Raw genomic sequence first — 66,424 nt, forward strand, 5'->3', positions numbered from 1 at the left:
GGCCTGGGCGCCCTGGGCGCGCAGCAGCAGCCGCCGCCGCCGCCGCCGCCGGTTGCCGTGCCCGGGCGCGGCGGAGGCGGCGGCCGTCTCGGAGTTTAATAAATACTATGGCAGCGCTGCCCCAGCTAGCGGCGGCCCCGGCGGCTGCGCTGGGCCTTGCTTTGATCAACATGGCGGACAACAAAGCCCCGGGATGGGGCTGATGCACTCCGCCTCAGCTGCCGCCGGAGCCCCCAACAGCATAGACCCCCCTGCAGAACTCCCACGAAGGGTACCCCAACAGCCAGTACAACCATTATCCGGGCTACAGCCGGCCCAGCGCGGGAGGCGGCTGAGGCGGTGGAGGAGGGGGCGGAGCCGGAAGCGCAGGGGCGGAGCCGGAAGCGCGGGGGCGGAGCCGGACGCGCGACCGCGACAGCGGGCGGCCGCGGGCCTGGGCTTGGGCAAGGACGTGAGCGCCCAGTACGCCGCTGCCAGTCCGGCCTGGGCGGCCGCGCAACAAAGAAGCCACCCTCGACGAGCCCCGGCACCCCCGGCCCGACCATGGGCAGATCCCAGGTAAACCCCGCGCCGCCACGCCTGCTTTCGCCGCGAGCCCTGTAGTTGCTTCTCTTTCCGCGTTACTTCTCCTGCGTCTCCGGCCCTGCTGCGGGGGTGGTGGTGTGTGTGTGTGTGAGGCGGCGGTGGGTGACGAGGCGCGCAAAGCCGTTTTACCTCGCGGCCGCCTCGCTGCGAGGCCCGGCGGCGCGCGGGGTCGGAGTGAGCGGCCCGGGGCCCCGGGGGCGGAACGGGGTCCCTCGCCGAGGCCCGGGCCGGGCGCCGCCGCGACACCCCGCCCCGGGCGCCGCGCCGCCGGGAAGCCGTGTGGGCGCCGGGGGCCGTTCGGGCAGCTTTATCGTATTTATTTATTCATTTTGCCACAGAAATCGGCGCTCCGGCCGGTGGGGTCTGAGGAGGAATCACTGCCCCCGCGTCTCGGGGAGCGCCCACCACGAGCTCCACCTGAGGAAAGAATGAGGAACTCTGTGCTACCTCAGGCCGCACCGCGTTTTCCCCTTAGAGCTCACAAGGTGAAGGCAGGAGGGGGAAAAAAAAAAAAGGTCAGCTTTGTGGCAGCCGAGCGTGTGTTTCGTAGTTGTGCCCAGGCATTCGGCGATATTCGAGGCGGGCTTCGAGTTTTGAGCGGTTAGTCGCCAAAAAGAGTGCCCACGTTTTACAACGATGGGGAGGAAAACGACCCCCAAATAGATCGATTCATTCCCAGGAATAAGCCTGGGAAATGCACTGTTTGGCTTGCAGGCTGCTTGAAAGGAGTCACCTTCAACGGATAGGCTGCCTTCAAAGAAACACGTTCGGGTTAAACCGACCTTATTTGGATCGCGGGTTAGGTGTGCGTTTTTAGTCAGCGAACCCAGGGAGGGAGCAGACCAGTGAAAATGGATCTTTTTGGCTCAGATTTATTTGGATTTTTAATTTCCTGTCCCCCCTCAAGCCCTGCAGCGTTATTAGAAGAGTCCTGCACTCTTGCTGTTTCTCGCTCGGAGGCTGAGCCTAAAGACTGACTTGATCTCCTTTGCAAGGTTTGGAATTTGAATTGTGGAGGTAAACTGGCTGTAATAGTCTCCAGACAGCTGCCTCTGAGTTGACATCTAATCCGCCATCTGATTGGCTCCCCTCTCACCATTGGGCATTTAGCACTGCTGATGTAAGTAGAAGTGCTGAGCAGTGCAGTCACAAAGATTCTTGCCACAAATACTAACTGAGCTCTATTACTGCAGATATAAGTGGAATATTGTGTAAAGCTTAAATTATTATGAATCGCAGTGACTAATAAGAGGATTAAATACCTAAAAACATCACACTGGTGTCCAGTGTTGGGCACTTAGAAAATTCAGCTGTTTGACATTCTCAGCATGGCCATTGCACATCTCATTCACTCTGATTGTAGGGTGAGGATATGGCAGTTGAAGAAGAATTAAACCAAGAATTTTACCAATTTCTGGATTTGGAAAGCTTTTATAAAATTACCCTTCATGGATTAAACCATGAAAAAATTTGGAATTATGTCATCACGTGTAGTTTAATGTAAAATGAAAACTTGTAACATTAAAAATGTCACGATTCTGATAGCCAGCGGTATAGTTTAGTAATATTTTATGAGCTTTATAACACGATTAAAACTATGTTTCTGGTAAGTTGTGCCTTAACAATTCTGATCGTTTTTAGGTGTTAGTGGATGAGGAGTTTCAGTTAGAATGGACGTGATGTTTAAGAAAGCATGAAGTGGGGAAACGGCATAATAATTTTTGCAGACAACAATTAGTTAAAAGGGAAGAAATGGACCTTCTTGTGAAATTTTAAAAATTATTTTATATTTGCTTCTGGTTTGGAAGCGAATGCCCCAGGAATCTTTTTCCCCCCTTGGTTATTTTTCTAGATTAGGTTATGTGAGCCTTATTTGAACTGCTTACAACAATGTTTTAGGGAAACTATATTACATGCAAATTGTGCTGGGTTTCTTGCAAATAGCTTTTCTTTCGTGGACATTAGAATTTTTTAAACTTTTTTAACGTTAAAATATGTTAAAAAGGAATAATGGTGACTGTAATACCTGTTTTTACTTAGCTCATTTACTTTAGGAAGGTGTATTTTAATAATAACCGTATTTTAGATGAGAGACTTGTCAGAATGTGTGCAGTACTGAATGTAACAGATAATCGTGTGAATCCCAGGCTGAGGACGTTAGGAGTCCACTCCTTTCTAATCTTCAGTTGGTAGGGTTTTACTGTTAATGATGATGCATTTTCCTATTCTTCATAGAAAACTTGGGATTCTGATTTTTTTGATTTGGATAGGTAAAATCATAGGAAAACGCTGTGTAAATAAACCCATGTAATTAATTTTGAAAAGATTTTCTTTGTCAGCTTCCTTTTAAAGGGACAGGTTAGAATTCACATCTCTGTAAACCAGAAAGGAGGATGATAGAGGCAGATGTAGGTCGCTGTTACTTTACGGTATTTTTTCATAGTGGTACCAATCATTTTAAGTATTTTGTTTTCTTGGAATGAGAGTGAATCCTTTATGTCCTCAGTATGACCGTTAGGAATAGCTTTTTTGTTTTTAAGGGGGGAAGAAAAATGCCGGGCCTATGACCTAGATTCACTGATTTCTTTTAGGTACTATACCGTGTAACATGTGGAATGTGTCTTTTTTTGGTATTTTTCCTTTTTGGAAGGCTGCTATTCTTTAGCATTTGTTATGATAGTTATAGTAAGGACCAGTTGTTTGTCCAAAACATTAGCTTACTATATAACTCTAGGTCATGAAATAATATTAAATTTTCTCATGGCTTCTAATACGTTTAGTTTCAATCTTGATTTTCGGAATGGTTTACATTGGGTGGCAAATGTTTTTGTAATTGAGAATAAAACGTGTGTATATTGTAATGGGAGGGTCTTTTTAAAAAGTGAAGTAAGGCATTTTACAATATACTTAGTGGGTTTGTAAGATTTTATGGAAGGGTGGCTTAAAATGACTATTTAGCTTTAATTTCTCATTAACATAATGATTAATCCATTTCAGTGGTTGAAACTAACATTTTCACATTATTTAATTTCCATCCTTTAATTATGATGTTGAAGTTAACATGTTTGTTTAGCATTCCATCAAACAATACTGTTTATTTTTTTCCTATCATTACTGTGTTCAATGTCTATTGAAACATCACTTGAGAGAATAACCACACTGCAGGTTCTAAACTGAGTTCTCATGGGGGAGGTAAATTTAACAGTGCCATGAAAAATAAATGGGCTGCTGAACCTCTGATTCATTTATTTGAATATTTTCAATTCTGTTGCTTATAGTTCTTTGATATTAGTTATTCTGTATTTATAACAGCCTTGCACACATGCATGGTTGTTTCTTAATCAAATATCTACCATATACACTTGTTCTTTCAATACATTTATGTTTCATCTACCCTTACCTTAACCGTAACTTTATGCTCAATTTCACTTGTTGCCCATCTCAAGTTAATTTATCATGACACGGTTTTCTTTGATATTAATTTAGCATGATTCAAGCTGTGCAGTAAGTTTTCAGTTGCTCACAAAAGTTGCTGCAAATCTGTGTGATTTCAGATGCCTTTGATATGTTTTTGAAAGAGTTAGTGATTCAATTATTCTAAATTCTCGCAGTAATTGCTGGCCTAAATTTTACCAAATGACAGATTGCATCCTGTTGGGTTTTATATATGTTTTCCTGTTTTCTAGGACCTTTTGTGATGCTCTGTCCAGGCTCAATGGAACTGTTGTTCTATTTATTTACTTGTATTGCATCACATATTATTTTAAATGAACAAAAATGGAAATATATTCATGTATCCATACTCAAAATGAAGGCGAATTAAGCTCTACATCCTGGTGAGAGAATAATTAACTAATGTGTAGATGTGTTAAAAATCACCACAGAAATTAATATGTTTATTGGAAGAGATACTTTTAGGCTATTACACTGTTTCTCATTATTTATTTATTCACAAATTTTGTCATTCATCATTAGCCTCAGCTACAACAATTATTGTGGTATTCTTACAAAGATTTTCTAGTTCCTACAGTTCTTCTGCGTTTGTTATTTTAAACTGTTTTCCAAGAAAGATTTGTCCTTTATATCTCTATTTAATCAGATGGATTAATGGTTATTGTATTTCTTTTCTATTGATGCTTTAAAGATATTGCACAAGTTTAGCAGTGTTCTTGCCTGGAGAATCCCAGGGACAGGGGAGCCTGGTGGGCTTCCATCTATGGGGTCACACAGAGTCGGACACGACTGAAGTGACTTAGCAGCAGCTTACAACAGTGTCCATTTATTATTTCATAGTTTCCATGTGTCAATACTCTGGGCATTGTGTAGTTCATCTGGTTCCTCTGCTCTGAAACCCACAAGATAGAAAACAGGTGTATACAGGACTGAATTATTTTCTAGAGTCCCTTCCAAGTTCACTTAGGTTTTTGGTGGGATTCAGTTACCTGTGGTTGTAGGCCTGAAGTTTACTTGCTGGATGTCAGCCAGGCATCATTCTCTGCTTCCAGAGACCACCAGCGTTCTCTGACTCATAGTCCCTTACTAAGCCAGCAGTGATGGGTCGGCCTTCTCGTGATCTGAATGTCTCTATTGCCTCCCTCTTTTCTACTGCATCTCTCTGCACCCAGCTGGAGAGAAGTCTCTTTGCTGTCACAGGCTCAGTTAAATAGACTGGGCCCATCTGGAGAACTGGGAATAATCTCCTTGTTTTAAGTTTTGTAAACTTAATTAATCTGCAAAGTTCATATTGCCATGTAACATCACATATTCCAGGCAACAGATATTGAAAGAAAGTGAAAGTGTTAGTCCCTCAGCTGTGTCCGACTCTTTATGACCTCATGAACAGTAGCCCACCAGTCTTCTCTGCCCCTGGAATTTTCCAGGCAAGAATACTTGAGTGGGTTGCCATTCCTTCTCCAGGGGGATCTTCCTGACCCAGGGCTTGAACCCAGGTCTCCTGCATAGCAGTCAGATTCTTTACCAACTGTGCCACCAGGGAACATCACTTTTCCAGGCAACAAAGATTAAAGAGGTCTAAATCCTCCCTACCAGCTATTTATTTATTTTTCTGCTTTGGTTTATAAGCAAATAATTTTGTACTAGGTTTTTTTGCTCACATTCTTCTAGCTTTGCTCATTAGAAACTTTTTCAGGTTGGTTTCCTTTTCATGCCCCTCCTCCTCCTTTTAAGCAGGTGTAATACTTTGCGACACTACTGATTGCCCCAAGCTCATCTAGTATTAAATATTTTCCATGGTCCCTACAGTGAGCAATTTCTGTAAGGAGCCCTGCTTTCTTTTGTTCTGAATTTCTTACATCTTCAAATCACAAAAACAAAACAAAAAAACTCAGATCAAGGTCAGGGGAGGGATACATTTGAAATTAACAAACGCAGACTGTTATATAAAATAAACAACAAGCACCCATTGTATAGAATGGGAACTATATTCAATACCTTGTAATAACCTATAGTTGGAGATGGAGAATGAAATGGTAACCCACCCCAGTGTTCTTGCCTGGAGAATTCCATGGACTGGGGAGTCTGGTGGGCTGCAGTCCATGAGGTTGAAGAGAGTGGGAAACAGCTCAAGTGACTTAGCATGCACGCATAATGGAAAAGAATCTGAAAAAATGTATATATATATATATATGAATTATTTTTCTGTATACCGGAAGCATTGTACATCATGTGTGTGTGTGTGTGTGCGTGCGTGTGCGTGCGTGTGTGTGTGCTGTCATTCAGTCATGTCTGACTTTCTGCCACTTCGTGGACTGTATGTAGCCCGCCAGACTCCTCAGCCCATGGAATTTTCAGGCAAGAATAATGGAGTGGTTACCATTTCCTACTGCAGGGGATCTTCCCAAACTAGAGATCGAACCTGTGTTTCTTGCAACTCCTGCATTGGCACGGGTGTTCTTTACGACTAGTGCCACCTGGTATACTTCAATTTAAAATAAAAATTTCTTAATGATTAAGTAGGAGATAAAAAAAATCCAATGTTTATAGCTAACACGCAACTAAGAGACAGAGAACACTACAACCTTCTATTGGTGACTCAGGAGGGACTGCAGTTCAGGTTTAGATGCTGATATCCTATTGCTGAGGCTTCCCCAGTAGTTCAGCAGTGAAGAATCTGCCTGCAAGTCAGGAGCCACAGGAGATGCAAGTTAGATCCCTGGGTTGGGAAGATCCCCTGCAGTAGGAAATGGCAGCCCACCCCAGCGTTCTTGCCTGAAGAACCCCATGGACAGAGAAACCTGGCAGGCTACAGTCCATAGGGTTGCAAAGAGTCGGACACAACTGAAGCGACTTAGCGCACACACACACATCCCGTTGTTACCTCACCACTTCCTTAAAATTGAGGCAGTTTTTTTGACATCATGTCCTTTAATATTGCTTTTCTCCTTTTCTCTTGATTTTTTCCTTTTCAAACTTCTTGGAGCATCATATCTCTTAGCTTCTGTTTTGTATTTCCAGTTAAAAATGTTCTGCAATGTATTCCAAGTTGTTGGTTTATTATTACCTACAGATTCAACTATTATCTGATGCTTGATACATCTACTGAGACTTTTAAAACATTTCTATTTTATTGTGATTTATAAACATCAGTATAGGCAAAAATAGAAGCATCAGCTTATGACTGAAAAACTTAATAAGATTAATTTTGCACTTTATCACAATTATGTTATTACTATTAAGCAATGTATGCCTAAAATGAAAGTACGTTTTTTGTTTTTTTCCCCAATATTTATATTTAAAATACATCTCATAAGCTATACTGTGTGGAAATACTCCAAATTAAAATTTGACAGACTTTGAATTTTCATACAGACTAATTTGATTATTGGGCTTTCCTGATGGTTCAGTGGTAAAGAACCCACCAGCCAATAAAGGAGTTGTAGATTTGATCCCTGGGTCAGAAGATCCTCTGGAGAAAGAAATGGCATCCCAATCCAGTATTCTTGCTTGGAGAATCCCATGGCCTGAGGAGCTTGGCGAGCTACAGTCCATGGGGTTGCAAAGAGCTGGACACAACTGAGCAACTAAACAACAAAATTTTGACCTCTAACTTAGACCTTACCAAATCCTGACTCCTACTTAGTTAAGTATTTGATAATTCTCATTTCATAAACAATAATGCAGAGACATGCAGCATTATTCACTACTTTCTTTATTGTGAATAATACTGAGAGCTTCAGGTACATGTTGCTTCATGTAGAAAAGCCATCTTGGTTGAAAGAGGAACATGAGAAAATCAAGTGAACTACAACTGCCTTCGCAGAATTTGTAAGCTATTTAAATATTTCTGGCAAAGTCTTATTAACTTGTTGAAACAAATACTATTATAGAGGACCAAATGCAATGCAAGATCCATACTATGCCTTGTGAACAATATAGGAATAGAGTCTCCACGGCTGTTACCATCAAGAAGTTAATAGAGGGCAGATTTTCACCTAAAAATTAAACACATGAAACAACACGGAACGATATTTCAAAAAAGAGATATAGAATGTTCCTGTACCTTTTTCCAGTATGAATTTAATATGTTCTTAATCTTTTATTTTTCCCCTTGAAGTCTTCTCTGGCATTTGTGGATGTGTAAAACTCACTGAGTTTATAATCTCACAGCACATATCAACTCTTTGGATTTTTATAAAGTCATATTAATTATGGGAAGGCCTGAATAATATCCATTCTTCCAACTACACCATATGCTCCATGATAGCTTGAGCCACATTTACTATAATATTTAGTTTTTATATTTATATTTACTATAATATTTAATTTTATATCTTTTCTTATGACATATAGAAATCAATAGAATGATTATTCAAAACAAAAAACTATTTTCCCTAAAACACAATTTAGCAAATTTCACATGAGAAAAAAAACAAATACATTATATTTTAAAATCATGCTTTCCCTCACTTTAACATGTGAGATTTTTTGACAGTTTTCACTCTTTTTATATTCATTCCCTATAGAATAACAATCTGCTATTAACCCAGAATATCAACTTCAAAATAACGATTCTGTGATATAGAGTGGTCATCCTGTGTCTTCCTTTAACCAAAAATGTATTTATGAGTATTAAAGAATAAGTTCTACTTTTATGAAATTAAATAAAACTAAATAAAATATTGAAATGCATAAACCTGTTCTTATCAGTGATTCTTTTCTTATTAGGAATTTTTCTTGGCTTAGATTTCCAACATTGTAATTGCAAGAATTGAGAGGGTACATTGGCATATTGAAAAAGAATGATTTTCACATTATGTAAAATGCTTCTTGAAGGCATTCACATGTGATATGAATAAGGGAGCTAGATTTCATAATTATAGCATTTTGCCACAGGAAATATGGAAATACTTTATTATAGAAATTACATTTTAAAAGATATATTTTATTTATGTACTTTCTCATGTTTGAATGTAGTATTCAGTAAGAATTTTGATTGAATCCAGTATTTGCAAAACAGTTCATTCACAGGAGAACCATTCATGCTTAGACTGCAAGTAGATCAAATCAGTCAGTCCTAAAGGAAATCAAGCCTGGATATTCATTGGAAGGACTGATGCTGAAGCTGAAGCTCCAGTACTTTGGTCACCTGATGTGAACGAGCTGACTCATTGGGAAAGGCTATGATCCTGGCAAAGACTGAGGGCAAAAGGAAAAGGGGGCATTGGAGGAGGAGATGGTTGAATGGCATCACCTACTTAATGGACATGAGTTTGAGCACACTCCAGGAGATAGTGAAGGACAGGAGAGCCTGGCATGCTACCATACATGAGGTCACAAAGAGTTTGACACAGCTTATCGACTGAACAACATTCATGCTAAGTGTTCTGTGCAATCCTGAAATGAAAGGCCATTCAATTTCCTGATAGAGGTTTCTTGTGTTGTTTCTTCTCATACCACGTCAGATTTTAGATGGGAAGGAATTTGTTAAATGTGAGGGTCCAGTAGTTGTGTTAATTTTTTTTTCTCTAATTATTTCTATTCTCTGAGCTTTTGTCTCAGGTATCAGTATAAATAAGTGGCAGGAACAGAAACACTCCAGGTGTAAAAAGTGGAAATGGAATTAATGGAGGGAAGTAGAAGACTTATAAAATCAACATATGGCCTGAGGAGTGAGATTCAAGATTCATTCCTGAAATTAATGAGTTCAGACACAGTCACAAAACTACAGAAACAATAAAGAGATCAATGGTTGTCAGGCGTCAGAGGAGATGAACAGGCAGAGAAGAGGACGTGGTCAGTTGCTTCAGTCATATCCAACTCTTTTTTTCTTTTTCTTTTTCTTTTTTTTCATGTCCAACTCTTTACGACCGCGTGAACTGTAGTCTGCCAGGCCCCTCTGTCCATGGGATTCTCTCGGCAAGAATACTGCTGTGGGTTGCCATTTCCTGTTCCAGGGGATCTTCCCCACCCAGGGATTGAACCTGCAACTTCTGCATTGGCAGGCAGATTCTTTACAATCGCGCCACCTAGGAAGCTCACAGAGGACTTCAATGATCTTGAAAATACTATGTATGCTATTATAATGATAGGTACATGTCATTATGTTGTTGTTCGGTTGCCCAGTTGTGTCTGACTCTGCGACCCCATGGACTGCAGCATGCCCATAAACCCATGAAATGTACAACATTAAGAGTGGAAGTCCTAAGGCAACCTATGGCCTTTGGGTGATTATGTGTTGATTTAGGGTCAAGCTTGGTAAAAAAAATAAACGATCCTGGTGAGTGATATTGACAGTAAGGGAAGCTGTGCATGTGTAGGAGCAGGAGGTATAAGAGAAATCCCTGAACCTCCCGGCAAATATTGTTGTTTACATAAAACTGCTTCCCCCAAATAAAGTCTTTTTTCTTTTTACAATAAAAAGAACAAATGGTCATTGCTATGATCCAGGGATCCCAGCCTCAGCTGCTGTGTGCCGCTGACCTAGAAACTGGCCACCAAGATGCTGGCTTGCTTGCCAGAAGAAACAATCACCATCCATGATACTCTTAAAGATTCCTTCTGGATATCCAACAAAGGCTTCTTAATCTGGAATGTGTCATATCTCCAGAGGCACACACAAGAAAGTAGGAAAATGATAGGTTTGAGCTTTTCCGTCTCTAAATTCGGGAAGGTGCACTAGGATAGAATGGATACTAAAAACTAGTAAGCCAGGTCCTACACTGATTTCCTACTAAAGATCTATAGAGCTCTCTATGTATATGTAAAATCCCACTAATAAGCAACAACTGTTCCCACCTAATGTACTGCACTCAGTGTGCACACCACCAGCCCCCCCCCCCACACAAACACATGCATTAAACATTTTACCAGGAGACATCTAAATGTCCCTTGAATTACTTCATCTATCTGAGGGCTTCCCCTGTGGCTCATCAGTAGAGAATCTGCCTACTAATGCAGGAGACTCAGAGAAGAGGGCTCAGTCCTCGTATCAGAAAGATCCCTTGAGAAGAAAATGGCAACCCACTCCAGACTCGTGCTTGGGAAATCCCATGGACAGTAGCCCACCAGGCTCCTCTGTCCATGGGATCACAAAGGAGTTGGGCATGACTGAGTTACTAAACAACAACAACAATTATTATTGTAATTCAAAGAACAGCTAGCAACCACTACACACAACCTTTTTATGAGGTGGGGTGGAGGGAAAAATAACCCCTGCTATAGTCCTCATTTATGCAACTGACCATAGTTAATATTTTTCAGCTTTGTTTTTCTGCTACACTTCCTATGTTCCGTTAGTTTTTCAGATGGCCAGTGTTGTTTATCTGGGGGATGAAGAATACTAGAATCTGTTACTGAAGAGTCATAGGTGGAGAGCAAACTAGTCAATTGTAAAATAAATCAACCTGAATATTCAGTGGAAGGACCGATGCTGAATTTCCAATATTTTGGCTACCTGATGCAAAGAGCCAACTCATTGGAAAAGACCCTGATGCTGGGAAAGATAGAAGGCAAAAGGAAAAGCGGGTGGCAGCGGATGAGATGGTTGGGATGGCATCACTGACTCAATGAATGTGAATTTGAGCAAACTCTGGGAGATAGTGGAGGACAGGGAAGCCTGGCATTCTGCAGTCCATGGGGTCGCAGAGTTGGACACAACTTAGCAACAGAATAACAACATAGCTATCTTGATATTATGCCTACTTTGACTGTGAAGAAAGCTGATCGCCGAAGAATTGATGCTTTTGAACTGTGGTGTTGGAGAAGACTCTTGAGAGTCCTTTGGACTGCAAGGAGATCCAACCAGTCCATTCTAAAGGAGATCAGTCCTGAGTTTTCATTGGAAGGACTGATGCTAAAGCTGAAACTCCAATACTTTGGCCACCTCATGCGAAAAGTTGACTCACTGGAAAAGACCCTGATGCTGGGAGGGATTGGGAGCGGGAGGAGAAGGAGATGACAGAGAATGGATGACATCACCAACTCGATGCACATGAGTTTGAGTGAACTCCGGGAGTTGGTGATGCACAGGGAAGCCTGGCGTGCTGTGATTCATGGGGTCGCAAAGAGTCGGACATGACTGAGCGCTGAACTGAACTGAACTAGGTTGTATAATCAGCTATTTTCTTTTACCATTGGGCACAGTGGTTAATACAAAGTGCCTTATGTCAGGGCTCTGCAAGCATTGTCATTCATGTATGTTGTAGAAGAAATCTGAAATGAAATCTTTTAATTTCAAAAATTTGCAATCAAATATGCTTCATTTTAAATTTGACATCTGAAACTTTTCATAATTAAAATAGTTCCAAGTTTTGTAGTTTCTGAGGTGCTGTGATTATTGACATTTTAAAATAAAACTTCTGCTTTTTGTTAGGATACAGTCACAAGAGAACTCTGTTGCATGCCAACCACAGAAAGAGAATCATCTCGGAGCTTAGCTGGCGAGAGATCTAATTAAGTAAAATCCAAAAGGTGACAAGTCTGTTAGGGGAGGAAAGACCCACAGCCACTGTCATTCTTGGCTGAGCGGCAAGAAATCAAAGGAACAGTCAGAGATGTGAGAGCACCAGTGAAGAGGATCAGACGTGTCATGCCTGAGGGTGGTCTGGCACGAGAGCACGGAATTCCTGGGAGGCAGGGACAACAGGGATCTCCATGCGATTTCCACATTTTTACCCAGACTTCTACTGAGAGCTCTCGAGGGTGCCCGGAAGCCCGGCAGGAGGCTGAAAGGGACTCTGTCTGAGCAAAGAGTGCTGATGTTTGAGGGTGGAGCAGGAGGGGAGAGAGCTTCCAGGCGCTTCAAGCCTGGATGGGGAGGAGGCATCAACTGCCTTTGATTTGGGAGGAGGTGGGGAGGAACACTGAGTTCAAGGATACAGCTAAAATCTGATGCTGGAGAAGCAACTGAGAGAAACCTGTAACATTCCAAGCTACTTGCTGATAAGAGACCGTCAGGGACACGGTAAAAGAATCTACTATGAAAGATTAAGGAGAGTGTTTGCTGAAGCCGAGTGGTGGAAGTGAGCAGAGAGAAACCACACAGGTATCTTCACCCCATGTAGGGTACCGAGCAGTGGCACAGTACCCTCGGGCAGGTAGATGCCTGGAAGGGATGCCCCTGAGGTGAGGTGCAGGTGCTGCTGAGTCTGAAGGTCAGGCAGGAGATAGGCAAGTCAAGTCTTAACTTCACTGGACGAAATATTGGCTCCCAAATTACACCTCCCAACCCAGCTCAGTTCCAATTAAACTGATTTCATCACACATGCCAATAGCCTGACAAAAGGCAAGGTATGACATTTTCTGGGCATAAGTGTTATTATATATAATACATCAATGTTGCTTACTTCAGTCTCCATTGTCCTATTATAAAACGTTATGTTCAAACAAAATTTTAGAAAATCTACAAAAAAATTGTAAAATACCACAGAGTATCAAGAGAAAAAACAATCAGTGGAACTTGAGCCAAAGATGAAACAGAGTTTGGAATTATCAGGCAGGGTTATAACAAAACAATATAAATATATTTAATATGCTGCACAACATAAACAGTAAATATGTATGGATGTGAGAGTTGAACTGTGAAGAAGGCTGATCGCCGAAGAATCGATGCTTTTAAACTGTGGTGTTGGAGAAGACTCTTGAGAGTCCCTTATACTGCAAGGAGATCCAACCAGTCCATTCTAAAGGAGATCAATCCTGGATGTTCCATTGGAGGGACTGATGCTAAAGCTGAAACTGCAATACTTTGGCCACCTCATGCGACGGGTTGACTCACTGGAAAAGACTCTGATGCTGGGAAAGGTTGGGGGCGAGAGGAGAAGGGGACGACGGAGAATGAGATGGCTGGATGGCATCACCGACTCTGTGGACATGGGTTTGAGTGTACTCCGGGAGTTGGTGATGGACAGGGAGGCCTGGTGTGCTGTGATTCATGGGGTCGCGGAGAGTCGGACACGACTGAGCGACTGAACTGAACTGAACTGAACTGATGCATAGATAAAGAAATTTAGCAGTGTGCGTGCCAAGTTGCTTGAGTCGTGTCCAACCCAGTGGATTGGAGCACACCAGGCTCCTCTGCCCATGGGATTCTCCAGGCAAAAATACAGGAATGGATTGTCATTTCCTACTCTAGGGAATCCCAACTGGAGATCGAACCTGCATCTCTTATGTCTCCTGCATTCTTGAGTTCAGTTCAGTTCAGTTCAGTCGTGTCCGACTCTTTGCGACCCCATGAATCACAGCACGTCAGGCCTCCCTGTCCATCACCAACTCCCGGAGTTCACTCAAACTCATGTCCATTGAGTCGATGATGCCATCCAGCCATCTCATCCTCTGTCGTGCCTTTCTCCTCCTGCCCCCAATCCCTCCCAGCATCAGGGTCTTTTTCCAAAGAGTCAACTCTTCACATGAGGTGGCCAAAGTATTGGAGCTTCAGCATCAGTCCTTCCAATGAACCCCCAGGACTGATCTCCTTTAGGATGGACTGGTTGGATCTCCTTGCAGTCCACGGGACTCTCAAGAGTCTTCTCCAACACCACAGTTCAAAAGCATCAATTCTTTGGCACTCAGCTTTCTTCACCGTCCAACTCTCACATCCATACATGACCACTGGAAAAACCATAGCCTTGACTAGACAGACCTTTGTTGGCAAAGTAATGTCTCTGCTTTTTCATATGCTGTCTAGGTTGGTCATAACTTTCCTTCCAAGGAGTAAGTGTCTTTTAATTTCATGGCTGCAATCACCATCTGCAGTGATTTTGGAGCCCATAAAAATAAAGTCTGACACTGTTTCCACTGTTTCCCCATCTGTTTCCCATGAAGTGATGGGACCAGATGCCATGATCTTCGTTTTCTGAATGTTGAGCTTTAAGCTAACTTTTTCACTCTCCTCTCTCACTTTCATCAAGAGGCTTTTTAGTTCCTCTTCACTCTCTGCCTTAAAGGTGGTGTCATCTGCATATGTAAGGTTATTGATATTTCTCCTGGCAATCTTGATCCCAGTTCGTGCTTCTTCCAGCCCACAGTTTCTCATGATGTGCTCTGCATATAAGTTAAATAAGCAGGGTTACAATATACAGCCTCGATGTGCTCCTTTTCTTATTTGGAACCAGTCTGCCTTCATTCTTTGGTAGATTCTTTAACAGTGGTACCCCCTGGGAAGCCCTTATCAGTGAGACAGAAGAATAAAATATCAAATTAAAATATTGATATTGAAAAGTAAGTTACAGGTGATGAAGAATATTTTGGTGGACTAATTAACTGAGCGAAATAGAAGAAATGATTGATACAAAGGAAAAATGATCAAAAGATGATCCCAATAACACAAAACAAAAACAAGTGGAAAAATACATTTAAAAGAATGTCCAAGATCTTGAGACAATATAGAAATGTAATTGGAATGCCAGAAGATAGAAAAGATGGAATAGAATAAAACTTTGAAGAGATAATGTGCCAACAATCTCCCCACCTTAACAACCTAAACCAATCAAAGGGGTTTAGAAAACCAAGAGAAAAGTAAGTACACCCTGTTGTGTTTAGAGAACCACTTGTTTTATTTCCCTTCTAAATGCTTTAAGACTCCTTAACGGCCTTGCCGGAGAAGGCAATGGCAAGCCACTCCAGTACTATTGCCTAGAAAATCCCATGGATGGAGGAGCCTGGTAGGCTGCAGTCCGTGGGGTCGCTAAGGGTCGGAGGCGACTGAGCGACTTCACTTTCACACATTGGAGAAGGAAATGGCAACCCACTCCAGTGTTCTTGCCTGGAGAATCCCAGGGAGCGGGGAGCCTAGTGGGCTTCCGTCTATGGGGTCACACAGAGTCGGACACGACTGAAGTGACTTAGCGGCGGCAGCGGCAACGGCCTTGCATTTGGTCTTTCTTGGTGTCCGTTTCGTATGTGCATGAGAAGAATGTGAATTCTGCCATGGTTGTGGCACGTATTCTACAGACACAGAGTAAGTCTAGTGGTTTGATAGCGTTTCCAAGTTTTCTGTACCTTGTTGATCTTACACCTGATTGTGCTGTTCATTATGCAGGATGGGGTACAGAAATCTCTAAATTTTATTGTTGAATTATTTATTTCTCCTTTCAGTTCTGTCAGTTTTGCTTCATGTATTTTGAGTCATTGTTATTAGGTGAATACAGGTATATAGTTATAACACTCTGCTTGGTATATAATAATAAATATACAGTTGTAGAACATCTACAGTCAAGCACTTTTATGTTTTTTTATAATTTTATTTTTTATTTATTTGCTTATTTTGGCTATGCTGGGTCTTCATTGCCGGCTTGGGCTTTCTCCAGCTGCCGCGAGTGGGGACTGCCTTTCCTTGTGGTGGGTGGCCTTCTCATTGTGGTGGCTTCTCTTATTGCAGAGCACAGGGTCTAGACATGTGGGCTTCAGTAGTTGTGGTGTGCGAGCTCAGTGGTTGCAGCTCAGGGGCTCTAGAGCACTGACCCAGTGGTTGTGGCAGATGGGCTTGTTTGCCTTGTGGCATATGGGAACTTCCCAAACCGGGGATTGAACCTGTGCCCCCTGCATTGTCAGGTGGATTCTTAACCACTTCATTTCTTATCGTTTCTGTGTGCATGGATCATTCCTTTCATATTCAGTCTATTTGTAATTTTGGATCTGAATTTTGTCTCTGGTAAACTATGACTTCCTGAAACAGTTTCTGCAACGTAGAGCTGTGTGTGATGAAAGAGGCAGGTGCCCTGGCCCTCCTGGAGCTCATATGCAGCCTTAGACTGGGAGCCTGGGGGCAAGGAAGCCCAGAGTTCTTAGCTCTGTCCTCCTGGGGGAGAGCTCTGCCATGCTGACCTGGGGGCGAGGGGCAGGGGGGAGCATGTCTTGGCTCTTACTGTTGTCGCTGAGATTTGGTCAATTTTTGTGATTATGTGTTGCTCTCTTTTCTGTCTGCTCTTAGGGAAAATTGCAGAGTCGCCAATTTTATATATGTGTATATTTCACCCATGAAACATTCATTTCACTGGGGAGAGGGTCTGTTGAGCACCTCCCACTGCCATTCTGGAAATCTTTCTAATTTTCACTGTAACACAGATCTGTGGCAATCTGCCCCATTCTATCTGAAAGCAGAAACTTTGCTTGTCTTTTAGTTTCTTAGCTATCACATTTCACTTTGTTTGGTAGATTCTTGACTAGCAAAAATAGAAAAAAAAAAAAAGGAAAGCAAGACAATGTCAGGCTCACCTTTCAGAGGCTCCTTTTTCTCTAGCATCTTGACCCCTGAAGTCCGAGGCACCTTCAGATCTCTGCTCTCCAGAGTACATCCAGCTACACGAGACAGGTCTCATTCTGATCTTCTTTTTCCTGAACTCTAAGCTGCATACCAATTAAGAGTCAGCATGTGTCTCAAGGGAAAAAAAAACAGCAAAAAATATTGGACTCACTTCACTGCTTTTTCTCTGTGCCACACTGACCCTTAAATCTCAGCTGCCTCAGATGCTTTCTAAGGCTTTCAAATGTCAGCGTGTGGGTATGTCACCTGGCTTTCACAGTTCTCATTGTGATGTTTCTGTGCTGCTCAGTCATAACCAGCATGCTCTTAACTGTCTAAAGAGTGCACCTTGGAGCAGGTGAAATAGAAGTATCTGAAATAGGGCGTGACATCTCTCTTAATGTACCTATTATGCTTAGAACAGAGATTATTTTTCCCCTGAACATGTAATTTTATGATGAATTCAATGCCTGATGTTTTGTGGGGATTTGTTTCAGTGGTCACTTTCTGTTACTAGTAATTTTTTTAGATATGTATCTGTGGAACTATAATTATCTCAGATGTTGGGACAATATTGGTATTTGGGGAGGAAATGGATAAGGAAACAAATTTTGCCTCTGGTTTATTTTATATTTGGAAATCATGTGAACCATTCGTGAATTTGATCATAGGTCCTCACATCACTCTCATTTCAGTTAAATGACATGCACTGTTGTCAAGCAGTATGTTAAATTGAATTGACATTTAAGTGTTGAACGAGACTAGACTCTTTTAGCATTATCATGAAAAATTATTGCATAAAATTAGAATGGATAAGCATAATGATATAATTGAAGCAAACATTCTTCAAAAAAATAGCTAGAATTCCATATATTGTTTTAAAAAAAACAAAAGTTTTATGTTTATTAAGAAAGAAGTACACTCACAAGTACATAAAACTGAGTTACGTTTTATTATTGAGTTACATTCAGAGAGATTGCCAATCACATGTTAAGCAGTGCAAAAGAATATGAATTAGAAAGTCAGTGGAAGAAGTGAAAAAAATCATAACAATGAGAGACAGGAGAAATTCATTAGTTGTGCAGGGTTCTTTTTATAGTATTGTATCACAGTTTAATTGCATGATTTTTCTTTCTAAGTTGTATAAGAAGCAATGGTGCATCCTAATAACTGATGACATTCTCTAATACATAAAACATTGTATGGATCAATATTTTCTTCTGTGTGCTTAGTATGCAGTGCCTTGAATATAGAATATACCAGATGAATGTTTGTGTATATTTGAACTATAGGGTTTCCAGCTTATACACACAAATTCTGACATCATTTGAAATACTATATAATTGTGTTTTAACTTGAAAAGTTTAAATAGTTAAATTTTACAAGTGAAATTTCTATTTTATATTTTGAAATCTATTAAGGGTTTAGGATAAATTAAAACATATATCTGAGGTTTTTAGAGAAAATGTTTTGATTATTTACAACAAAAGTCTGATTACTTTTGACAATTTTTACAGCAGAGATATAACACTAGAATTTTAAGTCCCAGTTGATAAAATGTTGTAACGGAAAGTACAGTTTAGCTAGAATCTGTTGCCTTGCTAATCTACATTTTAGAAAACAATGAATGTTCTCTTCCTATTCATTTTAAATATAATATTTTAAAAATTTATTTATTTTAATTGGATGCTAATTACTTTACAATATTGTATTGGTTTTGCTGTACATCGACATGAATCTGCCCTGGGTGTACATGTGTTCCCCATCTTGAAAAAACAGCAAAAAAAAAAAAAAAACAATAATATTTTTCTCTAATGTTTCTTCATATTTTATTTGGAAAACCTCAGCAAATATAATGAAGTTTCTCTCACATTATGGTTTGGACCACATGAATCTATGAAGTAATACCACATACTCATATAGTAATGAAACTGCTCCAAAAATGAAAAGAATAATTTCTCGCGTTACACTATTCAGTCATTAGGCGGGTATTTTGGATAAAAGCAACCTCCTTGAGACTTTTGTGTGCTCATTTAAAAACTAAATGTTCTCAACAAATCAGGTATATCCACTGCTCTTTAATTCCGATCTGACTGCAAATATTAGGATTATTTTTATTTTACACATCAACACATACATTGACTTTTTTCCAGTAATTATAATGTTTTGAGAAATGGGGCCCCAAGTGACAGAGAACTGTTTTTAGTAATCTACTTGGACAACTATCTGTGAATGTGATGACAGCAATTAATTTTTAGAACAAAGGCAAGTTCATTGTAAAATTATGTGATATTTCTACTTTTAAAAACTTAAAGGATATTTCATTGACAATACACTATACAGGCAAAGTCCTTTATTGTACTTCTCAGTATAAATACAGGTAGTATTAGATCAAAATTTGCAATAAAATACATTTCAATATTTCTTATTCCCTTTGCCTATCTCTTGGAGAAGGAAATGGCAACCCACTCCAGTGTTCTTGCCTGGAGAATCCCAGGGACGGGGGAGCCTGGTGGGCTTCCGTCTATGGGGTCGCACAGAGTCACACACGACTGAAGTGACTTAGCAGTTGCCTATCTCTGGAGAAGGAAAATGGCAACCCACTCCAGTATTCTTCCCTGGAAAATCCCACGGACGTAGGAGCCTGGTGGGCTACAGTCCATAGAGTTGCAAAGAGTCGGATACAACTGAGCAACTAACACTTAAACTTGCCTGTTTTAGCTTAAACTTTTATCAAATAGCAAACTGATTAAGAACAGTTTTCAGTCTGCCCTAAGATGTATCTCATATTTATCAGCATCTGGTCTTTATGTGGTGGTGATGCTTTAGAGGCTAAGTCCTGACTGATTCTTTGTGACCCCATGGACTGTAGCCCTCCAGGCTCCTCTGTCCATGGGATTTCCCAGAGAAGAATACTGAAGTGGATTGCCATTTCCTTCTCCAGGCTCTTTATATAGAAGATAATAATAATTTATATTGAAGTGATACATATCAATCATTTGGAGTCATTAGTCATTATTGACTTAAATGGACTAATCTGAGACTAGCTTTCCTACAATCTGTTATGCAGTTTACAATAAGTAAACCAAATAATTTCAAGAATTGCTTGTCTACAAATAGCTGAATACCTTGCATTTCATACCCTTGTTTCGTCTTTGTAGGATGCAAGTTAAGCCTGCTGCTACTGCTGCTGTCACTTCAGTCGTGTCCGACTCTGTGTGACCCCATAGACGGAAGCCCACCAGGCTCCCCCGTCCCTGGGATTCTCCAGGCAAGAACACTGGAGTGGGTTGCCATTTCCTTCTCCAATGTGTGAAAGTGAAAAGTGAAAGTGAAGTCGCTCAGTCGTGTCCGACCCTTAGCGACCCCACGGACTGCAGCCTACCAGGCTCCTCCATCCATGGGATTTTCTAGGCAATAGTACTGAAGTGGCTTGCCATTGCCTTCTCCGCCAGCCCCATTATCTCCGTCTTTGTCTGTGTCTAATATATTTTGAATCCAGAAGGCCAAATTCAAATAATGTGTCCCTATTGCCAGACTAAATCACTACTTTATAAAACAATGAGATAGCTCCTTAATCAATACTGCGTGTAGTTTAACATGCCACAATGATTCTCAAATGTTTAATTATGTTATATTGCCATGTCCCAGCTGATTCAAATAAAAGATATGCATGCTTGAATGCTTTGGAAATTAGAAGTTTGCTACTCTTTTTTTTTTTTTCCCTTTCTTTTCAATAATGTGGTGAATTTAGCTTAATGAAACGTATTTGGGTAAATGGCCAATTGAATTCATTCATTGCTGCACTCAAGAATTTGATTCACTTTAATCAAAACATATTTCTTAACTGTCTTGATTTCACAGTCCCTGTGATAATGTAAAAATCTAATAAAGAATAAATGATTAAATGAACATAGAATTTTGAAAAACTATAATAATATATCAAAGTAATCTAAACAGCACAAGCTCACAGTATTTACTAAAAATGAGCCTCTGATTAAGGCTTCAAGTTGTGAATAATAAGCAGTGATGAATAAAAAGCTATAAAAATTGCTACCTTTTATAGTGATATCTTTCAAATGCAGAATTGAATTCCTGATTGCTTCTAATACATCTCTGAATTTAGAGCCTTGCTTTTACTAATACATCAAATTCCAATGAAGCAGTATTAGATACAGTAAATTGTGTAGAGTTTCCCTCATTACTTTTTATAGTAAGAAATAGAAAAGACGGTAAGTGAGATTTCATTCTGCATACTAATGCAAAGAGTGACTTTGGAGCTTGGACATTCTGGCTTTGAGTCAAGATACTAGGGACCAAGGAAGCAAAAAATCAATTAAGAATAAAGCCTGTATTAGAACTAATGGTTGCTAGTCTCACAACTCAATGACTAAGCTTTATTAAACAAACAAGGAAAGATGCAAATGGGAAAATTTAACAGTCAGTCTCAGACGGTGAAGAATCTGCCTGCAATGCAAGAGACCCAGGTTCAATCCCTGAGTCAGGAAGATCCCCTGGAGGAGGGAATGCAACCCACTCCAGTATTCTTGCCTGGAGAATTCCATGGACAGAGGAGTCTGCCTGGCTATTTACTGTCCATGGCCTTGCAAAGAGTCAGACGTGACTGAGCAAACACATACACACATGCTAAATTTATTTTATTTTGGAAGAAGTAAACAGGGTGGGGAGTATGTAACTGAAGCAAGGAGCTGCCTTAACTGCTTTTCCTACAATTAAAAAATGCACAGGAAATTATATCTAACTCCCAACAGAGAAGTTTGAAGAAATAACTAAGAAATATGTTATTTGTCCAAACAATTTTGATACTGCAAATATCCAAAATAATTTCAAGCCTTAATAGGTTATCAGAGATGCAGTGTTACAAAATGGAACTTTGGACACATGGACCTTAGAGATTAATTGCCTAGATTTGATTCCTGACTCCACCTCTTGTTACCATGTGAATTTACACAAAATCTTCATCTCTTTGTATCTGTTTCCTCACCTACAAAAATGTAAAACACTACTAATATTCCATTTTGATATTGTAAAGATTAGATGAATTACCATTTAGATTGGACCATGGCAAACACTATATATGGGTTAACTACATCTGTATCATATTATCACTAACATTTTCAAGATTTGATAGCTGTTTCAATTCTATAGCTTTCCTAGCAATATAAATTGCATATTAAGTTTGAAAAGAACAATACTCCAAAAGACAATTTTTTTAAAAAGTGAAAGGAAAGAAGACTGAAAAATTATTCATTATCCGAAACAGCTTATTTGCACATAAGCTTCTGTATCCAAAATGTATTTGTCATAAGAGAAATGTTTCACTCTTAACAATTGGGAGCTATAAATTATTGCTACTTTCAGTCGGTTCAGTTCAGTTCAGTTCAGTCGCTCGGTTGTGTCCGACTCTCTGCGACCCCATGAATCACAGCACACCAGGCCTCCCTGTCCATCACCAAACTCATGTCCATCGAGTCGGTGATGCCATCCAGCCATCTCATTCTCTGTCGTCCCTGTCTCCTCCCGCCCCCAATCCTTCCCAGCATCAGAGTCTTTTCCAGTGAGTCAACTCGTCGCATGAAGTGGCCAAAGTATTGGAGTTTCAGCTTTAGCATCAGTCCTTCCAATGAACACCCTGGATCGATCTCCTTCAGAATGCATTTGTTATAGAGCGTTATTAAGCATTTGCCCACCATTTTACTGTAACAAGATGAAGACGAATCAGGAGTTAAGCAGTGATTTGACTTTTTTCCTCAAGGAATAAAAAGCTCTGCGAAGCCACATGAGAAGTAATTGAGGTGTTCATCATCAATAGAGGAATTGAGAAGGAGACCGCTAATTCGATAACCTATAGACTCCCTTGGTGAATTGCTTTAAGTTCTCTTGAGTAAACATTTCCGTAATATTGCTCCAACAAATACTCTGTCAATTGTCCTGTTTATTTCAGTATGCCAGTCAATGTGTTGGCTTCTCAGTTGCTTCACTTCTGTGTATTCAAAAATCTTGTTTTATTGCTTACTTCATTATTCACACCCATGTCTGTGAACCAGTGTTTCAACCATTGTTTTGGTACAATAATCTCCTCAGCAGGTAGGAACACATACAAAAAGTCAAGGTGTCCAGAACGTGCAAAATGTCATCCACGGGACTTTTTAAGACAATAGTCTTAAGTAGAGCAAGAATGACGTGTGTATATGTGTGTGTGTGTGTGTGTGTGCGTGTGTGCGTGTGTGCATGTGTGCATGTGTGTGTGTGCACGTGCACGCATGCACTCTCAGTCACATCTGACTCTGTGCAACCCCATGGACTATGCCTGACAGGCTTCTCTGTCTATGGAATTTTTCAGGCAAGAATAATGGAGCAGGTTGCCATTTCCTGGCTCTTCCCTACCCAGGGATGCAGCCTGCATCTCTTGTGTCTCCTGCACTGTAGGCAGATTCTTTGCCACTGTGCCACCTGAGAAGCCCCCATATTATATTTGATCTTAGACAAATGACCGAGAAGATGAGCCAAGAGTATCTGTATCCAGCTTCACTAATTCAGCAAAATCAATGAATGTGGCTGAGAAGATGCATATAGCCTGGATATCTTCAGTAAACAGCTGCATGGAAAAATAGTCTCTGGTTGGTTGGATTAATTTGTGTTCCATCCACGTAAAGAAGAAAGAACAATGCCCAGAGTACACCTGGTACACCTGGCTGGAATGGGAAATGGAGAAGCAGGAGGGAACAGGTAAGGTTAGCACAGTCACTGATGTCTGTTTAATCTTAACTTGATAACTGTGCTTTATGCAACTTTGTGTGTCTTCTGAACTACATATAAAATAATTGTTCTAAGTTAATTCTTTTATAAATTGCAGGGTTATTAAAGAACTTGATGTGCATGTTTCCAGTTGTTTCCAAATTCACTCACATTATCAAATAAAATTTTTAAATTATACTTCTCAACTTAAAAAGGACAAGATTATAGTTTAATATTGTAAAGTCTCTTGAAAGTAGTTCAACTATTTAAATTTTTGAAAGGTACTAAAATCATTTTACATGTTGTTCTCTGTAAAATTAATCTAGATCAAATATTCAAGTGATCATTATTACAATAGTACTCAGGAATATGATAACTGAAAAACTTGATATGGTGAAATGTTCATGAAAACTATTTAGATTATTTAAAAATAACTTTAGAAGTGTTTAAATATTAAATTCAATATTCAATATTTTAAATGTATAAGGTCATTTAAAATGTTCAGCCAAATCTACATAGCAACAAAAGTCCCCTACAGTTTGTCCTCTGTGCTATGTAAATTTAAACATTGTCTATGCTTCCCACATCTGCAAGTATAAGAAAAATTGCCCTTGCCACAACTTTACCAGCAGCTCTCTCTGCTCTATAATTTAATCTCACTTTCAAGGATCCTACCATCTGACTACAAAGAACATAATCAATCTGATTTCAGTATTGACCATCTGGTGATGTCCATGTTTAGAGTTGTCTCTTGTGTTGATGGAAGAGGGTGTTTGCTAGGCCAGGGCACTCTCTGGGCAAAACTCTGTTAGCCTTTGCTCTGCTTCATTTTGTACTCCAAGGCCAAATTTGCCTGTTATTGCAAGTATCTCTTGACGTCCCACTTTTGCATTTGTGTCCTCTATGATGAAAGGACTTTTTTTTGTGATAGTTCTAGAAGGTCTTGAAGGTTTTCGTAGAAGAGTTCAGCTTCAGCTTCTTCAGTATCAGTGGTTGGGGCATAGACTTGAATTACTGTGGTATTGAATGGTTTGCCTTGGAAACAAACAGATCATGCTGTCATTTTTGAGATTGTACCCAAGTACTGCATTTCAGACTCTTGTTGACTATGAGGGCCACTCCATTTCTTCTAAGGGATTCTTGCCCACAATAGTAGATATAATGATCATCTGAATTAAATTTGCCTATTCCCATCCATTTTAGTTCACTGATTCCTAAGATGTCAATGTTTATTTTTGTCATCTCCTCTTTGACTATGTCCAATCTATGTTGATTCCTAATATTCCAGGTTCCTATGCAATATTATTCTTTACAGCTTTGGACTTTACCTTCACCACCAGACACATCCACGACTGAGTGATGTTTCAGTTTTGGCCAGGCCTCTTCATTCTTTCTGGAGCCGTTTCTCCGCTCTTCCCCTGTAGCATATTGAAGTCAGACATGACAGCAACTGCACGGCAACAACAACGATCTGACTATGACCTCCTATCTCTCCTTTTCACTGTTTGTGGTACCACAGATCTGAACACTTCGAAATTCCACTGGGACCAGAATCCAGTGATCATTACAGTTTATTAAAGATACTAATTTCACATATCCTCACCTCCTTCCTACCCAACTTAGGTTGCATCTTCAACATGATACTCACACCCTTGAAGATGCATCAGTTTTGTTGCATTGTACCTCTGATTCTAAAAAAGAAAAAAAAATGGTAAATTAAAATAGGTAATAAAGCTAAATGCATGATTAAAAACACTAAAATTTTTATAATTAAAATATTATAGAAAATCTTAGCAACTTTCATTTGGGTAAATGTTTCCTCATATACTCACGCAGTGAATGAAGGGTATAATAAAATCAACAAATGTATTGACCAAAATTTTGAAAAGATGTTTGGTCTTCATAGATGCTGACAAAAGAGAGAAAGAATACACCACAGATTGGGAAGACATATTTATAAAATTTGTATGTGAAGTATGCATCTGTTGTTGTTAAGTCATGTCTGACTAAGTCATGTCTCTGCAAGCCCATGGACTATAGCGTGCCTGACCCCTCTGTCTTCTGCTATCTCCTAGTGCATGTGTACTCCCATGTGCAGTGACCGACTCTATACAACCCTGTGTACTGTAACCCTCCAGACTCCTCCGTCCATGGGGTTTTCCATGCAAGAATACTGGAGTGGGTCGCTATTTCCTCCTCCAGGGGATCTTCCTGACCCAGCCAGGGATCAAACACACATCTCCTGCACTTTCTGCATTGCAGATGGATTCTTTACAGCTGAGCCTTCAGGGAAAACTATCTCCCAGAGTTTGCTCAAATTCATGTCCATTGAGCCATTGATGTGTCTAAGCATGTCATCCTCTGCTGCCCCCGACTTCTTTTGCCTTCAGCCTTTCCCAGCTTCAGGGTCTTTTCTACATAGCTGACTTTTCACATCAGGTGGCCAAAGTATTGAAACTTCAGCTTCAGCAATAGTTCTTCCAATGAATATTCAGGGCTGATTTATTTAAGGATTAACTGAGGACTGACAATACATTTTGAATATTTTATTTTATATGATGATTAGAGTATCACTAAAGAGATCAGGTTTTCCGGGATCAGTGTTATAATTTGCTTTGTTTTTGTGTTAAGAAAAGAGAAAGTAACAATGTGGGAATAGTTGGTAAGCAAAAGTCTCATATCCTAAGAATAAGTGGGTTTACTTATTTTCAGAGGTATTCATGGATAAGGACTATGTACAAAAAAGAAAATATAATAATAATAAAATTTGTGACTTCTTGTTGCTACTCTTCATACAATTTATACACATAAAAATAACACAATCAGTTCACTTACACCCTTAATTTCATGGTGGACAAATTAAGGAGCTATTACAATAAAAGAAAGATCCACAGTCCAGAAAAGGAGAAAATTTAAATTTTCATCCGTGCCTCCAGGTGCACATATCGAATTCATACTGTTTCAAATTTTCAAAGCCTATCACTTGCCAGAATTGATTTGGGGCATCGGTAGGCAAGAACAAAACCACCAGCAACAAATAGTTTTAAAGGAAGGCAAGCATATCAGGAGTAGCAACAGCGTGCCTAAATCTTAGTAGCAGCTGTATAATATACCGTAGTTCAAATTGCATTAATTCTAATAGCCCACAGTTTTGTCAAAGAATAAGTCAACTTTGAAGAAAAAAAACATGTGGTTAGAATTTTCAAATACCTTGAACAGAGTAGAGTCTTCATAATTTGAAGGAAAAGAGTAAACGTTCACTGACCCAAGGAGTTATCACAGTATGTTCATGTTACGAGTGCTTTATGTATTTTTTTAAGAAGAATAAAGCCAATAATGTTCCCTTTGTGTTTAGATGCTAGGATCAGAAATCTATTATTATTGAATTCTATCTCATGATCTTTAGGGATTAAACTTCAGAAGTGCTGAGAACAGTCACCATAGAGATATGTAACATCTCTTATTGCTTGATTGAGCACAGAAGACTTAGAAATAATAGTAAGGGTGAATCTACTCTTACTGTGTACCTGAAAAATCATTTATTCTACCTGGGTTCAGTACTCAAGCTGGCCATGCTAACAGAGCAATGTCGTTAACGTTTCCTATAAGTTAAATGTGCACATGTTCTGTGTAGCACTTGCTTATAATAATTTTCCATCATTTGCAGAATGTGGTAGAAAAATAATTTTCTACCAGTGGTTAGGTGTTTTGAAGATTAATTAAACATTTAAGTTTTTTTAACAAGCTACCTGTTTTCAGGGAAAAGAGAAGAACAATGTGTGTGGGTGTGTGTAACTGTTTTCTTCAATACATTTCAAAAGGCACATATTCTTCTCAAGAAAATGAAGCTGAAATATATATCTTTTAGAATACATTCACGTTTTTAATAACAGTTTCATTAATGTTATTATCAAAGTAATTTGTCTTTATTAATTTCACACATATTTACCGAGTGCTTTTTAAAAAATACATTATTGTGGTAAGAATACAACAGGAGATCTACCCTCTGAACACATTTTTAAGTGTATAATAAAGTATTGGTAGCTATAAGCACAGTGGTGTTCAGCTAACCTGTAGAATTTATTCGTCTTGCACAGTTGAAACTTTATGTCCTTTGATGAGCAGATCCTCACATCTCCCCACACTCCCTCCTCAGCCCCTGATAACCCCACTGTGCTCTCTGCTTCCATGGGTTTCACTATTTTAGCTACCCTCATTGAAGTGAAATTATGCAGTGTTTGTCCCGTGACTGGCTAATTTTACTTAGCATATGTCTTCAAGTTTTACTCAAGTCATAGTGTATTACAGAATTTCCTTCTTTTTAATGGCTGAATAAAATTATATTGTGTATACATACCATATTTTCTTGATCCATTTAGCCATCAACGGACATTTAAGTTGTTTCAACATCTTGGCTGTTATGAGCAGTGCTGCAATGAACATGAGCATGCTGACATGTCTCTGAGATCCTGATTTTCATGCTTTTCAGTAAATGCCCAGAAGTGGAATTGCTGGAATACTGGGGAGCATATTTTTTTTTGAGGAACCTCTACACTGCTTTCTGTTGCTGCTGTACCATGTTGCATCCCCACAATAGTGGGCAAGGGTTCTAGTTTCTCCACAGTCTCACTGATACTTATCTTCTGCTTCTATGAAAACGACCATACTAATGGGAGAGAGGTGATTTCTCATTGAAGTTTTGATTTACCGTTCTCTGATGATTAGTAGCAGTGAAGTCATGCTCTTATATTACAGAACAATAGTATAATCTTCATTGAGAAAAACAGTAACTACACTTTGACCCAACCTACAGGTGAAGACACAGTGATTTGGTTTTTGTTACTTGTTCAGTGAATAGCCAGGATTAACACACAATAACAGATCAAGTGTTAAAATGAATTGGCAGAGATTGAGGGGTAAGTAAGTCTGTACACTTAGGTGCGTACAGGGGAAAGGAAGTGGTATATGTAGAGAATGAGAGAAGGGTTTAAGCAATTTGATAAGCATATGGTTAGAGAGAGAATATGACATTTTACAATTGAGTTTTGATTAATGCTGCCATTTGTATCAACTGGAACATATTTTAAATTACTTGATCTAGAAATTTCTGGTGACTTAGAAATACTAGAAATGATTGGAGATGACATATGTAGGGGAATATAATGCATTTTATTCTCAACGTGTTAGCCTTGTCCCTCTTCACCCTGCTGCTGCTGCTGCTGCTGCTGCTGAGTCGCTTTAGTCGCGTCCGACTCTGTGCGACCCCATAGACGGTAGCCCACCAGGCTCCCCCGTCCCTGGGATTCTCCAGGCAAGAACACTGGAGTGGGCTGCCATTTCCTTCTCCAATGCATGAAAGTGAAAAGTGAAAGAGAAGTTGCTGAGTCGTGTCCGACTCTTAGCAACCCCATGGACTGCAGCCCACCAGGCTCCGCTGTCCATGGGATTTTCCAGGCAAGAGTAGTGGAGTGGGGTGCCATTGTCTTCACCCTGAGATATTCACAAATATCTATATTTGGGGGACAGGCCATTTTCTCTCATATAAATTATTTCTCTGAATCATGGCAGAATCTGTGAGCCTTGCATTCAGTTTTGAAATAAAATGTTTACTCTGAAAAGCTAAATGTGTCCATAGAAACACACTTTCTATATGGCAGCCTTTGGACTCATCCTGTGCAGAGTCCAGTTCACTCTGAAAGTTCTGTGATGGATCGTCTCCATGGTAATGTGATGAAACACACATTCTGCATTCTGTACCAACTGCCATTTTGTGAGGTGAGAGGGAGTGTGAGAAGACCTCATCTTCAGTCTTGGGTATTTTAAAATGGGAAATTTAAACTGTTTTGGAGGTAGGTTCCTACTGATCCTCTGAAGGCTGTTTCTTCAAATGGGCTGGTTAACTTTTACTGAAAGTTTTTCCTCACTTTTTAAAAATTATTTCCATCATTCTAGTTTATCTACAGAGATATAAATGTATTATATACTTTTGCTTTATTCCTTAATTTATACTTTTTGATTCTTCTGTCAGCTGGCAGCCCTAAATATCTTCCTAAATTTAGAAAAATGTACAGTTTTCTAGTGCCAGGTTGGTACACACTGTACCAGAGAATAGATGGAAAGAACTGAAGCAGGAGAAACATGATGTCTCCCCAAAAGTGGACATTACAGGAAAAGGGGATTACAGCTCAACTCTCTAAATGTAGCTTCCCAAATCTACAAGTACTAGCAGTGTAAATCCAGAAACTTTTCCAAATGAAAAAACTTGGATTTACTGGTGGAATTTCCATTAGTGGGTGGATGTGAGCAGGATCACTGTTTGCCTTTGTCAGGGAGTTTGATGAGATGGGGCAGTGCTGCTGGGTTAGTAGGATGAACATTTGGTCACTGAGGGAAGGAGGGTCTGCCTTTTGATCCTCAAGGAGAACCTTGGGGTGAAGTCTCTAGTCTATGAATATGGACATGACTTTCAAAAAGAATATGGGGCTCTGCTGTCTTCCACTACAGGGTCTAGAGTATGATGAGTTGATACAGTCAGAGTTTTAGTGAGGGAAGACTCGAGCTCCTGCCCATTCTTAGCTAGCGCTTTGTCCAGGCTGCTCAAATCAGTGCTCTGATCAACTGTAAGACTTTGAGCATCAGAGACTTCATTAAGACTCCAAAGCCCAGCACAGATGGCCACCTTCCCAGTTAACTCACATTAACTCCTCATCCAGACTTGGTCAGTGGAAGCGAAGGTAACTCTTGGTGGAGCCATCATGTGGCTTTTGGTTTAGAAAATTCTGAGCCAACTTGGATGCCAAACAGCCCACTCAGCAAGATGACATTGAAAAGGCTGTTGTGACATGGTTGCCCATGTGAAGGATCTGTGGAGGATGGACAGAGTTGAAATGCTATGGTCCTTCTGAGGAGCTTTGCCTCAGAAGAAACTTGTATTTTGGATCAGAAATGGAAATACAGAGACAAGTGGTGGAAGGAGGGTTTGAGTTCTTTTCTAGGCTGAGTCGTCTTCTCCAGGGCATCCAGCTGTCATCCGCAGAAAGCTAGGGGCAGGGGAATTTGAGGGGGGTTGCATTCACCATTGTGCGTTCTTGGAAAGTCACTGATCTCTCTACATTTCTGTACCCTCCACTGTAATGTATGGTTACAGCCCCCACTTTGTCCCCCCATCCTCCCCAACAGGGCCGGGTATCAGAGGAGGCGATAATAGATACTCTCCATAAACTGTAAAGCCCTGTTTCTGTGAAAAAGCTGGAGTAAGCTTCCATCCCCACTTACTTGGAACCATCAAAATGCCCTCTTTGCTTTCAACCGCTACTAAAGGTCCACCTTATTCTTGACATCATTCAAGACTGAACTCTTCCAGAGCATTTATGAAGCTTTTCTATTTATTTACTTGACTGCTTGGGGTCTTAGTTGTGGCACATGGGATCTTCGTTGCACCGTGTAGATCTTTCGTTGCAGTGCACTGACTCTCTAGTTGTGCTACACGGGCTCAGTAGTTGCACCATGTGGGCTTAGCTGCTCTGAGGCATGTAGGCTCTTACTCCCCTGACCAGAAATCAAACACCTATTCCCTGCATTTCAAGGCAGATTCTTAACCACTTGACTTCCAGGTAAGTCCCTCCTTCATTTCTCTAACATGTTACCTACATTTAATCATTCTGGGCCTCATAATATTAAAAATAGGCCATATGAACATTTCCCCAACTCAGTACAGGAAACTGAGGCAAAGAGAGATCCAAATGTCTTTCCCAAGAACCTGCTTCTCCTCAACAGGATCTGAATCCAGTCCATCAGCATGGTTACTATGCTCTGCTGAGCTTCTAGGTCTCAGTTATAGAGAGACATTTGTCTGCACAGGCAGTTGGGTGCATTCAGTGCACATCTAACCACAGATCTTCCTAAGTCCACCTTGGATTCACGAGGCCCTGCTAGACATCTGGTGAGGAAGGGGACCAGAGGATTGAACTGTGGATCAATGATTATTAGTTTCCGTGTATTCTTCTGCCAGCAAGATGTCAACAACTCTCACCATTATAATGCTTTTCCCAGGATGTTTTGTCCACAAGACCAGAAGAAAAATTCCTCAGAGTTCAAGAACATTAATGACCAGCTGGGTCAAAAGAGTTTGTTGTTGGCCACATAATAGGGTGCACCCTATAACTGACCCAGTTGAAGGTACTGTGGAAATTTTCTCACTAAGTTCACTCATGAATAAATATTGTAGTATGTTCAGTGCCCATATTTAAGAAAAAAAAAACGGAAATATTAAGCAATGTTCTTTTATTTCATGTGTTCAAATTGAAACTTACTATGTCACTTGGTACTGTTTTAAGTATGGAAGGAAACATGCATTTAAAATTCAACATTTGATTCATGTTTAAGAGTGAAGATGGTCTCTAGCTATGGTTTGGACATTAGCTAATTTTTTAACATTAGCTGTGATATGTTCCTCACTGAAGCTATGTTTCAAGATTTCTTTAAATTACTTGACTTTATTTAGAACAGGATTACATTGACAGAAAAAGTTGTACAGACAATTTAGAAAATTCTTCTATCCTATCACTCCAGTTTCAGCTATCATATGTTACTCACAGATAGCATATGTGAGGTACATTTATTGCAACTTGTGAGATAATAAATTTTTAGTAATTAAAAGTCCATAGTTCACCTAAGATTCACACTTTGTATTGTTATATTCAATGATAGGTTAAATTATGCACAATATTATTTATCACTATTATGGAAGCATACAGAAATCTGTACATTGATGTTCATAGTGTATTCTTAGTAGTCAAATGATAGAAACAACCCAGTGACCATCATGTGATGAATGGGTAAATGAAATATGACATATACCCAGAATGGAATGTTATTTAGCCGTAAAAATGAATTAAGGATTGAAATATGGTACAAAATGGATGGACCAAGTAATACAAAAATTTATTATGGTTATTGAAATAATGCAGGCACAGAAAGACAAATATTGTATGATTCCACTGGTTTAGGGTACATAGACTAGGCAAACACATGGAAACTGGAAATACAAATTACTGAGGCCAAGAGGTAAGAGGGAAGGTGGATTATGACTTCATGAGTACAGGGGTTATACTCAATCTGATGAAAAAGATTTAGATGTAGATGATTTTGATAGGCACAGAGCATTGTGAAAGTAGAAAATGCCATGGAACTTTTTAATTCTTAAAAATTATGAGAAGAATAAATATAATGTATATTTGATCACAATGCTCAATTGCTAAAACATGTCTGACTCATGTGAGCCCATGGATAGCAGCATACCAGGCTTCCTGTCCTTCACTGTCTCCCAGAGTTTGTTCAGATTCATGTCCACTGAGTCGATGATGCCAGCCAACCATCTCATTCTCTGTGCCCCCGCTTTCCTCTGCCCACAATATTCCCCACCATCAGAGGTTTTTCCAGTGAGTCTGCTGTTCACATCAGGTGGTCAAAGTATTGAAGCTTCAGCATCAGTCCTTCCAATTAATATCCAGGGTTGATTTCCTTTAGAATTGAGTACCTTGAACTCCTTGCTATCCAAGGGACTCCCAAGAGTCTCTTCAGCACCACTGTTATAAGACATCAATTCTTTGGCCCTCAGCCTTCTTTATGGTCCAAGTCTCACAACTGTACATGACTACTTGAACATAGTGTGATTTTAGTGCTTACCTTTGTCAGACTGACAATTTCAAGTTGGTCAGGTTCCCCTTAGCTAGAAAGCTAAAGGCTCTTTCTCTCATTTCTGAAATGTTCATCTCCTTAGCCTTCCTCCACCCACCAGGAAGGTTGTCCACCAGATATCAGCCCACACGTATTAACCACCCACATCCGTTCACTACTCCCATGTGTCCATATTAGCAAGGTCTTTCTGATCAGCATCAAAAGATGTCCTGATCATTCTTCTGTGTCCTCCTAGAGCTCTCTGAGGACGAGCTATCCAATTCAAACTTGGAAGAAGAGGCTCTGCCCACCTGTTTGGTAAGTGCCCCTAATTTATCTGAGATAAAAGTGTTGCTACATGTCTTTATTTTTCAGTTGAATTCAGATGAAGGTTCACAATATTCAAGACAGCTGATACAAACAGTTTTTAATTCGGTGGATGAATGTTGAGTCTCCAAGCAGAAAGCTTATTCAAAAGGGCCTTTTAAAAAAATGACAGTATCAATTAGAAACTGTGGTCGGGAGCACATTTCTCGGCTGAAAGTTTTCCTTCTTGAAATAAAATTTTGTAACTGCTAGTCAAAATGGGCTTGAGAGATATTTCAGGAAAAGCTTGAGCCTTTCCCAGAGGCATTCTTTCTGTTTATGGGCCACGGACTCAACAACACTTTCCCATTTGGTTTTCTGAGGACAAAAACGAGAACAAAAGCCCTGTACGCACAGTACACAAGATGCTGACACCCTCACAGTGTTTTCTTCTCTTTAATCACAGGTGAAAGAAACAACCAACAAAAATGGTAAATATTCAGGGATCATCCCTCTGCTGAGAAACAATCTAATGATGGAGGTGGGGGTCTCTTGATGGCTCTGGTTGGAGAGGCACCCTGATCCTGGGTCCCTAAAGGGGCTGAGGGGTGGGGGTGCAGAGAAGAGACTGATCTCCCAGGATGAACAATAACTGTGTCCTATGCTCCCTGTAAACAACTACATAATTTAGATGCTGTGGGTTTGTGTGAATCAGGGTTGCAGGGCCATGTGTGAGCCCATGTGATGTGGTTTTGAATCTCTATGTGTGTATATGTGTGTCTCTGTGTGTGTGTGTCTCCTCAGAAATGTTTTCCTCTTACACAGCACAAGTCAAGTGTGAACTTTGTAAGCACGTCTCCTCACCACTACACACTGGCTATACATTATGTGATTCTTTCCTCAGTTCAGCCATTCTTCAAGCTTGGTTAATGTTCATTTTCCTCAGATGAAGGTGGTGCTGAGAAAAATGGCCCAAGCTCTGACCTCCTAAATGGACAAGGCAAACTGAGAACCTGGGGGTGGTCCCAGTGTGACTGCTCTGGACCCCTGACCTGCACTGATCACTCGGTCATGGGATACTCCGTCATAGAGCAAGGGTGTCCCTGCATCTGTGTCCATGCCTGGAAGTCCTAGCAGCTCCAGAGGTTCAGACCATGTCCGTCATTATAAGGTAGCCTCAGTGGTCGCAGAACCCAGGGGCAACCATAGGTTGACTAACAACCAGCTGTGGCACAGTCGTCACTCTGAAAGGGACCTCAGGACTCGCATCCTCCCGGTCAACTCACAGATTCTGAGAGCTGTGAGGCCTTGTGTAGACACTGTAGGTCAAATCTGTTGGTGCTGCTGTCATTGCTTAAACAAGGATGAAGCAGATAATGACCAGGGAGATACTTCACTGTACATTGTCATAAGCCTTACATTGATAAACCCTGTAGCACACACTCAAGGGAAGGTGTCAAATAGATCACACAGTGGTACTTGATAGTTAGCCTAGTGACCATGGCTCTATTTGTAAATCTGCACAGCTGGGTCAGAACATCTTTCACCCATACTTTTTATCCTCAATTAATTGTCTCACAAATTGTCTGACTTCGGTGAGTGGACAGCCACCGACTCAGTGGACATGCAAACATTTGTTGGAAAATGAAGACTGGGGAAAAAACATCACATGATTGATAGTAGCAATTTGGAAATGTAGGGTTGAATTCAGTCCTCTGACGGAGTTTGCTTTCAATCCAGAATAAAGGCTCATAGAAGGCTTGGTAAGTTCAGTAGCTTTACTGTGGATCCTGGGGATGCAGTGATCTAGGAAGAACTCCAGAGTACAGGGGTGATTTAGCAGAAGCTGTAAACAGGTAAGCGGGTCATGGATCTCTGTCATTGAAAGCTGGCATGCATTTTAGTGTTTCTTTTGTCCTCATTGGTTAGGTTATCGCTAGTTAAATTGCAGAAGCTGTGTTTCATTTCATTCCTGCTCCTCTCCTTTGCTCCCCTTCCTTCGGCAGTTTGATTCAACATCAGCTCAGTCCATAGTTACTAACCTCCCTCATGCATGCACTCCATCACATGTCCCAATCAAAAAACGACAAACGCTGGGTGACTGGTGAGCAGCCTCACCTGTGTCCTGACAGCTGCTCTCTGTCCCTCTAGCGCCCCAGGAGGACATGGTGGAGGAACTGTCCAGGTTTGAAGGTAAGCTCATCTCTCTTTATCAGGGATAAGACTGCTCCTTCACTTCTTTATTTTTTATTCAGCTGAATACAGTTATTGTAGTCTGACGATGTAAACTATCACTGATGTATGCAATTCCTTGGCTGGGGAAATATTGAGGTTAAATCTATTATCAGCACAGACCTGTTTCAATAGGACATTAAAAATAGACAGCATCAGTTACTACTGTAGGTGCTTTTAGCAAGAGAAATTTTCTCCTTCTTGAAAAGTAAGTTTGTATTTATTGGTCAAATTGAAACTGAGACCTCATGTGAAAAGGTCCAGGCTTTTCAACAGGTGTCTGCCCTGTTTTCCTTTGGGGCCATTGACTTAAAGAATTTTAGTTATCTGAGGATAAATATCAGATAACAGAAGACTTACTGCAGATAATATATGATGCTGAGACCCTCACACTGTTTTCTTTTCTCTAATTGCAGGAACACGGAGTAGTCTACGAACATGGTAAATATTCAGGGATCATCCCTGTGCTGAGGTACAATCTAGATGATGGAGGTGGGGCTCTCTTGATGGCTCTAGTTGGAGAGGCGCCCTGATGCTGGATTCCTACAGGGGCTGAGAGGTATGGATTCAGAGAAGAGAGTGATCTCCCAGGATGAACCATAACTGTGTTCTATGGTCCCTGTAATCAACTACACCGTTTAGATGCTGTGGGTTTGTGTGAATCAGGGTTTGGATGCCGTGTGTGAGCCCATGTGATGTGATTTTGAATCTCTGTCTGTGTGTGTATGTATGTGTGTGTGTGTCCTCAGGGATGTTTCCCTCTTAGCACAAGTCAAGTGTGAACTCTCTAAACACTTCTCATCACCACCGGCTAATTACATGATTCTTTCCTCAGCTCAGCCATTCCCCAAGTTAGGTTAATATTCATCTTCCTCAAATGGAGATGGTGGTGGACAAAATGGCCAAAGTTCTTGACCTGCTAAATAGAAAAGCCATATTGAATACCTAAGTGTGGTCCCAATATGGTTGTTCTGGACACATGACCTTCACTTGACACTCAGCCCTGGGATCCTCAATAATGGCACATGGGGATCTCTCCATCTGTGAGCCACACCAGGAGCTACTGGCTGCTCCAGAGGTCCAGATTGTGCCCTTTATTATAAGGGGAGCTCTGTGGTCACTTCCCTGGTGGCCCAGATGGTAAAGAGTCTGCCTACAATGCGGGAGACCCAGGTTTGATCTGTGGGTTGGATAGATCCTCTGGAGAAGGAAATGGCAACCCACTCCAGTACTCTTGCCTGGAAAATCCCGTGGAGGGAGGAGCATGGTAGGCCACAGTCCATGGGCTAGCAAAGAGTCAGACATGACTTTGCGACTCCACTTTCACTTTTCCGTGGTCACAGAAACCAGGGCAACCAAAGATGAATTAACAGACAATTTTGGCAGAGCCTGTAGTGTGAAAGGCACCCTGTGACTTGCATCCTCCTGGTCAAATCACAGATTCTAGAATCATGTGCGCTTGTGTCGACAACTTGGGTCACAACACTTGGTGCCAGTGTCATTGCTTAAACAAGGAATAAAGCAGATTATCGGGAAGATACTTCATTGTACTGGGTCACATTAAAATAAGCCTTACCTTGAGTAAGCTCTGTACCACACCCTGAAGGGAAGGTGTCAAATAGATCTCACTCTGGAACTCAATAGCATAGCAACTATGACTCTTTTTGTGGATCTCCTGCACAGCTTGGTGAGAGATAGCATTCACCCCATGCGTCCTCACCATAGTGAACTGTCCCACTAAATGTGTGACTTCTGTGAGTGCGGACAGCCACTGACTCAGGGGATATGCAAACACTGTTTGGAAGATGAAGAGTAGAAAAAATTTCACGTGATTGATAATAGCTATTTGGAAAGATAAGATTGAGTTCAGTCGTCTAACCGAGTTTGCTTTTAATCAAGAACAAAGTGTCATAGAAGACTTGTTAAGTACCATAGCTGTAACTGTGAATCCTGGGGAGGCAGTGATCTAGAAAGAAATGTAAAAGTCAGGGGCGATTTACTAGAAGCTGTAAACAGGCAGGAGGGTCATGGGTCTCTGTTATTGAAAACTGGCATGCACTTTAGTGTTTCTTTTGTCCCCATTGGTTAGGTTATCAGTAGTTAAATGCAGAAGCTGTGTTTCATTTCTTTCCTGCTCCTCTCCTTTGCTCTCCTTCATCCAGCAAAGAGGATGATTCAATAGCAGCTCAGTCCATAGCTAGTAACCTCCCTCATGCATGCACTCCACCCCATGACCCCATCAAAAAAAAAAAAAACCAAAAAAGAAAAATGCTGAGTAATTGGTGAGCAGCCTCACCAGTGTCCTGACAGCTACTCTGTGTCCCTCTAGCTCCCCAGGAAGACCAGTGAGGTGGAGAAACCATGCTTTTTATAATCAACTGTCCCACTAAACATATAGCCCCTGTGAGTATTGACAGCCACTGACTCAGTGGACATGCACACAGTGTATAGAAACAAATATTGATAGAAAAATATGATATTATTCATAGCGGCTGTATTTAAATGGTAGGATTCAGTGTTTTCAAATCTTGTATATTTGATTTTCTTTAAGACAAGTGATTTGTGAATTAATAGAATGGCCCAGGATTAAAATCAGTCTTTTAACAGTTCAGTTTTAATCAAGTACAAAATCTCATAGGAAACATGAATAGAGTAGCAGCAACTGTGGAGCTCAGAGGAAGAGTGATCTGGGAAAAATCAAGAGACTGTGGCAATTTATCAGGAGCTCAGAATGAGCAGGAGGAGTCGTGGGTCTCTCTCAGTGAACAGTACATGCATTTTAGAGTTTTTCTTTTTATAGATTGAATATTTCCTTTGGATTAGGATCCTCTTAGCTGGAGGGCAAAGATCTGTTTTCATTTCCTTCCTCCTCTCCTTTGCTTTCCTTCCTCCTCCAAAGAGGATGGATGGACACAAGTTCAGCCCATGCTCACTAGCCTCCCTCATCCATACACACCACCCCATGTTCATACAAAGAAAAAAAATCCTGTTTTTTCTTTTTTCCCAATTCCTGAGCAGCCTCACCACTCTTCTAACAGCTACTCTATGTCTCTCTAGATTTCACTGAGGACCTGCCAGTCAACCCAGCTTGTGACAGGACAGAAGAGCCGCTGTGTGTCTCCAAGGCAAGTTTTTCTTTTTATTCTGGTCTGAGATAGAAGTATTGTTTCCTTTCTCTTTCAGTAGAATAAACTTACGAGTCTTTGAGTGTGCCTGTTTTAGATAGAGACAATTCCCTTGGTTGGGATAATGTGGAATGAGAGTCTTACTACCAACTCAAGACGCCTCAGTCCACAGGATACAGTGTCCATTGCACCCTGCAGAGTACAGAGTTCTCTCTCCTACAGTACCTTTTCCTTTAGGAAAGGAATTCTGTAATTTCCAACCCAAGTGGACTTGGAAGTTCCATCCTCCAGGCAAAGGTCTTGCCTTTCATCCTGAGTGTGTGGGCTCTGATCTTGCTGGGTTCCCTGACTCCATCACTGTCCCTCATCAGGTTTTCTCCTGTCACCATATGAACCAAAGACTGTGCACCTGTGTGACCTCACCTTAAAGTGTCTTCTCTTCTGTCCTTGCAGGTGGCCCACCAGCATGTGAAAGTGGTATGTATTCTAGAATCATTCAGTTGGGGAGATAAAGCTTTGTAGATGAGAAAGTTAAGGCTTTCTCACTGGTTTTAGTGTAGAGGCCAAACTGATTCCAAATTCCTGCTGGGAATGAATATGGGCCCTGGTGATAGAAAGTAGCTTTCAAGTAGATAATGTGGCTGATTACTGTAGCTCCAGGAAGAAGCTGTATTATGGTTAATAATGTAGGTTTGTGTCCATGGGACTGGGTATGTCCCTAAGTGTAATGAATAGTGTGATTGTTTTTTTGTGTGTGAATTTTTTGTGTTGTGTTTTTACCAATTTTTGTCACCCTAAATATCACTGTTACTGTTGTCAACTCTCCACCCCCAAAATGCCCATCACCATTGCACCATGAATAAGGATGTAAATAAGAATTAAACAAAGTATACACATTCACTGTATGCTTTGATTTTGCACCAAGTGTACATCCTTTAACCTGGAAAACAAATCCCATTACTCTCCAGGAAAATATTTTCAGCATTCTTTTTAATTTTTATTGATATTTTTTATTGTCTGTACTGGGCCTTCATTGCTACGCAGGCTATTCACTACTTGTGGAAAGCAAGGACAACTCCCTAGTTGTCGTGAGTAGGCTTCTCACTTTGGTGGCTGCTTTTGTTGCAGAGCGTGGGTCCTAGGGCTCTCTGGCTTCCTCAGTTTTGGCACTTGGGCTTAGTAGTTGTGGCTCCTGGGCCCTAGAGCACAGGCTCAGTAGTTGTGGCACCTGGGATTAGTTGCTCTGGGACATGTGGAATCTTTCCAGTCCAGGGATCCAGTCCATATCTCCTGCATTGGCAAGTATATTCTTAACTACTGAGCCACCAGGGAAGCCCTGCAGGATTCTTTTGAACAAAACTGTGTTTTAGAACCTCCCTTACTGGGTCAAACACACCTTTACTGCTGCTGCTAAGTCGTGTCAGTCATGTCCGACTCTGTGCGACCCCACAGAGGGCAGCCCACCAGGCTCCTCAGTCCCTGGGATTCTCCAGGCAAGAATACTGGAGTGGATTGCCATTTCCTTCTCCAGTGCATGAAGGTGAAAAGTGAAAGTGAAATCGCTCAGTCATGTCTGACTCTTCACGACCCCATGGACTGCAGCCTACCAGGCTCCTCCATCCATGGGATTTCCCAGGCAAAAGTACTGGAGTGGGTTGCCATTGTAAATATTGTCTCTTAGTAGGTCTTATGGTATTTTGATTGGTCAACATTAATCACTCTGCCTCGTCCCTCATTCAGACTCTTTCCTATTAGACCCTCCGAATGAATCTTCCCCTCTCACCCAAGGCACCTAGTACTGGGGAGGCCCCATCCTTCGGCAGGGAGCCCCTTGTGGTACCCGCAGGCCACACCCAATTCTAGAGGAATCTGAGAAAGGAGACCCTCCAGGAATAGATGGATGAAATTTCAGTCCAGTTTTGCCTCTTAAGCTTTGAAGTGTCCAGTCTGTCCTGTTAATTCCATACACCGTGCTGTTCAGTACATCTCTAGAACTTTTCCATCTTGCAACTAAAATTTTATAGTCATTGAACAGACATTCCCTGTATCAACCTCTTCCCAGCTCTTGGAACTACCCTTCTACTCTCTGCTTCCCTGAGTTTTCCTTTAGATAACTCAGGTAAAATGAATCGTGCAGTATTTGTCTTCCTGTGACTAGCTTATTTTACTCTTACCGATATCCTCCCGCTTCATTCATTGCTGCAAATGACAGGATTTCCTTCATTATTAAAGACTGAGTCACATTCCAGTGTATATATACACCACTGGAATATATATATATTTTCTTTAATGATTTATCTGCCCATGGACACTGGATAGTTTTTCTGTCTTGGTTGTTGTGTACAATGCAGCAATGAATATGAGACTGTAGATATCTCCTGGACATTCTTATTTTATCTCCTTTGGACATAAACTCAAAAGAGTGATTCCTCAATCTTATAACAATTCTCTTAATAATTTTTTGAGGCACTTCTAAACTTCCATAGTTCAGTTCAGTTCAGTTCAGGTCGCTCAGTCGTGTCCGACTCTCCGCGACCCCATGAATCACAGCACGCCAGGCCTCCCTGTCCATCACCAACTCCTGGAGTTCACTCAAACTCATGTCCACAGAGTCGGTGATGCCATCCAGCCATCTCATTCTCGGTCGTCCCCTTTTCCTCCCGCCCCCAACCTTTCCCAGCATCAGAGTCTTTTCCAGGGAGTCAACTCGTCGCATGAGGTGGCCAAAGTATTGCAGTTTCAGCTTTAGCATCAGTACTTCCAATGAACACTCAGGATCGATCTCCCTTAGAATGGACTGGTTGGATCTCCTTGCAGTCCAAGGGACTCTCAAGAGTCTTCTCCAACACCACAGTTCAAAAGCATCAATTCTTCGGTGGTCAGCTTTCTTCACAGTCCAACTCTCACATCCATACATGACCACACCATTTTCCATTTCTACCAACAGGGTACAAATATTCCACTTCTCTACATCCTTGCCAACACTTGTTATTTTATTTTTATAACACACATCTTGAAAGGTTGTATCATCTTTTGACTTGGTTAGCTCAGTTGGTAAAGAATCCGCCTGCAATGCAGGAGACCCCGGTTCAATTCCTGGGTCAGGAATATCAACTGGAGAAGGGATAGGCTACCCACTCCAGCATTCTTGGGCTTCCCCTGTGGCTCAGCTGGTAAAGAATCTGCCTGCAATGCAAGAGACCTGGGTTCGATCCTTGGGTTGGGAAAATCCCCTGGAGAAGGGAAAGGCTAGTCACTCAAGTATTCTGGCCTGGAGAATTCCATGGATTGTAAAGTCCATGAGGTCACAAAGAGTTGGACACAACTGAGTGACTTGTGCTTTCCATTTTGCTGATACTTAGTGATGTTGACAATGGCAAGCCACTCCAGTACTCTTGCCTAGAAAATCCCATGGATGGAGGAGCCTGGTAGGCTGCAGTCCGTGGGGTCGTAAGGGTCGGACACAACTGAGCGACTTCACTTTCACTTTTCACTTTCACACATTGGAGAAGGAAATGGCAACCCACTCCAGTGTTCTTGCCTGGAGAATCCGAGGGATGCGGGAGCCTGGTGGGCTTCCGTCTATGGGGTCACACAGAGTCGGACACGACTGAAGTGATTTAGCAGCAGCAGCAGCAGTGATGTTGAGCACTTTTTTATGTATACTGATCACTTCTATTTCTTCTATGAAAAAATGTCTACTGAAGCTTTTTACACATTTTTTAAACTCAATTATTTGCCTGCTGTTGGTTTGAAGTTGTAGTTACTTTTTTATATATTCTGGATATTGTTCCGTTACTCAGATACAAAGTTTGCAGATACTTCCTCTCATTCTATAGGTTGCCTTTCTGTTGATTGTTGAGGAAACTATCCTTTCTTCACTTGATAATTTTAGTACCTTGGCAAAGATCATTTGGCCACACATGTGTGAATTTATTCAAGATTCCCTTCATTGGCCTCTCTGCCTGTTTTGTTTCTGGTAGAACTCTGTTTTGACTGCTGTGGCATTCTTATGTGTTTTGAATTCAGGAAGCCTTAAGGCCCCATTGTTCTGTGCACTCAATATTGGTTTTTCTCTTTGGATTTCTCTTGATTTCCGTAAGTATTAGTATTGGGGATTCTTTTTGTTTGTTTGTTTCTATAAAAATGACATGATATTTTGTGAGTTGTTTCAACATGTATGTGCATCACTTTTAGTAGAATAAGAAGGTCAGTCTGTGACCTTCTAGTCTTTGACCATATTCCAGTCTGTGAGTATGGTATGTCATTGGAATTACATGTCTCTTCTTTCTTTCAACAGTGTTATATGGTTTTCAGTGCACAAATCTTTCACTTCCTAAGGAGCCTTTTCTACTGCCTTGCTTGGGTCCCCTAGAATCAGGGATGGGAAAGATGGGCTCATGAAGAGAATGAACGTTTCTCCTTTCCCTCTGTACCTACTCTCTGGTTACTTGTAGTACAGGAGTGCTGGGTCATGCCCTTTACCTCTGCCTACAAATGAGCTCCCTACTGGGAATTTTCTTTGAAACTGAGTATTTACCTTGCTGTTGGAATGTCCACAAGGAAGCCCCCAATGCCTGGACTGTGTCCTAGAGCCCCAGGTATACCTACATGTGAATGATCATATTAGACCAACAAATCTGCAATAAAGAACAAACAAGAACAGACAGTTTGTTGCCTTTTCCTTGACTGTGGAGCTCTTAGAGCTGAACTTTCCAGTGTAGTAGTCACTGGTCAGATCTGCCTATCTATAATGAACATATTTCAAACAATACTTAACTTGCTATATTAAAACAAAAACCACGCAATTACCTGGTCACCCTAGCCATATTTCCAGTGCGTCCATAAGTGTTGAAATTTCATGTTGGTAAGCTTGAATGTAAGCTAAATTGGGCCTTTAGAAATGTAAGGTTGAAAGGTGATTCTCTCAGCATCTCTCTGTCATGTGAAATATTGCAACTGTGCTCAAGATCTTGTTGAAGGGCTCTGACTCCACAAAGCACAGGGGAGGTCTGTAAACCTGGAGGGAAAACCAGAAAGATGCCGTGTGAGCAAAGTGAAGGAGGAGAAGTGGGTGGGTCAACTTGTATAATAACTGTATTATTGCTCATGGTTGTCTTTCTACAGACTGCTTTTTGGAGAGCATTAGCAGCAGCGATACAGAAGATAATGCAGGTAGGGAACAACTCTCAGGTGAGATTTAGAGGGAGAGGGTTCCTGGACCACTCGGGTTACACCTGCTTCTGTGGCGATGAAGGAATGTGAATATAAATTCGGGAAGAAGAAGGAAATGTATTGGAACTGTGATTTGTTCTTCCTACATTTTAATGATATAATAGAGCTATGTGTCCATGTGCTGTATTGTGCTGCACTTATGGTCATCTCTTCTTGCTTTTCCGTTTAGAAATGTCCTTTCTCACAAGAGACCTCTTTCCTTGTCCTTTCACCACCAAATATGAAAGCTTGGTTTCTGGTTAGTATCTGAAGGGTAGTATGGACAGGGACTTTAGCTTCATGTTTAAATTCTCCTATGATGGCCCCATCCTAGTGGGCACAAAAGTCTCATAGTCACTTAACACTGGAGACCAAGTTCTTGCAGTGAATGTCAGGTGGTGAGTGAAGAATGAACTCTCTCCCTCTGCATTTTCAGGACTTGTGGCTTCCCCTCATGTTTATCTTCACTGTTTATTACTTGTATGAAGGGTGCTCTCAGGATTGGATGAGTCAAAGCACGTGTGCTCTGGCGTCCCTGCCTGGGCTGAGTCTCCTGGAGCTCATCTCAGCAACACACCTCCCCAAGGATGTTGTGCTGAAGGTGCTTCCACGTGATAGCAGTCCATGTCCAGCTGCCCCTAGAGACCAGCATGGCCGCAGATTCTAAAGACTGTGAAGGGGCCACTGGATTTCTTTACCCATGTTCTCACATGGTCTTCTGGGACCTTTCAGACCTAGGTCAGAGACTCAGAGCAGCAGGACTCGGGGTCACTGATCCTCTTAGAACCCCCTACATCCTCCAGATGAAAGCTCCAGATGGTTTTGATCACCATCTTTGCACACTCCTCGACTCATTTATCTTTTTAAATTTGTTTTGCATTTGAGTTGTTGTATTTTCTTATACATTTTGAGTATGAGCTCCTTATCTGAATATGTTTTGTATTTTTTCTGTAGTTTATCTTTTCATCCTACTGATTGTTGAAAAGACTACCCTTTCCCTATTTTGTTGTCTTAGAATCTTGGTGAATTTCATTTGACCGTGTACCCATGAGTTTACTTGGGGCTCTTTATTCTGGTCTTTAGGGCTATGCATCTGTTTCTATGTCAGTATCATAGAGCTTTGATTCCTATATCTTTGTAATATGCCTTGAAATCAGGAGGTGAGAAACTTTGATCTTTGTTCTCAGGATTATTTTGTCTATTTGCAGTCTTTAATGTTTCCATATATCTTTTTGGATTTGCTTTTTCCATTTCTATGAAAATGATGTTAATACTTTGATTGGTGTTGCAATGAATTTTGCCTTAGCTTTGGGTAGTGTAGAAATGTCAACAGTACTAAGTCTCCAGTCTATGAACATGGAATGTCATTTCAATTCCTTGTGCCTGGTTTCATTCTTTCAGTGTGGTTTGTAGTTTTCAGTGTGCAGGTTGTTTGCTTTCTAAAGGCACTTTGTCCTTGCCCTCTCTAGATCTTTCAGTCAGTGGTTGGAAGGATGGTCTCATGAAGAGATGAAGTGTCCCTCTTTCTCTTCTGCACCTGTTTTCTGATTATGTTCAGCACAGGCGCCCTGGGCCCTGTGTCTATACCTGTCCTCTCAAGTGGAGCACCTGCTGGCAATTCCTCTAAGATCTGGGTGTTGACGTTAGTATTTCAGTGTCCCAAAGGCTCATGAGTACCTGGGGTGTGTTCATGAGCCCAGGAAAAACCCATAAATGAATCATCAAATCAGGTCAGCCAGATAACCTGCAGAAGCTGTTGGGCTACACTTTACAGGCCTGTACTGCCTAGATTTGAGGCCGAAGAAAGGTCCCAGAGTTGACAGAAATTGCAAAGTTTTAATAGACGGAATGTCTTATATATCTAAAGTAAAAGTCCTGGAGAGACATACACTGTGGATAGCAGGTGACAGGCAGAAGACAGCAGCTGCAGTATTCTTCACTCCGGGGGGATGGGGAGTCTACCAGTTACAGGGGGAATTAACAGCAGATTGGCTCATTGGTTACACTGGTTACCATGGAAACCAGTAGAGGGCCACATCCCTCTCTTACCCCCTCAGGCTAAATAATTTCATGGGCCAGAGGTCTTTTCTTTGTTAATCTGTGGGTAAACAGCCATCTTGAAAAGGGTAGACAATGCAGAGGGAATAACCAGGAGAAGGGTGATAACATTCTATATATATTCATTTGACAGTCACTCAGTTGTGTCCGACTCTTTGTGATCCCATGAACTATACCCCCCCAGTCCCTCTGTCCGTGGTTTCTCCAGCTAAGAATATTGAAGTGGTTTCCATTTCCTCTGCCAAAACGTCATCCCAACCCAGGGATCAAACCCATGTCCCCTGCACTGGCAGCCAGGTTTGTTTTTTTTACCACTGAGCCACCTGGGAAGCCCTATACCCTCCCTTTTACCACAGTGCCCTGGTATTCCATAAACTGTTCTGCCACCATCTATCAGAAGTGTTAGAACCACTGGTGCTGATCTTAAGATTCATTCAATCTTGCCTGGTGGCTCAGACAGTAAAGAATTCACCTGCAGTGCAGCAGACCTGGCTTCGAACCCTGAGTCAGGAAGATTCTCTGAAGAAGGAAATGACTACCCACAGTCCAGTACTCTTGCCTGGAGAATTCCATGACAGAGGGGCCTGGTGGGTTACACTTCATGGGGTCAGAAATTGTCCAGCACAACTGAGTGATTAAGCACACACATATATAAACATATATAGAGGTTGTTGTGTATTATAGTGTGGTAGCCACTAGCCAGATGTGACTGTTATAGTTCGCTTAAAGTCGTGTTTTACATGTGTCAAAAAATACTTGTGATTTCAGGTTGGTTAGCATGAAGGTGAGAGCTCTAATGGGCCTATAGAAGTGAGAGGTTGAAAAGTGACTCTTTCAGCATCTCTATCTTTAGGTTTGCAACAGAGATCAGTGTCTTATTGAAGGGCTCTGACTGCACAGAGCACAGATGATTGCCATCTGCTATCCGCAGTGGGGTGTCTCTTCAGGACCCTGGGGAAAAGATCAAGGTGATGCTGTGAGAGCCAGCAGGGCCTCAACTGGAGCAGAAGTGGGTGGGTCGCTCATTCTAATCACCTTGTTGCTCATGGTTGTTTTTCTGTGGAAGGCATTGTGGAGAGCATTTGGTGCCATGATGAGGAAGGGGACACGGGAAGGAAACAACATTCAGAATGGATCTGATGGGAGAGGGCTCCTGGACTTTAGAGATAAACCCTCTGCTTAGAGGCTAGGAAAGAGAACATGCCATTATGAAGAAGGAACTGTGTGTAGAGTTCTGACTATTTTCATATTTTAATGATATGATAGAGAAATTGTGTCCTGGACATTGTGCTCTGTTTATTATCACCTTTTCTTGCTTTACTCTTCAAAAATTATCTTTCCTGTAAGAGCTGCTCTCTCCTGCTTCTGTCACTGACTAGTATGGAAGCCTGGTCTCTGGTCAGCACAGCTCGGGTATTGTGCACTGCAGACTCTGTTTTCTCTTGCATGTTGAACTATGATGGTCATATCCCAGTAGGCACAAAACTCTCATTGTCATTTGATGCTGGAGATCACATCCCTGTAGCGCGTGTGAGGTGGTGGTTGAGACGTGAACTCTCTCCTCCTGTACTTTCAGGACTTGTGACTTCCCCTCATGTTTGTCCTCACTGTTAATCCCTCATGTAGAGGGCGCTCCCAGGGGTGGATGAGTCAGAGCACACAGGCTCTGTGGTCCCTGCCTGGGCTCGGTCTCCTGAAGCTCATCTCAGCCTCTGCACCAGCCAAGGCTGATGTGCTGAAGATGCTTCCATGTGAGAGGTCCACGTCCAGCTGCTCCTAGAGACCCTCCATGGCTGCAGATTCTAGAGTCTGTGAAGGGGCCACTGGGCTTGTTCACACACTTGCTTTCACAGCCCTGCTGACCTGGTCTCCTGGGATTGAGCAGTCCCAGGGCAGCAGGTCCTGGAGTCACTGCTGCTCTCAGAACTCACTGCTCCATCCAGACCGTCCTGCCCCTTCTCCCCAGTCCCAGGCCCGCCCCATCCTCTGTCCTTTCCATACACCTTCCCAGGTTTCATCCCTCCAATTTTCCAAGTCTCAGTGCAAACCAGGCAGCTACCAAGTGTTTATGGAGGACCCTTGTCACATCATTCTGGCTAAATGAAATTGGAAGTGTTTGCCTCTGTCCTCTCTAAGGGTCTGTGAAGCTTAAGGTGTTGCTGAGAGCATTAAGCGTCTCCCAGGTAACTCAGGTCACCAAAGGCAACAGGAGAGTCTCTGTTATGTGAAATTTTTGTCTTTCCCTCCCCCAGGGCTCAAAACACTTCAGGTCCATGCTGGGTCCTCCCTGGCAGGGATGGATTGTTTAATTAAATAATGGGCTGATAGAAGACAGTGGCCGTACACCCATGGTCCTTCTTCCAATGTGTCCGTGTTGGAGAACTCTAGGGTTGGTGGAGCTTCAAGGAGGAAGGACAGGAACAGGGACTAGAGGAGAGAAATGAGGAAGGACGAGAGAGGAAACAGCGGGAGGAGGAGGCAAACAAGGTCGTGGGCAGAGATGCACAGAGACAGTGACCGCCTGGAGGAGGAACAGGTTGTCGCGGCCTCATTCCTGGTCACACGTAGACAAGCTGAGGGTGGCGACAGGAAGCTTCAGGTCAGAGACCCACTTAAGAGCTGAAACCCTGAGGCCCTGGGTTGTCCCTGGAGAAAACGCACCAGGGGTCCCAGGGTCAGGCTCTGAGGAGCACCAGGGTCCCCCAGGCACATCCTGACTCTAAGTCTCCCCTTTTCTTTCCCGCAGACTCTCCACGAGACTGCTGCCCTCAGACACCAGAAATCTGCAGAGCAGTTAATAAAGACTCAGAGATGGAGAGCAAGAACACAGAGGTCATTTCTCTCTCTTTCATATCTTTTAAATCTTTTCTCTTTTTCTGATCCATAGACTCTTCCTTGTAACCCTTCCCCATCTCCACTTTCCATCTTTTTATGATTATCCTCCTGGAGCACCTGGTCTCTTATAGGCACTGGGGATCCTGGGAGCTCATGTAAAACCTATGAATCTGTCTGCAGCCCTCTTCCCCTACTCTCGTAGCATCGCCCCGGCTCCTGACCTCATGTCTGCACCCTTGAACCTGGTTTTGTCACTATGACTGGCCTGAGAAGGAGTGGAGGCTGGAGGTAGTATGGCTGGACGCACGCAGTTGAAGTGCCCACATGAAGTCTGCACTGCCCTGGGCTACCCCATATGGTTGCTTTCCTGCCCTGAAAGAGCATGACTGATCTCTTCCTTCCAGATTTCAGAAAACTCTTTGCTTGTTTACTGGAGGAGTGTTTTGGGGGATATCAAAGATAATAAAGAAGACCTGGAAAAGCAAGAATGAACGTGGGGCCTGGGCTGACAAGGTGAGGCAGAGAGGGCGCGCGGCTCCATCATGACCCCAGCCCACTTGCTGGTGCTTCAGAATCACCAGCAAAAACCCGGGGGTCTACTGCTGAGTGTGACCACGAAAGTGGCGACAAGAGGGTGGTAACAATCCATGCAGACAAGTGGAGGATGCCCTGAGCACATCTCCCCAGGGCACAGGTCCCGTCCTCAGACGCCCCCGAGGTTGCTGGGCTGGCTCCTCCGGCAGCTCTTACATTTGCAGGGAGGCTGGAGGCACTGTAGGGTCACCATGTGCAGGAGTCCAGGAGCTGCTGTTCCAGCGTGTTCTCTTTAAAGATTCCCCCTGAGGGCTTCCTCATCTCCCTCTGCAGGAACCCAGCTCTGTGCTCCCAACCCCCCTATAGGCAGCAGGGGGCACCCTTGGTCCATCACCAGCGGCAGAGAGAGGTTGGGGTGGCCCCGCCCTCCCCAGTCCTGGGCTCTGGGAACAGAGTGAAGGAGACACAGGCACCCAGAGCTCGTGCAGGCAGGGGGTCACCTGGCAGCTCTGCCTCCCTGTGGGCGCTCCCTGGTCCCGAGGGTCCCAGTCAGCCTGGGGGGTGTCCTCAGGCAAGTGTCCAGTCTGGGGTCCCTCAGGTTCTTGAACCTGGAGACTTGGTCACTTCAGGCACCATTTCTCAACCTGAAGTTGGAGGTTCTGTAGATTCTTCTGTGTATGTGTCCAACTGAAGACAAACCAGAAAGCAATACAGTGCTGCTTGGGATGCTGTTAGTGGAAAGGGAGCCACCTATCAATGCAGGAGACACAAGAGACTCGGGTTCAATCTCTGGGTAGGGAAGGACCCCTGGAGAAATGAAATGGTAACCCACGCCAGTATTCTTGCCTGGAGAATCCCAGTGACTGAGGAGCCTGTTGGGCAATAATCCTAGGGTGTACAGAGTCAGACATGACTGAACTGAGCAGCACACTTGGGATGAGTGGCAGGATTCAAGTTACTCAAGTTCCTTTTTTTTCCCAATTATGTCATTAACATTTTATTATAATTTAAAAATCAGTGTCTTCTGTCAAATTTTAATGTTGCAACACGCTAAGCATAAAATGTACCTTTTTATTACAACAACATAATAACAGTTTGAAACCTCAGGAGAGTTTGGCTGGGGCTTGGAAATGATTATCAAGGAAAAAAGAGACCCCAGGTGTCTGTCCATTTCCAGCGCTCAGGTCTCAGGAGCAGTGCTGCTGAGTGTACGGTGGGTGGGCAGGTTCTCCTACCCCCTGTGTCATCTCACCTCATGCTTCTCCCAGGGCCTAAAAGGAAGGGGGGACCCAAGCTTTCAGTCCTGGATCCCAGAGTCCCCTGTTCCTCTGCCTGAGTCTCACTGTCCAGGGGACCCCTCAGTTGAGGGTTGCCGGCCAGATGCTCAGGTGTACTTGCTCCTGTGGGACATTGCTAAAGACTCCCTGATGACAGAAAAGGCACTCAGGAGAGAGCAGGACACAGGCCCTGTGTAAATCTGAGTCCCAAAGCCAGGTCCAGATCCTGGGAAATCTTGGTCCTTCACACCCTCCTCAGGGAGCCCTCCTCTGTCTGACTCTGCATCTGTCTGTGTTGTTGCAGGCTCTGATCTGAATCCATGAATACCTGGACCTGGACCCCAGAGTGGGGATCCCCCACAGCACCAGGAGCCTCATCTGGACCAGATCAGGGGAGGCCTCACTGCTTCTCTCCTGAGGTCCCCATTTAGTACAGCTTCAGTTGTTTTGTTGTATAGATTTAGTATTAGTTTTTTCTACAGTTTTATCTATATGTTGTGCATTTATCTGTATGTTCAATATTTATATTAAGGTTTTTCATTAAATTTTTAAAATATATCTTCTTTTAAAATAATTTTTTCCTGAAAGCACACACATGTACAGAAAAGCACCCTCAACAGAGGTAGAACTTAATAACTTGTTGTAAGGCACTCACCCTTGTGACCACCACCAAGATATCCCCCCTCACATACAACTCAGTCTTCGTTGAGTAAGGAACTGCAAATTTAGTTGCATCTGTCCTTATGTCATTGTCTGTAAGGATTCTGTTTTCGCACGTCTGCTCATTCCACTAGTCATAGGAGATCAATATTACCCTAGGTCTTTCATGATTTGCATGTCAGAACTTTCAAAACTCATTTTGTTTGGCTGGTAAAAGTTCCTGATTCATCATTTCTCTCATGTAACTTAAATGTGTTTGTCTCTTTTCTTCTAACACAGAGATTTTCTCTCTGAAAAGGCTTTTAAATTTTTAGTTTTTATTCCCTTATATCTCCCCCACTCTTTTATTCTAGCTATCCAAAGGACTTTTATTTTTAAAACCTAGTAGCTTTACTACGCAGAGAAGGCAATGGCAAGCCACTCCATTACTCTTGCCTAGAAAATCCCATGGATGGAGGAGCCTGGTGGGCTGCAGTCCATGGGGTCGCTAAGGGTCGGATACGACTGAGCGACTTCACTTTCACACATTGGAGAAGGAAATGGCAACCCATTCCAGTGTTCTTGCCTGGAGAATCCCAGGGACGGGGGAGCCTGGTGGGCTGCCGTCAGTGGGGTCACACAGAGTCGGACACGACTGAAGTGACTTAGCAGCAGCAGCAGCTTTACTACGAAGGCAATGGCACCCCACTCCAGTACTCTTGCCTGGAAAATCCCATGGACGGAGGAGCCTGGTGGGCTGCAGTCCATGGGGTTGAGAAGAGTCGGATACGACTGAGCGACTTCACTTTCACTTTTCACTTTCATGCATTGGAGAAGGAAAGGGCAACCCACTCCAGTATTCTTGCCTGGGGAATCCCAGGGATGGGGGAGCTGGTAGGCTGCCATCTATGGGGTCGCACAGAGTCGGACACGACTGAAGCGACTTAGCAGCAGCAGCTTTACTACAGTATCATTTTCATTAAATTTTTAAAATATATCTTCTTTTAAAATAATTTTTTACAGTTGCAAAGTATAGTCATTGCAAATATATGCTCATTATTTTTGATAAACAATTTCAAAGCCTTTTTTCCCAGAAAACTTTGCATCATAATGTTTAATATTTGCTGTGTATCTTTGCTGTGATTTTACTTTTTCAGAGACTCCAATCATTCATACAGGGCAGGGCATCCTAGTGTGCTGCAGTCCATGGGGTCACAAAGAGTTGGACACAATTGAGAGACTAAACAATAATCAGTCATTCATTTATCAGATCTCTTATGGTGATCTTCCACTTTTAACATATTCATCAAATATTTATAGCTTTTTCCTTCATTTATTTGCCAGAAGTTTTTTACAAAATAGTTTTTAAGAGACTTTCTTTTCATTTACTGTTTCTTATAAGGCATTGTATCTCGCTGTCTTTCTCCTACTTTCATTTTCATTTACAAAGTGCTTTTCCAATTTTTTCTTATTCTTTTCTGAGTCCCACACACTGATTTCTGAGTTTTCTCAATTCTGTTGCATGATGTCCTTTCCAAACTTGAATTGAAAAAAAAAAAAAAGAAAGAATTTTTTCTCCTTTTCTCTATTTTTTTGTTTTTTAACACTGTTTACTCTTTATTGTTAAGTACATCATCATACAGGAATGAGAATGTTTATGGAGAAGTTGCTAAGGATTTCTGTAAAATTTCCTTATTCCCAGTCTTTTACTAATTGAAGTATAACAGTACCTTAATTTAACTACAACACTGAGAGTTTCCGGTGTACAATAGAGTGATTTGGTTTTTCTATACATTACAGAATGGTCACCACAATAAGGCTAGTTACAGATTATTCTCATTGACTGTATTCTCCAAGGTGTACATTTTGTCCCCTGAACTCATTGCTTTGTGAGGGAAGTTTGTAAGTCTTCGTCCCTCTCACCCAGCTCTCTCATCGCCACATCCCTCTCCTCTCTGGCAACCACTTCTTTGTTCTCTGTATCTGTGGCTTCATTCCTGTTTGGGTATGTTGGTTCATTAGTTTTGGTTTTCGGTTTCCACATACAAGTGACGTCTGACTTTATTTGTCCCTCTGCCTGACACTGTCCTCAGCATAATACTCTCTAGGTCCATCCATGCTGTCACAAATAACAAGATATAATTTTTCTTCATGCCTGAGCAATAATCCATGTAGACCGAATCTTATCCATTCGTCTTTTGATACACGCTTTGAAAAAAACCCATATAGGGAACTGCTGGATCATATGGTATTTCTATTTTTAACTTTTAAAGAAAATTCCATACTTAGTGTATATAACTTAAAATATTACCCAAGAAGGCAACCTAATACCTACAGTTGGTATTTTCTGTATCTGAACTATTTAGAGTTACCCTTGGATACCTATAAAAATTATAAGAGCAATTTTAATAAACTTTTTGATGAGAAAGCAAATTCATTTGGTGTTATTGGAGCAGTTGGGAGGATAAAGGCTGGAACGCAGAATTCTGGAGAAAAGGGACACAGAAAGTGTGGGGATGCATAAAAGTGTTGGTTTTGCTACAGAGACCAAGCCCATCCTGCTCACCACACGACAGAACAGTGAATCAGAGGCAAGCTGCTGCAGTGAGGAATAGCAACTTTATTCAGAAATCCAGGTGACTGAGAAGGTGATGGACTAGGTTAGCCCAATGAACTGTCTTTCTCAGTTGATAATTCAAGCTTATTTTATACTAAAAGGGGGTGGGGTATCACTGGTTGCTGCAGACCTCTTGGTACGAGAATCCTTGTTCTTGCAGTTGTCCATGTAGATCTGGTCACAGTGTTCTTACAAACTTCCAAAAATACACATATTATTATCTGTTTTGCAACTTAAAAAAAATCTATATATCTATATATATAATTGAGGTATGTTGCTGCTGCTGCTGCTAAGCCGCTTCAGTTGTGTCTGACTCTGTGCCACCCCATAGACAGCAGCCCACCAGGCTCCTCCGTCCCTGGGATTCTCCAGGCAAGAATACTGGAGTGGGTTGCCATTTCCTTCTTCAATGCGTGAAAGTGAAAAGTGAAAGTGCTCAATCATGTTTGACTCTCTGCGACCCCATGGACTGCAGCCTACCAGGCTCCTCCGTGCAAGGGATTTTCCAGGCAAGAGGGTTTAGATGCACAGCAAGGTGATTCAGCTAAACATATATACATATATTATTTTTGATATTATTTTCTATCATAAGTTATAAGGTATTGACTAGAGTTCCCTGTGCCATACAGTAAATCTGTGTTGCTTGTTGCATATCTACTTTATAATTAGAAATCTAGCATTCTATTCATGCTAAGTCAAACAACTGCAATCAAAATGTCATAAATTTTTAGTTAGGCAGAAATTCATGTTTTTTATTTATCATACAAATTATTTATATATATATGTATACAAAAGTATTTCTACTATACTTGATAAAGGGTTGAGAAAGAACATCAAAAAAGAGACAAGAAATTGGAAAACATAAACTACATGAAATAGGACCGCTGAATATGAAAAGTGAAACAAACTAAAGTGAAAGATCATCACACAGTCCAGTTGTTTTCAACCGTGACTGCTCATTAGAAGCCTACTACCATTTTCTTATTTGTTTTGGGTTTATTTTCTGTAGGTCTTTTTCTTGTCTTGTGTTTCTTGCCTAGAAAAGTTCCTTTAGCATTTGTTGTAAAGCTGGTTTGCTGGTGTGAAATTCTCTTAACTTTTGCTTGTCTGAAAAGCTTTTGATTTCTTCAGCAAATCTGAATGAGTCACTTTCTGGCTAACTGCAGTATTCTTGGTTGTAGGCTCTTCCCTTTCATCACTTTAAATATATGGTGCCATTCCCTTCTGGCTTGCAATGTTTCTGTTGAGATATCAGTCTGATGGAGTTCCCTTGTATGCTGTCATTTTCCCCTTGTTGTTTTTAATACTATATCTTTGTCTTTAATTTTTGTCAGTTTGGTTACTATGTGTCTTGATGTGTTCCCCCTCGGGTTTATCCTGCCTGGGACACTCTGTGCTTCCTGGACTTAGTTGACTATTTCCTTTTCAATGTTAGGGAAGTTTTCAGCTATTATGTTCTGCAACTTCTGATTCCTATACAAATTGAAGTATTATACCTGTAAAGGTCAGAGCCTTGAGAATGTATATGTCAGGCTATGGGCAACACTCTTTGACAAAAGCTGCAGAGCCAGCATTTCTAAGCACAGGCAACAGAGCATAAGTCTTAAAGGAACAGATTCAATATGGAGTCAGGGTTCTTCCCTGTTAAGGTATCTCTGCAAAGGCAGAAAGGAAACATTAACTTTGTCCAAAGAAGAAAAACAGAATGCTGGATAGTTTAGTGGAAAAAGTATTTTCCCCAATAAAATATCTGAGATTTAATCCCAAGTATCTAGGTGGCACTAGTGGTAAAGAACCCAACTGCCAATGCAGGAGATGTGAGAGACGTGGGTTCAGTCCCTGGGTTGGAAAGATCCCTGGAGAAGGAAATGGCAACCCACTCCAGTGTTCTTGCCTGGCAATCTCATTGACAGAGGAACATGGCAGGCCACAATCCATAGGGTCACAAAGAGTTAGACATGACTAAGCAACTTAGCACATAGCACATAATAAACCTATAAATGTGTGTCCAGTTTCTGACTCTATTTTTTCTTCCTGGAAAAATAAATATTAATACTTAACTTGCATATTTGATGTCAATAAAATTTTATTTGTTCAGATATAACAGTGATTTGTAAACTGTTTTTGCAGTTAATGGCATTGTTACATGTTACCCAAGTTGATATGGACATTATATTTTCAAGGAAGAAATACAAAATACACACAAAATTTTGTAGTTGAAAAATTGTGAACAATTTTTGGATTGTATTTAGTAAAGTCTTCAAATTATGCTCTTAATAATTGACTAAAAGCTACAGTTAAATTAGAATTGTGATGATTTTTGTCCTGACCAAAACGACTATCTCATGACTGTAAAGTCACAATGGGTTGTATTTTGGGCAGGATATATGTATGTGAGTGTAAAGAAACATCTGGAAATGAGTTATAATAATGTGGAAACATACTTGAAGTCTTTTTGCTTGTTTGGTCTGTGATCTAATGCCTTTTTTGTTAAAGTTGTACTTTGAAAAGGTCCTAAGTCACATCGCATATCTCTATTGATTTATGAATGTCTTTGTCACTGATGTTTGGCATCAAACATGATGTTTACCACTTCTTTGGCATCTTATGGGCTCTTTTCCACTTCTCCGTGGGCATTGGGTTTGAGCAGCCTGCTTGGCCTGGCACTTGTTCTCATCAACTGCAGAAACGCGGCATTTTTTTTTTTTTTTCTGTGTCATGGTTGATTATAGTCACTCTGCCCTGTGACACCCGCAATCCTAAACATCTTCATTATTGATCCTCTTGTCTTCATGACTCAGCCTTAACTTTTGCCCTGAAAGAATATGTTGGGGGAAAACAGAAAGCCCTTTGCTCACAGAGTTTTCCCTTGATTTCTCCTGACTCCTAATAAGTACTGTAAAAATGATCACAAATCATAGTTTCCATTTGTATCATGAAACCTACCAAGTAATAAATATTGTTAGATATTAAATATATAAAAGAAAATATTTCCTAAGGTTAAAAATTGAAATGCATTTATTTTTTCAATGACTATCATTTATCAAATCTTGAATATAACTAAAGATTTTGTATAAGTAATATTCCTTATAGCTTATCACATTTTCAGTATTTTATGACATGAATTTATTGAAACTTAGATGATCCTGTTCCTCGTATTAATTTTCAAAATGCAATTTTCTTTGGTTTGGTTTGAAAATTATTTCTGTGGCCTTTTCAAAGGATTATATAAATATATACATTTCTTACCAATGTTTCTCTACAATATATATAAAGGCATTTTTATAATTAACAACACTTTCTGAACAAAAATCTGAAATTTTTATATGAATTTCTCTGAAAATTGATACTATTCTTCAGCTGGAAATATTATGTTTATCTATTTTAAAATAGAAACATATCCACACCTGTTAAAGGAATTTGAGTTAGATTGTAACTGCTCACCCTTATATATACTTTCAGTTGATTGAACAGAAGAATCTGAATTTGTTTCATGAAAAAGATACTTTGCTGCTTTGTTTTCCAAAGGTATACTACAAATTTACACTACAAACAGTAATCTATATGAATGCCAGTTGTTCAATACATACATTGCCTTTTGGTAGTTTTTTGTCCTCATTTTAGCCATCCTGTTGAGTATGTAATGAATCCTGCTGCCGCTACTGCTAAGTCACTTCAGTCGTGTCCGACTCTATGTGACCCCACAGACAGAAGCCCACCAGGCTCCCCCATCCCTGGGATTCTCCAGGCAAGAACACTGGAGTGGGTTGCCATTTCCTTCTCCAATGTGTGAAAGTGAAAAGTGAAAGTGAAGTCGCTCAGTCGTGTCCGACCCTTAGCGACCCCACGGACTGCAGCCTACCAGGCTGCTCCATCCATGGGATTTTCTAGGCAAAAGTACTGGAGTGGCTTGCCATTAATGTTGCTTTAATACATTTCTCCCGATGACTCACTGGAAAAGACTCTGATGCTGGGAGGGATTGGGGGCAGGAGGAGAAGGGGACGACAGAGAATGAGATGGCTGGATGGCATCACCGACTCGATGGACGTGAGTTTGAGTGAACTCTGGGAGTTGGTGATGGACAGGGAGGCCTGGCGTGCTGTGATTCACGGGGTTGCAAAGAGTCATACACGACTGAGCGACTGAACTGAACTGAACTGAATAATATTATACATGAAAGTTTTTGGGTCATCCCTTTCTTTAGTTGGGTTATGTGCATTAATACATTGGACTTCTTTATATTTGGGAATATGAGTCTTTTCTTGGAAAAATATTTATTTCAAATAACTTGATTGATGCTTTGGCCTGTGTATTTACTCTTTTTTTTTTTTTTTGATGATGACACCTTTCTCTTTTTTTATTTTAAATGGAGTTTTTGGGGGGGGGTTTCCCTTTAGTATTATTGAGATATAATTGACATGCATTGTTTAGGCTTGCAGTGTACAGCATAATGACTTACATACATTGTGAAAGTCTTATCACAGATTTAGTGAACATCCATCATTTCATTTAGATAAAAAAATTTTTTTTAAAAAGGGAAAAGTTTTTCTTGTGTTGAGAACGCCTACATCTTCTCTCTTAACTTTCATGTATAGCATTCAGCAGTGTTATCTATATTTAGATTACAGCTTTCTTTTGTGTGTGTGTGTGTGTATTTTTTTTTTACATTTTATTTTATTTTTCTTAAGTAATTAATTTATTTTTTATTGGAGGCAAATTATTTTACAATATTATATTGGTTGGTTTTGCCATATATTGACATGAATTCACCCCGGGTTTACATAAGTTCCCCCTCCTGAACCCCCCTCCCACCTCCCTCCTCCCTTTATCCTCCCTTTGGTAAGGAGAAGTTTTTATTCATAATATAGTCCATTATTACTTTTCAAGTCCTGGTTAAGAAATAATTTCTACTCTTAGGATTATGAAAATATTTCCCTATGCTTTATCTTCTAACAGACAATTCTACTTTTATTTGCATTTATATCTGCAATCTATCTAGAATATGTGTTTAGTGCAAGGTTGTTGTTGTTATTTAGTTGCTAAGTCTGACTCTGTGACCCTATGGACTACAGTCCACCAGCCCCCTGTGCCCATGGAATTTTCCAGGCAAGAATATTGGAATTCGTTGCCATTTCTTCCTTCAAGGGATCTTCCCCAGGGACTGAACCTGCATCTTCTGTGTCTCCTGCTTGGCAGGTGGATCTTTACCACTGAGCCACCCGGGAAGCCCTTAGTATGAGGTGTAGGAGGTCACAATATATATATATATTTTCTGTGTACCTATTTAAATAAACCCACAGAATTTCTTAAAAGTAATACAATTTCCTCTCACTTCACTGCAGTGGAACATTTGTTACACATAACATTAACTGTGCAAAGTAATATATTTTTGTCCGGCTTCTGTTTTATTCTGTTTTACTGGCCATTTATTCTTCTATTTTTACACTAATGTTTCACTATCTTATTTATAATGCTTTAAAAGACTCTTGATATCAGTTGTATGGTAGTTTGAACGTTCTTTGCTATTGCCATCCTTTGGTATTGGAATGAAAGCTGCCCTTTTCTAGTCCTGTGCCCATTGCTAAGTTTTCCAAATCCACTGGCATATTGAGAGCAGCACTTTAACAGCAACATCTTCTAGGATTTGAAATAGCTCAGCTGGAATTCCATCACCTTCAGTAACTTTGTTTGGAGTGATGGTTCCTAAGGCCAACTTGACTTCAGACTCCAGGATGCCTGGCTGTAGGTGAGTGATCACACCATCATGGTTATGTCGGTCCTTAAGATCTTTTTTGTACAGTTCTAATGAGCACGCAAGTACCCATTATTTATTATATGGCAACAATGATGGGACAGTCTCTCCAATAATTAGGTATGTTACAGAATGCTCACTTGTCAGCTAGAGGAACATTCTCCTGCTGTCCTTGAATCTTATAATAGGGTGACAGGGCTAGGACCTGAGTGGGCCCACTAGTAGCTGGCAACAACTTTTGACCAAAACCAGTAAGAAAATCAAGATCTCACATAACCACGAAAAATTAATTCTTCTGACAACCTCAGTGATCTAAGAAGAGAGTATGTGTCTACAAACGGAAGTGCAGTTTTGGCAACACAATGATTTAAGCCTAATGCACTTGGAGAAAAGAATCCATCTATGCCATGCCCAGATTTCTATCTTGCAGAAAGTGGATACGTAAATGAACATTGCTTTGTCATTAAATAACAAAAACCTAAAAAAAGGCGTAACTTTTACTTTTTTTCTCTCTGCACCCATTTTACCTTAAGTGAAGAGGAACTAAAAAGCCTCTTGATGAAAGTGAAAGAGGAGTGTGAAAAGGTTGGCTTGAAGCTCAACATTCAGAAAACAAAGATCATGGCATCTGGTCCCATCACTTCATGGGAAATAGATGGAAAAACAGTGGAAACAGTGTCAGACTTTATTTTTTTGGGCTCCAAAATCAGTGCAGATGCTGATTGCAGCCATGAAATTAAAAGATGCTTACTCCTTGGAAGGAAAAGTTATGACCAACCTTGATAGTATATTAAAAAGCAGAGACATTAGTTTGCCAACCAAGGTCCGTCTAGTCAAGGCTATGGTTTTTCCCGTGGTCATGTATGGATGTGAGAGTTGGACTGTGAAGAAAGCTGATCACCGAAGAATTGATGCTTTTGAACTGTGGTGTTGGAGAAGACTCTTGAGAGTCCCTTGGACTACGAGGAGATCCAACCAGTCCATTCTAAAGGAGATCAATCCTGGGTGTTCATTGGAAGAACTGATGCTAAAGCTGAAACTCCAATACTTTGGCCACCTCATGTGATGAGTTGACTCACTGGAAAAGACTTTGATGCTAGGAATGGGGCAGGAGGAGAAGGGGACGGCGGAGGATGAGATGGCTGGATGGCATCACCGACTCTGTGGACATGAGTTTGGGCGAGCTCCGGGAGTTGGTGGTGGACAGGGAGGCCTGGCGTGCTGTGATTCATGGGGTCGCGGACAGTCGGACACGACTGAGCGACTGAACTGAACTGAACTGAAGCATTCATTACAATGCTCACTGTAACACAAGCATTAGAATGTTTGTTTATGTCAAATAATGTACAAAGACAGTATTTTGTTCACATCAGTATTTTTCAAAGTATGTCTCATGACACTATATTGAGTTGGCCAAAAAGTTTGCTTGGTTTATAAGCAGCTCAGTCATTTTTCTCAAGCCTTCTTATTCTACATCTGTAAAATAATTGCCATCTTCACAAAAAATAGAAAAAATTATAAAAATATTTCAAAACACTTAACATTCTCAGTGGAAATATTTTCTTCTTTCCAAAGTTGTCTCTACAATTTTTAGCTCAAGGAACTTTACTCAGTGCTCTGTGGTGACCTAAATAGGAAGGAAATTCAAAAAAGAGGGGTTATATGTACACATACAGCCAAATCACTTTGCTGTACAGTAGAACCTGACACAACATTGTAAAGCAACTGTGCTCCAGTAAAAACTAATTAAAAAATTAATAATAATAAACCAAAAAAAAAAAAACACCAAAAACAAAAAACAAAGTTGTCCTTACCATTTTTGTAATATATCTTCTAGACCACGTTTCTTAAATTGAAACAAACTGTATTAGGGCTACTCTAAATTATTTTATTTGATTAAAAAGTAAATAAAAATTTCTCACTAGATTTTAAGAGAGAAGCTTCCAGTGGGCACTGGATCCAGGAGGCAGAGGTTGTCCCCCAAAGAGGTAGCTACTTGGTGCCTGCTACATCCAGGCTGTCACTTTCTCTTACTTCCCCAGCTTCATCAGTACCACTACCTGGAATTATTCTGAGAGTGCTCTCTGTTTCTGGCTGGTGCCCCCTATCTTAGAAGACTATACTATTTTTTTTCCACTCAGAATTGTATGTTACTTTGTGTATGTGAATATGGTTTCTTTGTTTTCCTGCTTTACAATACTCCAAATATGGATTTATTATGTACTCATTAACTAAAGAATATTTAAATTTTCCTGATTTTTGGTCTTAATTAAAATACTGCTATAAACTTTCCTGTTGATGTTCTGTGGTATACATTCATGAGTTTCTCTTGTATGAAAGGTGTGCAGTGAGACTATTCATCATAGAGTGTATTATAAGTATGCATGTGTGCTTAGTCCCTCAGTCATGTCTGACTCTTTGTGACCCCATGGACTGCAGTCCACCAGGCTCCTGTATCCATGGGATTCTCCAGACAAGAATACAGAAATGGGTTGCCATGCTCTCCTCCAGGGGATCTTCCCAACCCAAGAATCAAACTTGCATCTCCTGTGTCTCCTGCATTGGCAGGGGATTCTTTACCACGAGCACCACCTGGGAAGCCCCAATCTAAATATAAAAATATAAATAAGTTAATCTTTTTTGGGGGGTGTGAAGGAGATTTTTTGTAATAACAAGCGACTTGAATATATAATTGAAACATTTCAACATAGAAAATGATCGCAATTGAATGTGATTAAGTCAGAAACAACCTAAACATCTGAACTAGTGCTATGATTTAATAAGTAACAGAGCATAATTCCACTAACCCCATAGAGATGTTAAGCATGTAGCACACATTCTATAACCATATTATGCAAAATATATGCTAAACTTTACACTGGATGCTACACTCAGGGAAAGTGCTCACACAAGCAGCTCATTTCAAGGAGCGTGAAACACACATCAGTCTCTGTCCTCCTTCACTGTGTGCTGTGCACGCTTTTTCCTTTCTGTGAATTTTGTAATTTCTAAATATTCTTCAGTTAGGATGTGTAAATTTTATAATCGGGAACTTTCTCTTTCTCTGTAGCTGCAGGCTAAGTAGATAGCTACGGAATGTAAAATCAAACTCATTTTAGCTCAAATCCATTCAGAATTCTATGATTCAATGCTCAGTTCTTAGCTCTCTTTCTCACCTTCTGAATATAATTTTGTCTGAGCATATATTTTCATAACTTCTGTGGCTATTTCTAGTATTCGCATTTATTTCTTCTGCATGTTGCTCCAAATCATTAAAAGTAACTTGAAAGGTCTTAACACATCACAGAACTACAGTCTACTGGTAGGTATAGGGGACATGAGAAGAGGATTAACTAGAACATAACATAAGCAGCCGGAGAAGGCAATGGCAAGCCACTCCAGTACTCTTGCCTAGAAAATCCCATGGATGGAGGAGCCTGGTAGGCTGCAGTCCGTGGGGTCGCTAAGAGTCGGACACGACTGAGCGACTTCACTTTCACTTTTCACTTTCATGCACTGGAGAAGGAAATGGCAACCCACTCCAGTGTTCTTGCCTGGAGAATCCCAGGGACGGGGGAGCCTGGTGGGCTTCCGTCTATGGGGTCACACAGAGTCGGACACGACTGAAGTGACTTAGCAGCAGCAGCAGCAGCAGCAGCAACATAATCAGCAGGCTCAATTTTATCAGAGGGAAAAAAAAGAAGCTTCAAAGTTAGGCCAAACCTGAACTTCAATCCTATTTGCAAATGTTTAAATGTAGGCAAGTCTGCTTGCTTTCATACCTGTAAAGAAATTTGAAGATGAGAATGCTTGCATCATTATGCTGAACATATTGTAGATGTCAACAAAAAAAAATTCCATACTTTCAGAAACCAACAGGAAGACTTCCCAATTATGTGGACTCAGACATCAAAATATAAGGCACTTAAAATAGAGTGTCTTCTGTTTTTTACTGAGCACATTATTTAGGAATGAAAATTTTGTTGTTGTTCGGTCACTAAGTTGTGTACGATACTGTGCAACCCCATGGACTGCCTTCAATCTTTTGCCTTTAGTCTTTCCCAGCACTAGGGTCTTTTCCAACAAGTTGGCTCTTTGCATCTGGTGGCCAAATAATTGGAGCTTCAGCTTCATCAACAGTCTTACCAATGAATATTCAGGCTTGATTTCCTTTAGGATTGACTGATTTGATCTCCTTGTAGTCCAAGGGACTCCCAAGAGTCTTCTCCAGCACTACAGTTTCAAAGCATCAATTCTTTGGCACTCAGCCTTCTTTATGGTCCAACTCTCACATCCATGCATGACTACTGGGAAAACCATAGCTTTGCCTATACAGACCATTTTTGGCAAAGTGATGTCTTTGCATTTTAATATGCTAATTCCAGGTAAATGGAGCCATGAAGATAGGAAACTGGAGTTGATTATCTGACCTGAAGAGGTCTGAAATCAGGAATTAAGCCAGCAGTAAAAAGTGGGACTCTTGAGGAACATAGCATACAGTATAAAGAGTGTTCTTCATAATTTTCTACTTTAACGTGAATTAAAAATAGCTGTTATGGAAATCTATGTAGGAAGAGGCAAGTGACTAGTGCAATAACATTTTATGGCATGGGGACTTCTCTAGCGGTCCAGTGGTTAAGACTCCATCCTTCCACTACAGGGGGCATGGATTTGATCCCTGATCAGGGAACTAAGATATTGCAGGCCACAAAGTACAGTCAATACAAAATAAAACACGATACGAATAAAATAGAAACTATTTAAATATTTTAAAATGTATAATGGCATAAAGAATGTTTTGCGTTAGTTCTTTTTGAGTGCTGTGTGCACTGGCTACAACTGTATACAGCTCAGGTGGTAAAGAGTCTGCCTGCAATGCGGGTTGGACTGGGGTTCGATCCCTGGGTTGGGAAGATCCCCTGGAGAAGAGAATGGCTCCCCATTCCAGTACTCTTGTCTGGAGAATTCCATGGACAGAGGAGCCTGGTGTGCTACAGTCCATGGGGTTTGCAAAGAGTCAGACATGACTGAGTGACTTTTACTTTCTTTTTCTTTTTGAATGCATTTGAGAGATTACAGAAAGAAACAGACAATGTCATGAGTTTAAATTTCAAGTCATGATCAAAGAATGAGAGAGCTTCTATGATTTCCCTTAAATTCTCTCTTAGCTCTTATTAGTCACAATGCAAAATTTCAGAATATTAGACACAAATTATGAGCCTACAGTTTATGGAATTATAATTCATAGCCTTTCCAGTACTATAATTAGCAATATAGGGTTTGGATAGCAGTGAGACAATATGGGGAATTCCGATGAATCTATGTGCCTTGAACCCTAGTTCCCTTGAACCTCCTGCTAGGGAAGGAATATCACCTTCCTATTCTAAAGTGTGCTGACCTGTGTTTAATCCTTTCGAATGATTTCACTTGAGCAGTTTCCTCATAAGCATCTTTCCTCAACACCGACCTCTAACATCTCTCATTACTACAATACCTATGCACATGTGCGTACCAAGTCACTCCAGTCATGCCTGACTGTTTGCAATTCCAAGGACTGTACCCCGCCACTGTTCACGTGAGTTCTCTGATATCAACCTAAAAGGTTTCTGAAGTGGCAAAAAGCAAAGAGAAAATTTTAGGTATTGGAGTAAAGGTAAGCATGTTTGGGCTTTGTGTTTTTAGCAATATGATTAATATAAGAAAAATATCCTTTAAATGACTAGAACAATGATTTTACATATCACATATTAATCAACCTTCTACTGATGGGCATCTATGCTGTTCCTAAACCATTCCTTTAACCACAATACTGAGATGTGTCTTTCTGTTGCTTCATAAGGGAATTCCTCCTTTATGATGTGATATAAGTATGTCTATAGTTCACCTTCTAATTATTATGCCATTGTATTGAAGCAACTTAGCAGCAGCATTATCTTTTTATCATTTAATTTCTTTGCATTTGTCCCTTTCCCCTTTTGTTTTCAAAGTGAATCACAAACTATTCTATTATTCTATGGTTTCTTCTCTAAAATTATATGTAAAATAGATTACATTTCTCTTTCAGTAATTCCCCTCACCCTCCTCCTATTCTATTTTAAATGAAGTGTAATATA

The 66,424-nt window shown here is 41.1% G+C and overlaps 1 protein-coding gene across 1 annotated transcript; it reads left to right on the forward strand.

The window, feature by feature from the left end:
* The first annotated feature begins 356 nt into the window (after positions 1-356).
* LOC129540262 (uncharacterized) lies at positions 357-55,252 on the forward strand. Its single transcript, XM_088845080.1, has 14 exons — positions 357-558; positions 924-1,070; positions 23,791-24,034; positions 32,096-32,221; positions 33,978-34,039; positions 34,494-34,518; positions 36,179-36,220; positions 36,518-36,537; positions 36,676-36,700; positions 39,317-39,406; positions 44,512-44,559; positions 49,403-49,488; positions 49,896-50,004; positions 51,607-55,252. Exons 3-13 carry the CDS (start codon positions 24,013-24,015, stop codon positions 49,980-49,982), a joined length of 633 nt encoding a protein of 210 aa, XP_088701206.1. The 5' UTR covers positions 357-558; positions 924-1,070; positions 23,791-24,012; the 3' UTR covers positions 49,983-50,004; positions 51,607-55,252.
* The last annotated feature ends 11,172 nt before the right edge of the window (positions 55,253-66,424 follow it).

This window comes from Moschus berezovskii, chromosome 17 (assembly GCF_049115385.1).
Source record: "Moschus berezovskii isolate FMDL1 chromosome 17, NW_MosBer_1.0, whole genome shotgun sequence".
NCBI lineage: Eukaryota > Metazoa > Chordata > Mammalia > Artiodactyla > Moschidae > Moschus > Moschus berezovskii.

Bases quoted from the DNA above. Each gene is read 5' to 3' on its own strand.
- LOC129540262 (XM_088845080.1), top strand. From the start codon at position 24,013: ATGGAGAAGCAGGAGGGAACAG. The intron at 39,407-44,511 runs GTCTGAGATAGA...GTCTTTCTACAG, and splicing joins AAGTTTTTCTTTTTATTCTG to ACTGCTTTTTGGAGAGCATT. The intron at 44,560-49,402 runs GTAGGGAACAAC...TCTTTCCCGCAG, and splicing joins CGATACAGAAGATAATGCAG to ACTCTCCACGAGACTGCTGC.